Raw genomic sequence first — 72,089 nt, forward strand, 5'->3', positions numbered from 1 at the left:
ATTCCGCACAGGTAGGAAATGTTCTGAACTCTTCTGAATAATGCCTGAGGGAAGAGTCACTAAAGGAAAGAGTATCTAGTTTCCTTTAAACAATGAAACCACCTACCCTGACCAGTCTGTAGATAGTTCCATTTAGCAAAGATTTGTCCTGTGTCTGTCAACATTGGCTAACATGTATAAATGAAAATTGGGTCAGGAACCCAAGAAACTCAATGAGAACTTGAAAACAAGTTTCAGAAAATGTTAGGTTAAGCCATCTACATGATTTCTGGAGAGTACTAATGAACAGCTGAAGACAGTGAAATTCAGAAAGCATGGGGATCATATTATTAAACCAGCATTCATTACTTTAAAATAAACTTGAAATTCTTAGGTAGGGGTTGTTGCAGAATAATTCACTTTTGCATGTGAAAAAACATAAATTTTCACATTGTTTGCACAATTGTCAACATTTTGGAAGTCACATTTAACACTGAATTTTCAAAGAATTCAACAATTTACTGTTTAGCACAGGTATCAGTGACAAAATACCATTGGAATGTTTTTTTCTATTTCCGTCACATGTGAGATGAATGCTTTTCACCACAAAAGGAAAATACATCATCTTTTGAGGTCAGAGTTTTTTTGCACTTTGGTTTCAAGCTACTAACTATATATGACATGATGAGGAAATGATACCTTTTAGGGGCAGATCAAATTTAAGTATCAGAGCTGCTTACAAAAATAACTTCAAAAATCAGTTGACGAAAGCATTCTACAGTGGGACTTTGAGCCTTATTTTCTGGTAGGAAGTGTAAATTTAGAAAAGTAGAATATTTTTTGAGGTTACATTTACTAACGTTGTATTTACAGAATTTCTAGTTTACTAACTCTGCAGCCATATGACTGTGATTCTTGCCATGGCAAGACTGTCTTATGATGGTTTTTGGTACTAATTTTCAGTCATTACTATCCCTTGTGTAATATGTTAACAGGTCTTAAAATTTGAATTTAGAAACCTCTCATGAGTTACCTGTTTCTATTAATACAGATCTAAACCTCTGATGTAATAAAAATAATTATTTACTTATGATCTGTCAGGTTTTCTAATATAAATTAATTATGCACGGACCTGGAACTCCAAACCTCTCCTCTCCATTTAATGTCAGAGTCATTTTATGCAGGTGCCATTAGGAGGCCAAGTATCAAACTATTTGCTCCATTTATAAAACAGTAAAAAAACAAATGATGAGATTTTCAACCTCTCAAATTTTGCCACACATTCTTTCCAACACAAGGACATATTCTTAAGCTATCTGGGGATCTCAGTGATGGGCTGTGTTGTATGCATGTCCCAAAGTACCTATAGGCAGTCATCTCTCTTCCACTAAATCATTATCCAAAATTGATTCTTTCTGGTTACCAAAATGGGAATAAAAGCACTGAGAATACTGGGGGAGGAATGGGGGTCAAGACCTTTATCTGTGAGGTATCTTGAAGACAAAAATAGTACCTTTCTAAAATCCATCTGCACTTGGGTGCCATGTGGAATGATATATGATTATTTGATGTAAAACCTACACATGTTATTATTATACACCCAAAGGACTGAAACAACAGAGTCAACATCTGAGTCTACTACTTAAAAAGCCAAATGAACTAAATAACAAATCACATGTTTCTATCATGATCTAGTTTAAAGGGAAAAGGTGTTGGAAATAAGTAAAAGCATTTCAAAGTATTTCAGCTTGTTACTAGCACTTTCACATTTCTTCATACTTAAAATTAGTTTTTATTGTCTTTCCTACTTGTCATAATATCAGAACTTACAAACATAAAGAATATGGTGCATCTCAGCAAATACTATTTTGGTATCTATTACCCTTCAATAAGGACTAAGGATATAAAAAAGGGAACAGTTTATAATTTATTGAAATCATTTTCTCTTCCTTTTTTCCCCTTGGCCTCACCATTAAAATCAGTGTGGGGAAAAAAAACCTGGGAAGGGTCAGAAGAAAGACAAAAACATTGTTTAAAAAACTTAGACTAAGACTTTTTGAAAAGATTATTTGGTCTAACAAACATAGAGAAAGCAAAGGAGTAATCCTGTGATAGCCTTCAAGTATAGTACACAAAAAGTTATTTTAAAAAGCTCTTTTCAAAAAAAAAAGCTCTTTTCATCTCTTCTGGATGACTTAGGAAAGGTCTGCGTAAAAGTGAGTAATGGATTAGATTTTCCAAGTATTTTCTAGGGAGGTTAGCTCATAACAATGTAGTCTGTTTTAGTCTCTCTCCCCTTGCAGGAAATTAATATAACAGTGTTCAGTGTAAATGGTCATTTAGTAAATGTTTTTATTATTATGAAACCAATTATTGACATTTTTATAAACTATTCTTTTTATTCAAATTTCTGGAAAGCTTTTTCATATTTATAATGTAAGAAATGACTACATTCACCCTGTTTCACTCTTTCATAACTATATCTTTATGAAAAAGATAGCCATTCTTTTAAGTACTTAAAAAGCTGAGGAATAAATCAAGTTAAATCAGGCTTCTCAAATAATTGTCTCTTTTATTTTCCAAGCATTGATTCAAAATTAAACTGTTAATTTATAGATTATCCTAATTGTGATAGAATTAAGTGAAGAGTGTTATGTATCATTTCCATTTTGTCATCATATTCAACAACTAAGTTAGTGAAATTTTGTATTAAACTTACATGAAAGTGCTAATGAATACACCACGCTTTACAAATACAAATATAGTCAGTAAAAAGTGGACTAGGAAAGCCTATAATCCCTACCCCATCTCCCCAAACACACACACACATACACACCCACTTAGTTTTGGAAGAGAGGAGGGAAAAAATCACCTAAAATGTCCCCGCTTCATCATTTGGTAGGAAGCATTGCCTTTCTCTTGAAAGTGTTATTTTTCTGCTCATTGGTTGTGGCTTTGAATGAAGTCCCAGAGGACTGCATCAATTCCAGGCAGGTTGCAAATTGCATCGTACTTTTTTTTTTTTTTTTCTCTTGAGAGGCAATATAGTATTTTGAAAAGAAATGAGATTCCTAAGTCAAATGGATATAGGTTTTCCACCTGTTTCATGTATAATATTGAAAAATAGTTTTAGAGCCTCCATTTTCTTTTAACCGCAGAGGCAGAATGACTTCGTTCTAATCCCCATCAGATACAAGCGCTCAGAAGTAAAATGCCCTTTACAGTGTCCAGCTCACTAAATTGTGGTGATGATAGTAATAATAGTAGTAGTTGTTGTAGTTGTGACTGTACTTTTGTGACTGCAGTCATCTTATAGCCCCACAGTCCCACTTTAACTAAATCAATTCAAGGATATAAAGAGACAGCCAGATTAGGGGAGACAGGATTCAAAGTCAGGCTTATCTCACCACGATCTGTGCTGTTAAACATACACCATATTGTTGTGGTATTTTGGATTTTAGATTCTCTAAATCCTGGCACTCTGCATAGAGGCACTTCATTCTTAATGGGACAGTTTTTCCAAATTATATTTTTAAAAAGTTTTGATGTTTGTTTTTTGAAAACATGCCGGTATGTTACCTAAAAGGCACATTTTATCCTTAATATATTGATTTGTATATATTTAAACATCAGGACATCATTTCAGTGACTTAGCTACCTGACCATCTGGCTAATTTTTCAACTTCTTTTAGGTATTTCTGGTTTCTTTGTTCTATGCATTTGGTTTAAGGTAAAAGCCTATTCTCCATGAATTACATTTCTCAAGTGTAGTAACTACATGGGTTATTTCTGTGCCTCTTTTAAATTGCTATTATTATTGCTAATAAAGATAATCTTAATGTCTTAACTAATGATTTGTACTCTTTTACATCTAAAATTTAGTCTAAACTATTAATTTCATAAATCAAATTGTAGAAATAGAATATTGCTGTATAATTTGTAATCACATCTCATTCAATAGGAGTAATTATTTAGGAATGTAAATTCAACCAGACCTGTTACTTAATATTTATTTTTAGCCTGAGCTATGCATTTATTTCTAATTAGTAAAAGGTTATTTTTTTACCTCAGGGAGATTTAAACCCTAAAAGACAAATTGGGGAAAAAAAAAAAAAAGCCCTGAAGTGTGATTCATTTTTGTTAGTTCTACGTATACTTAAAAGCACTGAAGAGGGTTCCCTTTTCTCCACACCCTCTCTTGGACTGTTGGTGGGAATGTAAATTGATACAGCCACTATGGAAAACAGTATGGAGTTTCCTTAAAAAACTAAAAATAGAATTACCCTACGACCCCACAATCCCACTCCTGGGCATATACCCTGAGAAAACCATAATTCAAAAAGAGTCATGTACCGCAATGTTCATTGCAGCACTATTTACAATAGCCAGGACATGGAAGCAACGTAAGTGTCCAATGATAGATGAATGGATGAAGAAGATGTGGTACATATATACAATGGAATATTACTCAGCCATAGAAGGAACGAAATTGGGTCATTTGTAGAGATGTGGATGGACCTAGAGTCTGTCATACAGAGTGAAGTAAGCCAGAAGGAGGAAAACAAATATCGTATATTAATGCATATATGTGGAATCCAGAAAAATGGTACAGATGAACCTACTTGTCGGGCAGGAATAGAGACATAGGCATAGAGAATGGACATATGGACACAGTGGGGAAGGGGAGGGTGGGATGAGTTGGGAGATTAGGTTTGACATAAATACACTACCATGTGTAAAACAGATAGCTAGTGGGAACCTGCCGTATAGCACAGGGAGCTCAGCTCGGTGCTCTGTGACGACCTAGATGGGTGGGATGGGGGTGGGGTGGGAGGGAGGTCCAAGAGGGAGGGGATATAGGTATACATGTAGCTGATTCACTTTATTGTACAGCAGAAAGTAACACAACATTGTAAAGCAATTTTATTCCAATTAAAAAAAAAAGCGCTGAAGATCTCAGAACACTACTTAAAATTATATTATTGATCGGGACATGCAGCACTATTTACTAGTTTTATATTATATTTATTAGATAGGAAGTATTGTGATTCTATTGCCTGTGGTAGTGGAACCTGCTAGGCTTTCAGAATCCGGGGCCAGCAGACGCAGCTTGGGTGTCGACAATGGACTCCTTTGTTTCCGCCCATTTTCCCCAAGGGTTTCCAGCCTCTTCCCTCAACTAGCCATCTCGTACCTTTTCAGCATATCCTTATCATCTTTAATTTAACTAGAGTATGTTTTGGTTATTTGCAACCCAGAACGCAGGTGATTGTAACGAGTATTGCTATTCCAATTTATAGATGAAGAAATTGAGCCTTACTGAGTAAATAACTTGCTTGAATTGTGGTTATATAGAAAATCCAAATCTAGACCCCATAACTGCTACTTAAGGGTTGGTTTCTTTCACAGCACACTGTTTTCTCAGTTGCCTTCAGTGGCCTCTGCAGATGAGATGTGGTTCCCCCTCTGTGCCTCCTTGATTGAGTGCTTAATCCTATTTCCTGTTTTAATGCTTATCTGCTTAATGTCAAATGTGCCTGTCTTCCACACTAAACCGCTGAGCATCTGGAAGGCAAGGATTGTATTAATAGTCATCATTTTCTCTCAGACGTATACTGGAGTGCTTGGGTGCACAGTCAGTACTAAATAAAGATTTTAATGAATGAGTGAGCAAATATGTGCATAAATTATTCAATTAACTGAAAACACCAATATGGGTTTGAAATTGATGCTAAAAGCATAACATTGATTTTTTAAAAACACCACTGTGTCGTTTACCAAGCAAAAATTTAAAGTATTTTTTTCATAAAAGTAATTTGCTTTGAATATAAAAAGATGTTCACATAGTAAGCATATATTCCATGTTACTGTTTGCCAGGCTCTTATGACAGAGATAAATAGGAATTAGTGTCCTCTTTTAGAAGTCTCACAGACTGATGGGGGAAACAAATGTTTTCTGTAGCTCAGATCATGGAGCTGTGGGAAAAAGAGCTGTGGTAATCTGAAGAATGATTACAGTAGCAGGCCCACTGTCGGCAGTCATGGGAACCACTAAACTGGCGTGGAGATCCAGCTCTAGGCAGGATGCTGTGCACATCAAGGACAGCAGCCAGAGCCCTTTAAAAGCTGGAGAAAAGCACAATGTGCTTTGCCTTTCCAGAATGTTATAAGATTTGCTTAAAGAATAAGTTACCCATACTCTTATTCAGACATAATTATTTTTAAAAAGATTATAATCAAGGCTTGTTATAAAAATTTTTGATTAATTTGAAATTGCTATGTGTCATATGAAACTAATAGCTAAGACTATATTTTGATTTGGCACTAAGGTGAAATGAAGATAGGTCTGTATCTTTGTTTAAGCATTAAAGCCCAATACAATATAAGCAACAAATAAACACCTATATAAAAACATAAAAGGATATAAAATGATATGTATGTATGTATATGTAAAATACATATATATGTATAAACTAGGATACACATTTGTTAATAAAATTTCCATTCTTCACAAATTATGCACACCAGTAGGAGAAATATTTAACTTCATATGTTTTGTATCATTTACAGACAATTACTACGGTACCCCAAAGCCTCCAGCAGAACCAGCACCATTGTTACTAAATGTAACAGACCAGATACTTCCTGGAGCCACTCCAAGCACTGAAGGAAAACGAAAAAGGAATAAATCAGTAAGCAACATGGAGAAAGCAAGCATAGAGCCTCCTGAGGAGGAAGAGGAAGAGAGGCCTGTGGTCAATGGAAATGGAGTAGTAGTAACACCAGGTTAGTCTTTTACATTTGTTATAGGTTCATCAGCTCTTCTAGATGTAGCTGAATATATATTATATCTCTGTGTTCAAATGTATATTTTTTTTCACATATATATGTTCAGGGGTGTGTGTGTGTGTGTGTGTGTGTGTGTGTATATATATGTAATGATTGTAGTTATCTTGAGGGAGACAAGATTATGATATCAAACAGAAAGGACATGATTCTTGTATCCAATTTATTAGTTTTAATTTTGACATATCGAGGAATCCATTCAACTTCTTCAGTTTCTGGTTTCACTTATACAATATTAATGGCAATATAGTGAATGGTTTAAATCTTAGAAGGTGTTACAAGTCATGAATATGATTGTGTGACATTGCAAAATTTTTGTTAATTAATATTAGATATAATCTATCCTTAGAAATCTTACTATACTTTCAGCTCTGTGAATAGAGGTTGTGTCATGTTATTTAGTTAATGGCGTCAATGAATACAGTCCACAGAATAACCATAGCTACATAATGCCCATGTATTTATCCCCCCATCCTTACCACCTAGTCTGACAATTTGGAGAAAGCATCTTCACAAGTGACACTGTGAAGGCAATTACCCTTGAACAAGGGAAAGACTTGTTATCCCTTTAATTTATCATCTGTCATATCACATATATAAAAAAAGTACCAGACAGATATAAAGTGTGTTTTTGCAAGGTATGGATTTTCAATTTTCTTATACTTATATAGTGCCAAAATTTTTATTTATAAAATAGATTTTTTTAATAATATTATTCATAATCAAACATTACCAAAACTAAACTATGGCATTCTCTTTGCCTATAATCTTGGAATAAGTTTCCAAAGTTTTGTTTTAGGAATTTTTTAATAATGACATATCATTATTTTAATGGGCATTGAAAATCAAAGGGCTGTGTTAAAACTGTTGAAAAAACATTAACACATGTACCTTGCATGCATATTATTCTTAAGATATTTCCTACAACTACTTTGATGTCTGTACTTATCACTGTACTGCTTCTATAGTGACATAATGTTTGAATTTTCATAACCAATTATTTTTATCAAAGAAAAGCTTCATAAGCCTTTTTTTTTTTTTTACCTTCCTTTTCCATACTACCTGTAAAAATGTTCTTCATTAAACATAAGGAGACCAGATTTCAGTATGTGTCAGTCAAGGTGTAAAACCTTAAAAAGTGGTTTCCTCTTGGTTACTCAGAGGAGGGTAACTTCCTCCATTAATATATTGGTTAAAAACTTATTCTCTGACCCTAGCAGTCGTTGATATTTGGGTACAAATGCTAAAAATCACTATGGGTGCATAATGTAACTTGTTTACTGTAATATGATCTGGTAATTTTCAAGCAATTAGATACCTTCTCTGTTTTGATTCTGAAATGTCTCTGTCAAAATATTTACTTTTCATCACGTAATGGATTTAAGTTAAGTTGATAGGACATCGTTTTCTTAGTTGATCTTTTATGTGAGAAACAAAACAATTCAGCTAAATGGAAGCAAGTAATCACAAAAGAAGTAGAAGTTGGGTGTCAAAGAGCAGTTATAGAATTTCTTACTGGTTAACACCTTATAGTTAAAATTGTAAAATATATGGCCTTGATTGGGCCCAAATAATTGATTTGTATTTCATTTCTACTCTGTATAGAGCAAATCAAATGAAGCATTCTTGACCAACAGATTCTTAAACTAGAAATTTGTTTAACTAGGGGGCACAGTGAATCTGGAAAGCTCCATTCCCTTCTACTCATACCTTAGACATGAAGAATGGAGTATTTTTGTGTCTAGGAAGTGTTTAAGGCTCCAGGGAAAATGGACTGGTTTGAACTCTTCTTTACCAGTCCTAGCCATGTGACTGTCTCTGGACTTCTGAGGCTGACAATGATAGAGAACAACTGTGCAGGACAGCTTTGGGGTATCTGGATAGTCAACAGATGCCACAAACATGGTTTTGTGAGCCTGGCTTGGCAAGGGTTCATAATTATACTACTTTTTCTTTCTTATTATGGGACATGAGAGATGTAAAAATTAGGCATCTCTTCACCCAGTGTTCAAAGATGGAGGAAACAGCCGCAAACCAGAAAATTGGTCCATCATCCCTTACTAGAAATCTTTTTAGATTTTAGAAATGTCCTTGTTTTTCTTTATGTTTACCCAAGAGAAACTTTAGGATAAAACTTTTTCTTTGCCCCCCCCCTCTTATATACATTTATCCAACTCTTCACCATTTGAACCTCATCACATTTTTTCTAGCACAGGGTCTTTGTCCTGCGTTTGTCTTCTTCTCATATACATTTGTTGGATACAGGACACTTCAAACAATACTGACAAAATTGTTGCTTAAATTTTAGTTAACACTGCCCTGTAAGAGCCTGTAATAGTAATTAATATCAGACATCCGTTTAGAGCATAAATAATATAGTGAGGCACATTTTGAAAGGGAGAAAAGCTGACTGAGGTAATTTCATTCCATTCCAAGTAATATTGGTGATAATGACAATAAACAATATTAAATAATTAACTTCTTTTGGATCTTACCATGTGCTAGGAACTCCTTAACCTCATTATGTGTATTAGTTCATTTAATTCTCCTATCAGACCTATTAGTTAGGTACTGTTTTACAGATGAGGACACTACAGTTAAATAATTTGCCCAGTAACTGGAAATAGGAAATATTACATAGGAAATCTGGACCCAGAATCCATGATCGTAGTTGCTTTACTATCCTGAGTCTTATGTCACCAAATAGAAACATAAATATATTTCTTAGCAATTTGTAGACACAGGACCACTATTTTACTTGTACATCTTTAAACATGGAATTATAAATCTTTACCTACCAAAGGCTTCTTATTTCTTTCATTTCTGGAAATCATGTGCAAGTGAACTTATTTCCTTCTGTGGATATAAAAGATTCCTAGTTCTTTATAATATTCTGTATGTATATAAGTACCAAACCTACCGGTCTTTAACTCCTTATATACTTTACCAGAATGAACTATTTTCTCTATGTAAATGAAGGTTTTAGAGTCCTCAATTTACCCATTACTCATTTTCTTTTTCTCCTTTGAATTGTAGTTTATAGAATTACATATTTCTTTTTCTTTCAGACCATATCTATGTAAAGTCAGTGATCACTTATAAATGGGTAATTTCTCCATGAAGTTCTACTAATGTTATCAATGAATATATTTTATTCTAGGTTCTCTCTTTGTACTCAAAATTACATTACAGAACTGTTTCTTTCTCTGATATACGTCACTTTGGTGATGGAAACTAGTGTAGTTCTACCCTTAGAAATGTAGTTTTATCATTGTCAATAACAGAAATTACAATAAAAATAAAATAAATAATGGCAACATCCCTTTAATGAATGCATACAATGTGCTAGGCATATAGGACATATATTATCTCTAGTCCCATAATCACAGTATATTTGCTCAACAAATGAGATGCTGAAATTTACCTTAAGGTACTTAACTAAGATAATGGTAGCAGAGTTGAAATCCAGACCCAGGAAAACCTAAACTCATCCTTGTCCACCATATTTCCCTGGGTTGTTAACTATGCTGAGGACAAAGAGACTTCTGACCTCTGTAAGGTAAATCACAATCCTGCAGTGCAGTGTATTTCATCTACGTTGTATTCCATTATATTTGTCCTTCACGGGGTTCATGGAAGTGATATTAGCTCTAATTCTTGCAAGGATGATATATCCTTACATCATCTTAGAGAATTTGCCTTTAAACTGATATTTAAAATTGATATGCTCAGGAAACCTTCCCTTTGACATCAACCTCACCTTATGTTCAGACATCTTTTATCTTGTTAGAGGTGATATCCAGCCCTGTGGCTTCAAATACTGTAGATTTACTTGCAACCTTCATTCTCTCCTGTGTTCCAGGGCCATATTTCTAAGTACTGCCCACTGGACTGCCCCCACCCCAAGCATTTCTTCAGCAACTTAAATGCAACATTCCCCTTAAACTCTTCTCCCATAAAACAAACAAGCAAACCAATTTACAGAGTCCCTTGCTGGATTTCTCTAATTCTGCTTTTTACCCAGATAGCTCAGAGTTTGATGCTTTTCTCCCCCCAGGCTGGATATACATTATTAGGTATAAAAGATCGCTGTACCTTTAGCTTTTATCTCTTCCTTCCTAATATCACTGCCCCATCCTACATCACTCCCTCATCCCCTCATTTGTGGACCACAGTCTCCTAACTGACCTCCATTCCTCCAGGCTCCATTCCTGTCAAATTCCCTGTTACTCTTTGATCAATTAAAAGGTTCTTGAACCAGCATTTGGTCACGTTAACTATCCTTCTCAAAACTTTGATGAGTTTCTATTTCTACTGCTTCAAACTCTTTGGGCAACTGCCAGGTCCTCTCACACTTGACTGCAGCACCTCTGTTATCTTTGGTTCCCATTATTCCCCAACTCTCTTCTCTCATCTACATTCCCATACACATAAAACACCTTCACCTGTCTGACAAGCCTTTTCCACATTTGAACCTGCTATTCTTTTATTCGCAATTCAATCAAAATTTTTATATTCTCTGGAAATCGCTTGTTTACTTTCGTAGTGGAAAGTTGAGACTGTTCATCTCTGAATTATTGAAGTACAACTTACACTTCTCATTCATTTAGGAGGTATTGGTTAGCTTGGTCCTTGCAGGTAACTTTTCATAATGTGCATGTCTGTCATCCCCTCATAAATTGTAAACATTACCAGGACAAGGACTATTTCTACCTTTTTGTATACCTGTCTTGGTGATTAGTGTATATCATTAGATATTTTAATTTCTTAGTAAATATTTATTTTTTTAGTCAACCAAACCTCTTGAGAATGTCAAAACTTTACTATATCAACATGATTAGATTTATTTCATGCTCATTTTACACTATCCAGTGTTTTCAACATGCAGTGTTTCTAAGTTTGAAAGATATGAAATTCCTAATCTTACATTTCTTCAAAAGTTGTTTGATAACAAAAGAAAGAAGTCTATTTTAAGAGATGTATTCTTAGAGATGAGAATTATTAAATCTCTCTAACTGTGAAAATGACCCAAATAGATAGGTGGCTAATAGATCAGTAGATAAATTTTTTTTTTTCAACTGAACTTTTCTGAACAAAAACAAATCCTGTAAACCATAGTAATTGGATTAGGCTTTCTTGGATTTCTTTTATTTCATGAATTATCTGCTAAACTTTTCCGGAAAGTAATTCACTATTATATTGTAGCTTCCCCTCACCAGCTATTAGTAAGCTTAGTGCAAAGAATTAGAAATGCACATATATTTTAAAGGCAGCTAAGTCTCTCTGTTAATACACACACATACACAATGCCAGGAGGAACAGGGCCCGTGAGAGCTACCTTCGCCAACAAAGGGAATACAGTATGTGTACACAGAGCTGCCTTCTCCAGGCCCCCAAGCCTGCAATTAGTGCAAATGAACTGCGTCTCCCAGAGAGCAAACAGAGTGTCCCTTATGTGATCACCAAGTGTCCTCAGCAATGATCTCAGTTCACCATTAGGGACCCGCATCCAGGTCCTGTGCCACTTGGCACGCTGACTGTGCATGCACCATCAGTCCTGGTTCTGTGAATGAGGTCCTGTCACTGTCAAAAGAATTATGTCCTCCGTAGTGAATCTCGCTGTTTTCCTGTGAATAATGGTGCACTCTGAAAGCACCCCAGTGCCTAACCCCTGCTTATTTTGTGTGGGTTCACAGAGACTGCGATGTGTGTATCCACTCAGATCTTTATCTCTTTTTTTTTTTTGAGGGGAGAGGCTTGATTTTATTATCTTGTTCCCAAACAGTATTGGTTTTATCTCTTCACTGGAGGTGCACATTTCTGGGGCTATTTTAACTTAACCTTCTAAAATTAGATATTCCATTTATAAATGAGGGGCATTTGATCTTTTCTTAAAAGGATCATCAGGTGTGATTATAGAGTAACAAGATAGTCACTTTAGAGTCTGTAGCTATGAACTTTAGTAGTAACTGAAACTATACCATTGGGGGAAAAAAATGAAATCATGATTAATTTCAGGGATGTCTTTCTTTTTTTTTTTTTTTTTGTGGTACGCGGGCCTCTCACCGCCGTGGCCTCTCCCGTTGCGGAGCACAGGCTCCAGATGCACAGGCTCAGCGGCCATGGCTCACGGGCCCAGCAGCTCCACGGCATGTGGGATCCTCCCGGACCGGTATGAACCCGTGTCCCCTGCATCGGCAGGCAGACTCTCAACCACTGCACCACCAGGGAAGCCGTCAGGGATGTCTTTTTAAATCAAGGCAGACTCACTTTGTGATAAATCTGAAAGCGAAGCACTATTTGAACCTCTTTGTGCCCTCAGACTGATTCAACATTTTTGGAATCTTGCATTCAACCTTTTGTAGAGAGTTTTTTCCTGCTTCTCTGAGTGTTTATATGATGTATATGAGAGAGAGATTTATACATGAAGGAAGACGGCACAGCAAAAGCAACCAGGCTCACACCGGGGTTTGTAGAGCACATACAGAAATGTTTGTGTCTTCAGGTTCTCCAGGCATTGTTAGAGTTGAAGCTTATTTCTAGTCATGGCCATCCATTGTCTCTAGGCCTTATATTCACCCTGTAGCCCATTTTCTTATCACATATTTCTCCTAATGGATGTGATTATAATTTCAGTGTGGAATCTTAGCTACTTTATTGTCAGACAAAAATTGCTCAAGTTATTTCTGGCTGAGGGCTGGTCTTTGGCTCTGAAGAGGGAAGGTCTCTGGATAAGGTCTCTCTGGGCACTCAGAGATAAGGGGATAGCACCTTTATCTTTTACTCCCTAATTGACTTCTTACTCTCATCAAAAAATACCTTGACTCCAATTTGGCCCCAAAGACTGGCACTTGAATGATCAAGATCAAGGTTAAATAAAGCCTTCTTCCTTTTCTCTTTCAGCCCCTTTGATGTTCCTAAAACTTCAGAAGGTGATGTTATGTTTCATGTAGTACTAATCTCCTGATTTTTTTCAGAATTCTGAAAGCGAGATCTAAGAATTATTGTACATACGTGTCCTATATTTCATTTCATACCTTGCTTTGGTCTTTGAATATTTTCAATACTTGTTATCAGTTTCTCTCACCCCAGAGTTAGTTGAAGATTTGGAGAACTTGTTTCTATATGATAAATATCTTCAGAATTCATTACATTATGAAAACCACATAACACATACAATTTCAAAGATGTGAGGGTTCATTTTATTGCCATTATTCCAGTCTGCTTTTATTTTTTTTAATAGATCTTTATTGGAGTATAATTCCTTCACAATACTGTTAGTTTCTGTTTTACACCAAAGTGAATCAGCCATATGCATACACATGTCCCCATATCCCCTCCCTCTTGAGCCTCCCTCCCATACTCCCTATCCCACCCCTCTAGTTCATCGCAAAGCACCAAGCTGATCCCCTGTGCTGTGGCTTCCCACTAGCTATTTTACATTCGGTAGTATATAAATGTCGGTGCTACTCTCACTTCGCCCCAGCTTCCCCCTCCCACCCCGTGTCCTCAAGTCCATTCTCTATGTCTACATCTTCATTCCTGCCCTGCAACTAGGTTCATCAGTACCACTTTTCTTTTCTTTTTTTTTTTTAGATTCCATTTATATGCGTTAGAATACGGTATTTGTTTCTCTCTTTCTGACTTACTCCACTCTGTATCAGTCTGCTTTTATTAAAATGTTAAAAATTGATAGAAGAAAATATGCTAATTAAGGCAGCACTTCTTCTCCCCTGTCAATGGAAAATAATTCCCTCTACTAATCTTTTTAGTAATTCTTTCCAATTTAGTTTTTTATGTCTCAGGATTTCTTTCCTGTCATCTTCCACTCACAGACCCTGCGTGTTTCTATTCTTATAATTCCTCATATTGTTCTTTTAATATTCCAAAGAACTTGTAACCAATTGTGGGTTTTAGATATAGATGAAAATAATTTTGAGGTATTGAATATGCTTTCTTAATAATTCATATTTCCCTGGTTAGCCTCCTAAAATAGATGAGATCCAATTTGGTTACAAATATTACAGATAAAAAGTAATCTCTTTACAGGATTGGGAATTCCTGCTCTCTCAATTGATGTATCATCTCAGAACTCAGCAGCATAGTTAATCATTACCCTAACTTTCCCTAATTCTAATATTTTGTTCTAGACTTGTGTTTCTTTCATGGTCTCAAATATTAAAAGGAAACATTAGTTAACATCTCAGGAAAAAAAATTATATATATTTTTTATTTTCCACAGTGTTTAAGGGCCACCCTTCCTCATTCTCATACTGTATATAAAAAGAAATCATAGTGCATTTTTTTAGAACTTAGAAAAACTTTAGGAGAAGTAAGGAGTCAGAAAATACCAACTACAAGTCAGTTATCAGCATGCATAGAAACATCTCAGAAGGAGCAGAAAATATAATCATCTTTGCTAACTGCATTGCTAGAGCAGTGGGAGTAGAAGCAGGAGGAAAACTACTTTGCACTGTATTTCTTCTTTGTACTTTTGGATTTTGTCCAAGCGCATGTTTTACTACATCAAAAAAAGTAATTAGGGCTTCCCTGGTGGCACAGTGGTTGAGAGTCCGCCTGCCGATGCAGGGGACGCGGGTTCGTGCCCCGGTCCGGGAAGATCCCACATGCCGCGGAGCGGCTGGGCCCGTGAGCCATGGCCGCTGGGCCTGCGCGTCCGGAGTCTGTGCTCCGCAACGGGATAGGCCACAACAGTGAGAGGCCCGCGTACCGCAAAAAAAAAAAAAAAAAAAGTAATTATATTTTTTCTAAGTCATGAGCAAATATTCACTAATCACTAAGATGCAAATATTTTGGCCCCCATAATATAATTCTTCTTCTCATTTGAGAAGGTTAGGGAAAGCAAGGAGAATTGATAAGAGCACTCTTTGAGCAGTGACCTACGATGTTGACTTCTTCCAGTCAACTGGCTACATAGAACGCAGGTGGCCACTGCATGACAGCTTCCTTTCTGAAGGCAGAATGTCCTCAATTTTCACTATAGAATATGATCTATAGTATGGCCATATCAAAAATCAGTTACAATGATATTTTTCTCCTGTCCAAGATCAAGCCTGAAGTAATCACTCAAGCTTGATTCATTTACAAGAGCCTAAAGTTCAAATTCCAAGAAATTCAGCTTCTAGTAGTGAAGCAAACAGCAGCTGTGACAGCCTCCACTCCTTCCCACCTCTGACTACAATACAGTAAGACTTTATATCAACCTAACAAACATACTTTTTGATGAGATTGTTGAGTTTGCAAAAAAGCAAAGGAAATCTTCAAGCCCCACCACTTCCACCACCATGGTCACTACTACAAATGAGCAGAAACAAGAGTGTGGAGCAGTCTATTGTTAGACTTAAAAGCCAAGCTTGCCCTGATGCTATATGAGGAGACTAAGCTTTGGGCTAATATAAAATCGGGGAGCTATGTCTCTGATTCTGATGTAAATCAGTACCCTCAAAGGTACCGGAGTGATGCCAAGTTCATAGCTCAGTAGCAGCCCCTGGCACCCAGCAAAATCAAATGCAGAACTCTGTAGGAAAACATACAGAACTTAGAAAAAATTTGTGGTTTCTGAGGATTATTTTCCCTACTTTAAATCACTTAACACCACAGCATGTTTCAACTGAGGAAGAAAAACTCAATTTGTGCAAAGACCTTTTAAAGAAGAAACGTTAGCTTTGTGTGTTTCCTTTTTTTCTTTAGAAATTGCACTGTTTTTTGAAAACACCTAATATCTTTCTTTTTCTTATTAGTTATCCATTTTATACATATTAGTGTATACATGTCAATCCCAATCTCGCAATTCATCCCACCACCACCACCCCTGCCCCATTTTCCCCCCTTGGTGTCCATATATTTGTTCTCCACATCTGTGTCTCCATTTCTGCCTTTCAAACCAGTTCATCTGTACCATTTTTCTAGATTCCACATATATGCGTTAATATATGATATTTGTTTTTCTCTTTGTGGCTTACTTCACTCTGTATGATAGACTGTAGGTCCATCCACATCTTTACAAATGACCCAATTTCATTCCTTTTTATGGCTGAGTAATATTCCATTGTATATATGTACCACATCTTCTTTATCCATTCATCTGTCGATGGGCATTTAGGTTGCTTCCATGACCTGACTATTGTAAATAGTGCTGCAATGAACAATGGGGTGCATGTGTCTTTTTGAATTATGCTTTTCTCTGGGCATATGCCCAGTAGTGGGATTGTGGAGTCATAGGGTAATTCTATTTTTAGTTTTTTTTAAGGAGCCTCCATACTGTTCTCCATAGTGGCTGTATCAATTTACATTCCCACCAGTAGTGCAAGAGGTTTCCGTTTTCACCACACCCTCTCCAGCATTTGTTGTTTGTAGATTTTTTGATGATGGCCATTCTGACTGGTGTTAGGTGATGCCTCATTGTAGTTTTGATTTGCATTTCTCTAATAATTAGTGATGTTGAGCAGCTTTTCATGTGCCTCTTGGCCATCAGTATGTCTTCTTTGGAGAGATGCCTATCTAAGTCTTCTGCCCATTTTTTGGTTGGGTTGTTTGTTTTTTTTAATATTGAGCTGCATGAGCTGTTTATATATTTTGGAGATTTAGCCTTTGTCTGTTACTTTGTTTGCAAATATTTTTCTCCCATTCTGAGGGTTGTCTTTTCGTCTTGTTTATAATTTCCTTTGCTGTGCAAAAGCATTTAAGTTTCATTAGGTCCCATTACCTCCATTACTCTAGGAGGTGGGTCAAAAAAGATCTTGCTGTGATTTATGTCAAAGAGTGTTCTCCCTATGTTTTCCTCTAAGAGAAAACACCTAACATCTTAAAAATCATTTGAAATTGACCACATACTTTTTGTTTCAGTGGGGAGAAATCATTTAGGCTGCTTGGCTGATTTAACTACACAATTTATTTAGTGTTCTAGGTGGTAGAACTCACTGATAAAAATATATAACATTTCCTGAACATCTACTATGTTCTGGTAGTTGACTGTTCTAAGCAATTTGTATACAAATTGTATACAAATAAGGGTTACCTATAACCCTTATAGGTAAGTGATGTTGCTCCATTGTACATTTAAGGAAATTGAGGCGTGCACAGAGTGAGTTAAATAACTTGCCCAACAGCACACCATGAAGGACAGATTCAAACCCAGGCAGTCTCACACCAGCCTTAGCAATTATATTCTACTGCTTCTTGTGGAGTATGTTTGTTGCTATCGAGAATGGCTAAACAAAAAGAAAAAAAAAATTAATCTCAAATTATTCCTATTTCCTTTCCTTATAAGCTATAAATATGTTCCTCAATCTTTCTCTTTTTCCCCATTAAATGTTTTGTTAGCCATGCTTATTTCCAAAGAAATAACATGAAGGCAGGAGAAATAAGATAAAGACATGAGATTTATTAAAATTTGTCACCGAGCCATTAAAAATATAAGTTGCAGAGCTCCCTTACATGGTAAAATAAATTTTGGAAATTCAACTTTTATGACTGTTCAAAGAAGTGAAATCAACAATTTCCTATTTGGCTTTAAGATATTATTTTCCCTCATTTCAAAGGATGGCAATTACAGAAAGCTGAACATTAACTGTAAGCATAGACTGTATCAAGTGAAAATATGGTTAAGGTATAAAATAGGCAATCTTCTTCTTGAAATGGTTTTATCTTGGTTTCTGATTATTCTTTAATAAAACTCAGTAGGGACATTCAAAACCATGGTATTTCTGATTTATCCTTAGTCTTGTATCCAGAAGGCAATGTATTAGATACTGCTAGGGTAATAAACATGTAAGTAAGTGGAATGGCTACTATACGTACTGTAATATCAAAACCTGAGACTGGACCAGAACTGTAGAATTTATGCAGACTGTACTGAAGGCAAAAATGCATATATTTACCTCTCTTCCCATTAAATGGTTTTCAGTCCCTGTACTATATACAGATCTTTGAGTTCTTCTGAATTTCTTATGGGAAGAAGGAAATTATTTGCTGAATCCAACAAAACTTTAGGGTAGGAAAGATGAAAAAAACTATATTTCTTAATTCTTCACAGCAATAAAAGTGTACATAAAACATGTTTTTATAGGCCATTGCTTATAAAACTGTATATTACCAATGCCTATTTTGTTTCTCAATGTTTCTATAAATTTCTAGTAAATACAACAGTCCTGGTCAAAGGGAAATTTTTCTTTATGATTATCATTCTTTAAAAATAGGTGTTCCTTCTTTATTGAAATATTTTTTGTTTCTATTGTTATGGCAAAAATAAACCCCTTGCTCTGGTTTGTAAGGCATCTAAGGGACCGAGAAATGCAAAATGGAATGCTCAAAAAATGCCAGTGTTTGATAAAGTCTTTTCACTTAAGCAGCAAGCGTCTTGGGGGGAAATTAATTTACATATCACAAAAATTCATGTTTGGATTCAACAATAAAACCATGCTGAGAAATGTGTCTTAGAAGTTAAAAAGGGCAATTCTACATGACCACTGCTTAATCAAGAAATACCTTCAAACCACTATAAAAGTAAAACGTGCTTGGGGTTATTTGGCTCTTTCTCTTTAGTCAGAATTTAAACAGTCTAAGGTTTCTCAAACTGCAGATCTGACATATATGAGATCTGTGTTAGGGCACATTTGCATGCATATAACTTTAAGCTGAACTCCATGGGAGGAGGGGAGTGCTAGCAGGAATGGCTACACATGCACCTTGGCTGGTCGGTAAAATCTGTTCTTTCCTATCCTTAATTACTAAAAGTATGTTTTGGTGGTACATCCAGACAATGGAATATTATTCAGTGCTGCAAATAAATGAGCTATAAAGCTATTAAAAGGCATCACGCAGGGCTTCCCTGGTGGCGCAGTGGTTGAGAGTCCGCCTGCCGATGCAGGGGACGCAGGTTCGTGCCCCGGTCCGGGAAGATCCCACATGCCGCGGAGCGGCTGGGCCCGTGAGCCATGGCCGCTGAGCCTGCGCGTCCGGAGCCTGTGCTCCGCAACGGGAGAGGCCACAGCAGTGACAGCCCCGCAAAAAAAGACATCAAGCAAACTTAAATGTGTATTACTAAATGAAAGAAGCAAATCTGAAAAGACTCTCTATACTATATGACATTCTGGAAAAGGCAAAACTATGGAGACAGTAAAAACATCAGTGGTTTCCAAGAGTTAGAGGAGAGAGAGGGATGAAAAGCAGAGCACAGAGGACTTTTAAGGCAGTGAAACTACTATGTATATTACAGCGGTGGATGTGTGTCATTATACATTTGTTGAAACCCATAAAACATACAACACCAAGAGTGAACCCTGATGTAAACTGTGGATTTTGAGTGATAATGATGTGTCACTGTAAGTTCATCAATTGTAATAAATGCACCACACTGGTGGAGGATGTTAGTAATGGGGGAGACAATGCATTTGTGGGGACAGGGAGTACATAGGAAATTTCTGTACCTTTCTCTTAATTTTGCTGTGAACTTAAAATTGATCTAAAATATAAAGCGTATTTTTTTAAAAGTCCATTCTGTTCTTAATGGGTACTTTCTCAGTTACTTATATAATACCCAACATATCTGATTTTTTAAAATATTAAGCCACATACAGAAGAAAGACATAATTATGTTACCTAAAATGTAGTGTAGTTAATTTCTATTCTCCTTATTAAGCAGGGAAACGATTGTAATGTAGCATGAAATGATAATTTATAGTCCCAGACATGGTAAATATTGGTTTGGTGGATTGTAAGATAAACTTGCCTAATATACTATTTAATGAGTTGAATTGTTTCCCCCCAAAATTCACATGTTGAAGTCCAAACCACCAGGATCTCAGAATGTGATCTTATTTGGAAATAGGAAGAGGTTATCTTAGCTAAGTAGTAGTAGTAATTAGTTCTACTAATTAAGTTGTAGATCGGTAGAGTGGGCCCCTGACCCAGTACGACTGGTCTCCTTCTGAAAAGGGTAAATTAGGACCCAGGCATGTATACAGGGAGAATACCATATGAAGATTGTAGTTATGCTGCCACAAACCAAGGAACTACCAGAAGCCAGCAGAGAGGCCTGGAACAGATCCTTCTGTAACATCTTCAGAGGGAGCATGACCCTGCTGGTGAACCCTTGTTCTAGGGTTTCTAGTCTCCAGAACTGTAAAACAATAAATTTGTATTAAGTCATCCAGTTTTGTACTATTTTGTTATGACAGCCCTAGCAAACTAATACTTACCATTTGGCCCACAGTCTCCTTAACTGCCCACTGCCTAGCCTAGTGCTTGGCACTTAGCAGGGGCTCAACAGATGCTCAATTAATTAATTAATTACTACCATTTTCCTAGTACATAATATAGCAAATATAATGCCAGTTTCTTCCTTTGCTGACTGTTAAATAATGGAGTTTCTCAGACAGCTGCCTTAGGTACTCTTGTTTCCCTGTGCCTTATCGTCTCCCTAGAGAATTGTATACAACTCTTTTGTGTCACTGAGTATCCTTCAATAAATCATTGTGGTAGTACTCTGCATTGTTATCCACTGGGGGGAAGTACTTCCTCTCCACCTCCCATGTTGTCTTGCATGTCAAAGAGGGTACTTAATTTTCACTCCACTGGCTCCTTGACTTATTCTGCCCAAAAGAGGTAGAGTGACTTCTCTGAGTGATACATCTTTGAAGGATAATCTGGGCCTCCTTGGCTCAAGTCCTCTTTTTATTTCCTCTTAATACCCTGCATGGCTCTTCCGGGAACAGGTTCTACCGCTGCATGGGAAGCCTGCCCTGCCTCAGTACTCCCTGTGGGTATGTTAGCTTGATTCTGTATTTTACCAGAAGCCCTTGACCCTCACCATAAACTGCATCCCTAGATTAGCCTTTATGAATAGTAAATGTGGGGATGTTGTGGTTGTCCATTTGCCTTACTCATTTTTTTTCTCTTATTTTCTTCAAATAAAGAAAGTGGATGCTCCTTATTACTTACATTTCAACCCAATTCTCAGTAGCCTGATAAAAAGTTCTTTTTCTCTCCCCCATTAAGCTCTTGTCAAGTATCTTGCACATTGTAGGTATAAATTCATGTTTGCTAATGTAACAATTGATTGATTAGATAAGAATAAAGGAATGAATGAATAAATGAGCTAGATAAACTGGGAGAACATGGCTTAGTAATCTCTAGCACATCAATAGTTATAAATATAACTATAGACATCTCCAAAGACTCTAGACTTTTTTTTTTCAGGAGATGTCTCACATTTCTCTTGAAAATATAATAGTTAATTAGATGAAGAAAAAAGTTTATTTGTTCGTAGCTAATCTTTGACTTTCTCTGTTAGCATATTCTATATTTTCTCTTTATGCATTCATTTAATCCATTCCAGTTTGGCCTTCCCATCCACCACTCCACTGCAACTAGTACCACAGCTGGTAGCTAACATCCCCAGTGATCTCCATATCTTGAATTTCATTAGATTTTACATCCTAATCTTGCTGATGGACTGTTTAGAAGTTTTGGCCACAGTTAAGTGTTTCCTCCTCATTGACCTTTGCTTGGCTTCTGTGCCATAAAGATCAACTGGTTTTTCTGTTACTTCCCTGGCTGCTCTTCCCTCGTCATTCTCTGGATGACTTAAATGTTGGAGTTCCTCAGACAGCTGCTCTAGGTATTCTTGTTTCCACTTGCTGCACTGTCTCTCTAGGCAATTTCATTCACTCCTGTGGCTTAAATTATAATACAATCTATCCGTATGCTGTAGTCTTTCAAGCTGATTCCCTCCAGCCAAGAACTCATTGACTTGACATCTCCATTGTGAGTTTGGCATGGACTTCCATCTGTTGTGCCTAAAATTACAGCCATTATCTTTCCCACTCCTGACAGAGTCCTGCTTCTCCTGTCATGGTGCCTAGCTCAGTGAATTGCTTTGCCCCCCACTGGGTTTACCATGACTTCTCATTTGTCCTTATCTGTACCTTTTTTAAAATATCATACCAAATCCGTATTCTACATTTTTTTTCAGTTCATAAAAAGAAGCCATGCCCATGCCACCAACGTCTCTGTCTCAAACACAAAAATAACTCCCCAATGGCCTGTAAATATCTACTCTTAACACTCTCAAACCCCCAGAATAACTAAGAGGGTTTTTGCGGAGAATAAAAACCTACTTGTGTCATCCCCTTGATTAAGACACATCAGTACCTTCTCGTTACTCTCAGGATACAGTCCCAAATTCTGAGCATGCTTTCTAAGGCCTAATCTATTCCTTTTTTATGTATTTCTTTCTCCCTTACTTTCCTCTGAAAGAAGTCACTTGACTCCTTTTTCTAGTCTCAGATTTGATAGCATGTTGGAAAAAGGGCTTTCCTTGATTCTTTATGAGGAATGTGTATGCGTAAGATCTCATCTTTCCCTTTGATAGTATTCATCGCACTTAAAATTGTTTAAAGACTACACATCTTGAAATATTTTGAGTTCTGTGAGAGCAAGGATCATGCCTCTCTTGTTTGCTCTTCTGTCCTTGGTGCCTGACACCAATTGAGTGTTTAATAAATACTGATTAGGTGAATATTGAATAAATGAATGTGTTCAGATCATGACCTTGCTTTTTAACTTTTCAAATGCAACACGACATTTGGAAATACCTGAGAACAGTACGCTTCACGTATTGGTAATTACATGCGGTAATAAGGTACAGCAAGGAGAATCTAAAAAAAGCAATGGTACCTTCTCTTGCTGTTTCTTTCCTGCACAATTTACAAAGGTTAAATATGTATGAAGAATCAGCTGGGAGACTACATCACTAAGGGCCATATTATTTTCATAAAATCTTCTTTTTAAGGGCAAAACAACAAAAGCTTGTAAAGTGTTCTTGTCCTAATTCCTAAAGATGCTTTCATATTGCTCTCTGAGACTGACGCATATGGGGAAAAAACTTAATCCAAGCCGTTGATTAAGACAAAAAGTACATTCTACTTTAATTTACTCATTTTAAATTACCTTTATTATTTTTAAACTTATAAATATAATAGCCAACTAATGCAAAGATACGTAAAAAAACTCCCACACCCATACAAATGTACTGTTTTTGTTTAATCAAAGTTAACCATCTGTTGTACATCTCTCCATCTTGTTTTTTTGTTCATATACTTGTAAACAAAATTATTTGCATATATCTAGCTTGCTGTATGCTTTTTTTTTTTTAAATAGAATTAACAGTGTACACGTATTACTCTTCAATTTGGATTACTCTTTGAATAGTAATGATTAGCACCTTTTCCAGGTCAGCAGGTCTTTACACTACATAGTTTTCCATGGTAATGATAACCACAATTTGTTTAATCATACCCTCATTGATAGGCATCCAAATCGTTTCCAGGTCTTTGCTACTACAAACAGTGCTACAATAAATATTATTATATAGCTGTTTTTATACACCACCACGTTTATTCCTAGAGGTTATATTCTCAAACTGGGATTACTGAGTCGAAGCATATATGTATTTGTATATATTTTTTAATGTTAATAGCTATGGATTAGGTTCCCAAACAATTGTGTAGTTTCATATTTCTAAGAGGGCTGCCTCACCATCACATTAACATTGTATGTCAGTAGTGTCTCCTTCCAGTTTCTGGGTTAAGCTGTCCCCACCACGCCTTCTGCTGTGAAGAAGCCATAGTGACCCTCAGTGCAGGCGGATCTGTTCTCTATTCTTAGCTACTTTCCAAGTCTCCACCAGAGCATACTTGGACTTCTGCGTGATGTGCATGCCACAGGGAAGTCTTGGGAGTAGTATTTGCCAGATGTATTCATCCATTTATCTCTGACACCCCAGTGGAGATTTGGAGCCACTCTGCAGGAAACATTCCTCCCAAAGTTCCAAACTAAAGTAGTTATAGGCCCCCTCTGCTTTTGGTTCCCTTGATCTTTTCTGTGGTTTCCCTCTTCTTACCATTACCTTGCCACACCCGAGGCCAAAACCTAAATATAGTGGTGCTGAATCCCTGAATGAACCAGGGAGTATCTTAAATCTAAATTTCCCCTTTGAATTTCTCTCCCAATCACCATCTTACCTTGTAGGAAATTTCTCTGAACCTGAGCTTTCCAAAGGTAAGATTTCATTCAGAACTTTTGCAGGTTTAAAAGTGACTTTCTTTTGCCTAGATAGAGGAATATTATTTTGGTAGAGTTAATTTCTTGGGTTGCTGTACTTTTCTTTTCTTCAAGTTACTACAGGTGTTCCCTTACTGTATTTGAGCTTAGGGTATTATAGATGAAACGTCTGATGATCTTCTGTTCCTCTTTTTTTGGTAATTTTCTTCAATGTGGAAGCTTGTAAAGTTGTTTCTTAACATTGGAGCTTGGAAATTTCACCTAGATGTGTTTAGGTGAAATAAATACTTCATTAATTTGGCCTCAGATTCAGTGAACCATTTTAATCTTGAGACTCAAGTGTTTCTTCATTTTAGGCAACTTATATTCTATTTTTATTGAGTTGTTATTTCTTCTCCATGTGGCCCTTTTCCTCATTCTGGAGCTCATACCATTTGCATGTTGGTACCCTTGGGTCTGTCCTCCAAGCCTTTTATCATTTCTCTTAAGGTATGTATCTCTTTTAGTTTTTGCTCTGTTGTATTAGTTTTCTATTGCTGCTGTAACAAATTACCACACACCTAGTGGCTTAAAACAATGCATATTTTTTTATCATACAGCTCTGTAGGTTAGAAGTCTGACCTGGGTCTCACTGGGCTAAAATCAAGATGTCTGAAAAACTGTTCTTTTCTCGAGGCTCTAGAAGAGAATCTATTCTTTTGCCTTGCCAGCTTCTAAAGGCCACCCCCATTTCTTAGCTTGTGTTTGGTCCCTTCCTATCTTCAAAGTCAGCACCGGTGCATCTCTTTTGCCATTCTTCAGTAGTCACATATCCCTCTCACACTCGTCTTCTGCTTTCCTCTTACACTTGTAAAGACCCTTGTCATTAAAATAAGCCCACCTGAATAGTTGAAGATAATCCCCCAATCGCAAGGTCCTTAGTTTAATCAGTTCTGCAAATCTTCTTTTGCCATGTAAGGTAAAAATCACATGTTCCAGGGCATAGGGCATGGGCATCCTTAGGGAGCATTACACTGTCTGCCACACCTGCATTGTGAAATGGTCGTCCAAGTTAGTCATCAGCAATAATTAGTTGAAGGATCTGTGAGAATGATGAGTGAAAAGGGAACTCCAATAGGGCTACTGATAATTTTCAGAGCTGGTTACAACTGTGCTTTTCCTATTAGCCTTCACAGAGCTCATTCCCTGATGAGCGTAGTCCGCACTCACTCAGAAGTTACAGTGGCTCGAGTGACTAACCCTATGCTCTTGTTCTCTCATAGAATCCAGTGAACATGAAGACAAGAGTGCAGGTGCCTCAGGGGAGACACCCTCCCAGCCTTATCCTGCACCAGTGTATAGTCAGCCCGAGGAGGTGAAGGAACAGATGGATGATGCAAAACCAACTAAACCTGAAGAGCATGATGAATCAGACCCATTGCCTGATAACTGGGAAATGGCCTATACAGAGAAGGGTGAAGTCTACTTCATTGAGTGAGTTTCACACATTTCTCTGAACATTTCCACAAAGATCATAGTAGTACATAAATGATGTTGTAAATGGAGATGTGGTCAAAGTATTAAATTTCATCAATTGTGATATTAGCTTCCTTCTTCGTAAGAGAATAAGGGGATAGCACCTTAATACAATTAAAGATCCTAGTTTACAGCTATAAATCAACGAACGAATTAAACAATACCACTGTAAAATTTGTTGCAGTCATGACTAAAAAGGCAAATCTCCACGTGATGTTATTATTGAATTAGAAATAGTGAATTTGTCATGAGGAAATGCTTACTCTACCCTTCCAAGACCTCCATGTAGTTCAAATGAGATAATCCCCATCTTTTAATTCAAATTGGTGGAAACCTCAACCATCATGTCCAGTGGTTTAATAGGATGCAACTATTGAGAGCAAAATACTTGCTAGTCACAAGTGAGAATGTTTTAAGCGTTTGACCCTGAGGTCAGGTGTCAATAAAATCATGTGTTTGTATAGCTCATCATATTTATTTTTATTAAATTCCATTCTATTTGTTGCTTACCATTTTTATGACTTGGCAAGGAAAATGAAATGCTAATTTTGAACTCACTAGTGATACACACTCAATCTAATCTTTTCTTTCTTTAGGGACTTTTTTTCCCAAACTGAATTTTTATATATTTTATTAACAACATTGTCTAGCTTTCCTTTTCTTTACCTTCTAGGAGTAGAACAACTTTTTAAAACTCCTAAGTTGATCTTAGTTCAAAATTAAATTGTTGATGTGCATGAGACAATCAAAACGTTCATTAGAATAAAAACTAAAAATATTGTAAATGAACAACAACCCTTATTCCCTCAAAGTTGTAGAAGACTCAAAGAGAAAAATTAATAGAATCTGAAGTTTTCAGTGCTGATAGTAGATAAAAATATGTAAACTCTGATTATTTGAGAAAAATATTAAAACTAGATTCCCTTTCCCAACCTGGAGTGATTTGTGACTTAGATCTCCATAGGCAGAACTCAATTGTGAAATTGAAATGTTACCACATGCCAATATTTAATTCTCACGTGAAAACTTTGTAACATGTGACCAAGGAAATACATAACCAGGTAATTACTTGGTGCTCTGCTTGACTCCAACATGGATGAGAAATGTGGAAAATATATTGCCACCATTCACCTTTTGACAAATCTTATAAGTTTAAAAAAGAAAAAAAGAATAAGGATCTCTTGCATATTTCTTATTGCTATAATCAATGACCCAGAGACATCTTTTATCAATTAATTGGAAAAGAGAAAGTCTTATAGAATTTTTTAAATGTTCGAAAGTGTTTATATCAAAAACATAATTTTGTTATTGATAAGCATAGCATAGCGCCACTGCAGACCAGAAGTCAAAATATAAACCCTAGATGTGAGGTCATGCATTGGTGTTCAGAACAACTGATGTTCAGAACAGGGAGACTGATGACATACACATTTTTATTATATAATACAGGCGGAGTAAGACATGTGGAAGTAATAAAAGAAAACCAGCATGGCAAGTTGATGAAAAAACTGTTTCCTTACAGTGTTTCCAATTGCGATTATAAAAACCTCCTTTTTTATGATTATAAAATAAACTTTCCCCTTTTAACTGTGTCAGATTTTGGGATTGTGGAGAAAAAGGACTTCTCATAAGACAGAAGTTGTGTTCATGGTTTATAGTAAATGATGAGGCTCTGTCAGGACCTGGGAGAATCGACCAAAATGACTCTATTAATATTCTAGTCAGTCATCCAGTGTCAGAATCCAAAGATTCATTAGATTTTGTCCCTGCTCTTAAATTTATTGTCAAGTTGGGGAAGAGAGAATAAGAGGAATAGTTAATTAGTAAACAATTGATTTTTGAGTTTTGTGATACTATTCAGAGAAGGATACGCTTAGCGTAGACTTAATAAAAGGAAGCATCCTAGGGAAGGTAAAATAGCATAGACTTGAAAAGTAGGTAACAGGTAGATAGAGCACTCCAGGTATAGGAACTGTCATTGCAAAGACCAGTGAGAAGACTGGTAGTATTAGGAGCAGAGATGTTGAGCTGAAAAATTAAGACGAAAAAAAAAGGGGACAGTTTGAGTTGCAGTGAGAATGCTAATGCTGAGGGAGACTCATGCAGAGGTCAGGGAGAGAGAAGAAGCCTGGAGTAAGGGCTGAAGTGAGCGTGTGATGGAAAGGTGATTAATGTAGGAGGCAGTGGCAACTGCCTGCTTAAAGAAGTCATTCACAGAGCGGAGGCACCCCCTGGCCCACCCTTCACCAGGACCAGCTTGAGATCTGAGATCTGTGATCTGTCTTGTCTTCCTTCAAAAAGCTTACTTTGACTCTCACGACTCAGTGTGATAAGCTCAGGTGTTACAGAGCAAGGAGGAATCAGTGTCTTTTTCATCTGGTCCCTCATTTTCACACTATCACAACCTGCGCTGCCTCTTCCTTTCTCACTGACCTGCATTTCACTCTGCTGTACTTTTCTCTCAGTTAATTTTCTCCTGACTGCTTGCACTCATTGCTCGGGAGTACATCTTTCCTTCCTAACTACATTTGACAAAATCAACATTTCAACCCACTGTCATTAATCTGTGGGTATCTTTGCTGTGGAATTCATAACGAATTCTTATGTAAATTAACTCTATACTGTAAAAGTCCCTTGGAAACAATCTGGTAGAGAAGGATGCAGGGACAGGAGAGGGACCATGATGGGGCATTAGGAGTTTCTTAGGGACTAAGTCATGATATGTCCCAGAATTTCTGGCCAAGAAACTTAAAAAATATATATTATTTGTAACATAAAAGTTTGCAGTCCTGAAGCAAAATCATAGTAAAAAAAGAAAATAAAAAGGGAAAGTAGAGTAAGTTAAGAGGAAGGTAAAACAGATAGAAGAAAAGGTAGAAGAGACAGAAAATTAGAGATTTGTGAGGTAAGGAGAGCTGATGATACCAGTGAAAACTACTCTGGTACGAATATTGCGAGAGTTGCTTAGAGTAATGGAAGTCTCCCCGGGTAGGTAACACGTCCTTATTACACTTTACTGAATCTTGTTTCCAATGGAACAAATATCATGATAAAATATAAAATAAGTGAAATAAAGGAGAAGGACCCTGCAGTTCTGTGTTAAAATTTATATATATATATATATATATATATACACTCATTTCTGAGTAGAAGAGGGGAACTCTACCTATGCTGAAGTGTTCATTTACATATATATTTTTGAAATACACACACATATGTATATGTATACATACATACATATATGTGTGTATGTGTGTGTGTGTGTGTGTATATATATATGTATATATGTGGTGGGTTTTGAGTTAAGGTAATAAGTAATTTCATTTTTTTGTCTTCCATGCAATAATGTTTTAAAATAATTACTGATTTACTCAGTATTGCAAAGTAGTTTATATCTCAGTACTTTACAAGTGCTGCATTTAGAATATGAGAGGAATTTTTGTCATTGTTCTCAATACTGAACACGTGGGCCAACTGTATTTCCCACACTCTTCAAAACTACATCCTTTGCTGAATAATAAAAGCGGATTCCTTTTATCACTTACAGTGATATTTAATGGGAAAAGGTGAATATCTGAGAAAGTATTTTTAAACAACAGAATTTTAAATGCAGGTGAATGTACTCTTCCAAACATGCCTTAAAGCATTTATAATGTCACATGTTTAGCAATTTTAAAAAGGCTTTCAAATTCATGACATTATTTAAAACCAGTAGTTGCCTTAACTCATACTATCTTTTCATTATTATCTTTTAAAATAGACAGTATATTAATTTAAAATTCAAATTAGTAATAATAGTTACCACATATTGAGTGCCTACTTTTTTCATGCTGTGTTCAGCTTGTTCAACAGTAATAGCTAGTATGTTAAGCATTTACACTTTGCTCATTTAATTCTCACTTTAGGAAGCTGCTGAGGCTTATAGAGGTAAGTAACTTGCCCTTGGTCATATAACCAGGAATGACAAAGCCAGGATGTTTGATTTCATTTTTTCAGCACATATTTATTGGGCACATACTGTGTGCTAGGAACTATTTTATTGAACCCTAGGAATATAGGGGTCAACAAAACTGACAAGATTCATGTTTTCATGGGACATACACTGGCTCCAGGGTCCTTGCTCTTAACTAATTTGCCATGGTGCATACTTTACATGTATTATATCATAACCACCCTATAAAGCATTTGAGGTACCCCCATTTTATAGGTGAGATTCTGAGGCACCCTTGGACAAATTAACATTCCCAAGGTCTTATAGCTTTGTGACCCTGCAAAGCCATTGCCATTATCCCATACTACCTCCACAATATATAAACAGGCATTGGCTGAAAAAAAAACTTTTATAGTACAAATAGTATTTGTTTTATAAGTTTCTCAGCCAGAAATTCATTTTGCAGAGGCTAAATGTTCCATAAAGAATAGCTGCCACAGGATTAATCTGGATTGACATGCTTTGGGAATCCCATTAAATTAGTTCTTTGTTTGGGAGTCAGTTTAGTTAGTGACACACAAGAGACTGCTATTGCTTTGGCAAAAAACAAAAGGGCAACAAGAACCTATTTGTTTACTACCAGCTTCCTGAACGGCAGTGAATGCTATGTCATCTTAAATAATAGATTTTTTAAAAGCAAGCTTTTGAAACTGCAAGTCACATCTGTGAAAAATGTCATGGCTATACATGGTTTCCCCAATCTTTGTAAAGGCTGAATTTGCTTTTAAATTCTAAATAAGACACACAATCTGTTGCTTCTTGTGTTGCTGTATTTCCTTAAGTTTTATGTAGATCGCCAGTTACCATTTTCAACAAATTTAGAACTTTCATTTATTAAAAGAAGACAAAATATTTGAGAAATTTATTGAAAAGAAAAGGCGTTTTTTGGGTAAAGCCTAATGCTTTCTCATTCTAGGCTCAGCACATACCGATGAGTCGTGAAATCTTGTCTTGACTTACTCTCTGTAATTTGTATTACAATAACAGTAGATATATTGAATATTTTTATATGTTTTTTTCTGCACAGGATTCTAGTGCAATCTCTAAACAGAAAATAAGTGTTTTAGACCAAACATTAGTATGCAACAAATACCCATAATATCCAAAACAATATTTATGATAAAACTGCTTTTAAAAATGTTTTCTAAACATATGAAAGACAACATGATGGCAAACTCATATATTCATATACTTAATGAAATTTTAGGAATATTATTTAGGAAACAGATAACCACTGTAGAGGCTGACAGTTATTTTTTCTGTGGATTACCAATGTATAAATAGAAAAGATAGTAGCACAATGCAAGTCTTGAACAAAAAAGCTTCTGCTGCTCATTAGATGTATCCAATCATTGCATTTAATAGTTCTTCCTTTTGAAATGATGATCTAGAGGGAAGACAAAAGCTTCCAGAAAACAGTGTAATCATTCTGAGGATTTTATTGACTATAATATAAAATGGAATCAGTCTATATTCCTCTAAAAACTAATGTTAATTTTTTAAAATACATAAAATACACTCAATAATCTCTATGATATTATTGATTCTGAACCTACATGACCACTGTTGGAACTTTAACATCCACATACATCTTGAATTGCTCAGAGGACTCTAAAATATTTACCTGGGCCTTGTTTACCTTGTTCAAAAGGTTATTATGTTTCATGCCATCAGATATTATTGAGTTCAATCTCTTATTATTCTTCTGAGTTAGTATCTCCCAGGATGAAAATATAGTGTATCAGGTAAAGACTGAGATTCAGAATTGGCTTTTTCGGAGAACTTTTTAAATTCAATGTGTTTGTCATTGTTTTAAGTCTGTTACTGTTTTTTAGAGAAAATGGAGCTAAGGAAAGGAGTGTATTTGATAATAAAAGTTTCTCATTCTACTAATCAGATTTCAGGTGATGAAATGTCATCCAGTATTTGTGCAGTAGTGAAAACATTATTTTGATCTTGGTGTCAAGACAAAGGTAGGAAGGAGAGAGGAAAAGGAAACAATGAAAAGAGAAAGGAGGGGCTTCCCTGGTGGCGCAGTGGTTGAGAGTCTGCCTGCCGATGCAGGGCACACGGGGTTCGTGCCCCGGTCCAGGAAGATCCCACATGCCGCGGACCGGCTGGGCCCGTGAGCCATGGCCACTGAGCCTGTGCATCCGGAGCCTGTGCTCCGCAACGGGAAAGGCCACAACAGTGAGAGGCCCGCATACCACAAAAAAAAAAAAAAAAAAAAGAGAGAGAGAGAAAGGAAAAGAGGATTTGTCTTAAAATTGGGTTTAAATCGAGCCGTATATATACCTAGGAAACCATTATGGAGTTTGAGCCCCAACTGGACAAACATAGAGTAGATGAAAAAGTAGAATGGAGGATAGACTGTGGCACGATCTATATGACAATTTTGTTTTGCTCCTAGTAAACACTCTACTCATTTGATAGCATTTTTATTAACCTAATTCGTTATAACCTCTAAGACCTAATATTCATATGTAGATTATATAAATCACCATTTTAAGACTTTATTCTGGAAAAATACTCAAATTTGATTTTAAAGTGATTTGGATATTCAGGTTTGTAAGGAGAAAATGTTTCCAGTGATTATATCATCTCTATGCATGTGCAATTTAATATAATACCTACTAAGTACCAGGCATTCAACACAGTCATTTAATCAGTGATTACTATTCTCACATAGGAGATAAAGGTCTCAGTTTGTAAACCACTGGCTATGGAGGTGGGAAAAAGATCTCTGATTACCCCCCAAGGGAGTCAAATAAAGCACCTCCGTATCAAAAGCAAAGTTTTAAGTTTAGTATGCCTCTGGTTTCAGATCATAAAGAAAACTTTGGCCTTGGGAATCAGATATGTCTGTTTAATGCTAGCTCCTTCACTTTCATGCACTAGGTGTGTAACCTTGGACAAATTACCTATCTTCTCTCAACCTTCCTTTCTCTATCTGTAAAATGGAGTTAAAAATACGAGCCACAGAGACTCATTAGCATCAAATGAAGTGAGCTGTGAAAGTTCTAGAACAGTCCCTGACAAAGTAGACAATCAGGAAATGTTACAAGATAGTAAGAATAACTTTTCAATGGTGTGGCATAATGTCAGCAGCTTTTCCTGTTGAAGGGAAGCATTTTCTGTATGAGAAGAATGTTTCCTCAAAAAATAAGATATTATTTAATGTGCTGCTTTTGTCAATTTGGCAAAGGTTAAACTTACAAAATATCCAGAAATTTCTAATCATTGCAAGTTAGCCTATCACGTCATCAAGGCCATTCTGATATGAATTTAAACTAGAATTGCAAAGTTGAATGAAATTTCACTTCTGGTTTGCTCCAGTCCACCAGACAGACTTAGTTTAAAATCAGAGAAGACTTTTGGATAGACCATGTTTTAAGGTTTTCATCTGGATTTTTAAATAGGACAGTTATACAACTTGAATAGCCACTGACTCCACTTAATCTCTCACTTTTCATAACCCTCACTTTAACGTTATCCATAGAAATACATAGAGTAGTATATTATTATGATTCAAAGTTCCTCGAAAATGTGTGTTCCATTCCTCAGCTAGAAGTTTCTTTGCAAACGTAGCCTCTATATGTGTATGTGTCCCTGTTAAAGAAACTAGTATTGAAATACAAGATTATACAATATTAGCATCTTACCTTCCTGTCATTTGTGCTCCCCACGATTTGGAGAAAAGCAGAAAACTGGTATTCTGCGTCTGAATCTACTCTAGCAATGAAAGTGAAAGGAAATCACATCCTCAAACTTGAGGAAGGATAGTATGCAGATTGTGAAAAATCCTTCAACTGTCCCGTTTTACACAGTCTCCTGCCCAATGTTGAATCCTATTTTCAAATGGAATTGTTGAGGTTTAAAAATATATAGTTTAAGGGAAGTGGAAAAGCCACTTGGTCCATTGTCTCCTAAATGCATTAAAAATATTCCCTTTCTAAGGCATCTTGAAGAAGCATGCAAATTACAAGGCTTGTGAGAACCACTGTTGAAAAATACTGTGCGGTATCTTCATGTGATGTTTGCGACAATTGCTGGAGGTAACTACTACCCACTTTCCTTCAGCATCATTTCAGAAGATCAGCTAAAAATGCTGTTAACTCTAAGAGACTCAAGCTGTCAAAGTCTATTAAAGTGACATACCGTTAATGCTAGCTCAACCTAAAAAACAATCATCCTGTAATGAAATGCTTTATAGAAACTCAGGAAAGCTAGGAAATTCATGCTTCTCTACTAAATTAGCCGGTATTTGAGACCCATGGTGGTGTGGTATAGAAATGGTAATTTGACTCCCTGCAGTGGCTTAGTAATGGCCCCTTCATACTTATCCATAGGTGTGTGTGCTTTTGTGAATATGTCTTAGAGACCTAGAAATGACTTTCCTCCAAAAAGGGGGGAAGAATTTGGAAGAAGCAGATGTGGGTAAAAAGAAGGGAAGTTTATTTTCCTTAGTCACCTCCCAAATTTGTTGCTAGTATATAAAAACATAGACATCAACACACTCTCATACACACACACACACACACACACAACACACACACACTTTGAACTGAGGCATGTCTATAAAGAGCATCTTCACAGTGACTTTATTTTTCAAATGGGAGCAGCAAGCACTGAACCCAGTGCAACTATCCTCACAACAGGATAGTCATAACCCCCTTTCTGTCCATGGGCATCAAGTCTTTATTTGAGGGGAAAAGACTAGATGATATTGACATGACTGTAAATGAGGACCAGAATGAGATACTGCAGTACTTTACATCCTTCTGATAGTCGATAATGAAGCGCTATCACACTATACAAAAGTCACATTGGAGGAAAATAAAAGCTAGCATGCTCTCCTGACAATTTATAATTTCACCAACTTCATAGACTTCATCTCATCAGATTATTAGAGCCCTGCTCAGAGGGATCAATCATTGAGGAGTTCCTAAGTGTGAAGAAAATGATTGGAAAGTATTTTCTGTTTACCCCACATGAAAGTAAGAAATAAAAGGGAATCTTCTTTAAGAGCAGAAACTTCATGACCCAAGGATATTAATGTTTCAGCTCTCAGATCAGAGATGGCTCTACACTTAGGCAGATGTACTATCATCCAGAAAGCACTATTTAAAGAGAGCTTTAACACTCTGGAATCATTTGCCCACTGCCCACCTTAACTCCATCCTTCCTCCTTTCTGCCTTGAAATTCCCTTCATTAAGTAGGCACTTAAACTCTGGAAGCTTGCTATGAAATATGCTTCCTGGGAGAATTTTCTGAACTTTGCTTTAAGTGCAGATTGGTTCATCAGATTATTTAGCTAACACTTGTAGCTCTGATACGATAAAATATAGTTAAATTTCACTGAAGAAAGAGAAAATACATGTGAATTGATATTATAATTTTGACTTCCTTACAACTGTGTTCAAAGATCTCTATTATCTGGCTTTAGTTTATATTTCTAACCTTTTTTCCCACTTTTTCCTTTCACATTGCATTCTGACTCTTCCCTATATAAACGTCACTTTTCTACACCTGTGACTCTGCTCATTTCTGAAGCCCTCACAGATGTCACATCCTTGATAATTTGTCCATTGATAGATGAGATAACTTGAGACAGCTATTCACAGTAAAGATTTTAGCTCCAATGTATGGTTTCGAGTAGTTCTCAAGTAACAAATTACAGTGTGCATAAGAATCACCTGGAGTGCTAGCCAAAGATGGAGATTTTGCGGCTCCACCTCAAAGATTCTGATTTGGTAGTTCTATGAGAACTACCAAACTCCCAGAATATGCATTGTTAATAAGTCCACCAGGTGATTCCAATGCAGGTAATTCCAGGACCTCTTTTCAAAACAGTGCTCTAATAACCTTTCTCCTTTGCTTTTTAAATTTCTGGTAAAAGACTTCCCAGAAAACATTTTTTAAAATGAAATTGTCATTAAAAATTATTAATTCCCAGAATTCCATTCCAAAAATGCTAGAGTACAGACAGCTTTATCTATCTTCCTAACTGGATTGAAAGTATTTAGATGGAAGATAGCTAAATGTGGGTTAATGAAATTGCTGTTAATTACTTTTTGAGAAAATGTAGGAATCCCAAGAACATGCTATAATTTGCATCACTTTTGTACTGCCTCTACCAGCTCTGTAGTTAAAGAGTAACAAAACAACCATTTATGAAAGGGCAGGTTTAAGATGAAAATAATTCTTTTGCAAAACTCAGGAAACAGTATCAGAGCCTGCGAACTGTGCGCTTCCAACTGGAGAATCCTGTATTTGTAATAAATTCCTTTTGCTCTGGATGAGTTCTGCATTTTCAATGAGGTTAACTTGGCAACATTCTAGTTGATTTTAATAAAAATAGCTGCTTTGAGGACAGGGAGCTGAGATTGCCAATTTTACAGCTGCCTTTGCACGATTACTCTTACACCTCCTTCAGGGCTACTTAGAACCAGTAAGCAAATTAAGTGTATCGATTGCAATTTTGTTGGTCTAATCCCCTCTTTTTTTTTTTTTCCTTAAGGAATAAACTTGATTCCTTTCAGTATGTGTCTGTTCAGAGTGATCTCTTTTCTTTTCAGCCATAACACAAAGACAACATCATGGCTGGATCCACGACTTGCGAAAAAGGCTAAACCTCCAGAAGAATGCAAAGAAAATGGTAGGTTATTTAAGTTTTTATGGTGTTTCGGCGTTGCACTTTGAGAGTATGTGTGTTTCTTAAGAGAGGGTCTTGTCTAAAGAAGCCATAATCTGATTGAGACAATTTTAAAGCTGTAATATTTAATGCCCAGATAGGAGAAAGAATTAACTCGGCATTTCAGCAGTGCCATGTGGTTTTCCTTTTTCTCTCTGAGGGGACTGTGCTGGACATCACAGCTCTGTCATCTCTATGGGTTCTCTTTGACTCCTGGCCTGACTTCCCACCACCTACTAGGGAGTTTTTGTTTGCAATATGTCTCTCTGAGGACTCTGATCTTTTCATTGGAATTAAATATGGTGTATAGAGAAAAGTATTGTGGCACTATCAGCAATATTTTATTTTTGTGTTTTGAGGTATAGCATTCTTCTAGTTATTAAGGAATCGGTGATATAAAGATTTATACGTATGACTCCTTTCCTTTAATCAAACATTTAAATACAAAAATTAATTGCATGAATGTGCTGGGTTATCTTTAGTATTTTCCAGTTCCCAATGTAATGACGTTAATTTGCTTAAAAATTGACTGTTTTCATCTATGTGAAGAGTTTTTAAAAATAATTTTGAGGATTAGATGAAAGTAAACCTTGTTTTTAAATTAATAAATTATATAAATGAAGTGTTACTGATGATACTTACAAGTTTTTTTAACATTGAGTTTAATGTTAAAAGAGTACTTATAATTCATCTAAAATGATAAATAGCGTATACTCCTGATGATTCATTATTTGACCACATTCACAGCCTTTATCTGATCAAATTATTAGAGCCTTGTTCAGAGGCATCTCTCATTGAAGAGCTCTAAAAGTGAGGAAAGTGATGAGGAGTGTTTAAACTTTTAAAAAAGTTTTTAGAAAGTCAACTTTTTAAAAAGTCTATAACTGTAAAAGTCCTTTTATTTTAATGGTAATTCTGTCTTTCTCAGGCAATATCAAGATAATATTGTTCATTCCTATGTTATAAGGTCACTGTTCACAAGCTGGTTATACAACTGAGCTAAATAAAAAATCAGTTTACCGGCTATATGTACATATTTGAATGCATAAATGTCTAATTTTTATCACTACATATAATTTTCTATTCATAGCTATGTCTGTATGCCTTCTGTATAAAAGTATAGCTATATGTGTGTGAATCTTTTACAGTTATTCTGTGACCTGAGACTTTTGAGCACAATTAGGTTACATTTCATTGGCACTAATAAGACATATGTTGCAAATTATGATAGGTTATAAATTAAAATGACCTGATCTGCTATCTGGAAGTTATGATTTACTGATGCCACAGATATAAAACTATATATATATATATATATATATATATATATATATACACTAATTAAAATGAATTCAGTGATTTTGCAGTTCTGTACCTGTTGAACTTCTCAACTGTCTTGTACATTTGAGTTGTTCTTTTCATTATAAAAGGCTATTAAAATCAAATTTTAAAATCCTGGGAGAGATGTAGGTTTAACATTTTGCATAACTGTAACATTTCAGTGTTATCCGTTTTTCCCATATCTGCACTCATCTGTCTTCTCAGCATGGTAGATGCCTAAAATATGATACCAGTACCTGTGAATTCATGTGATATTAAAAAATGAGTCCTAGAATACAGTCTAATAGCTCAGAGTGATTTATAACTGGATAATTACTATTTTTCTTTTTCTACAAAATAAGTAATTCCCAGATTTTATTTCATATGTTACTGGAGTATTTTACAATGTAAACTAACATCTAGTTAGAATGCTATTGTTCCAGGCACATATTTTAAGTTTTCATACCAAGAAAAGTGCTTTTTGGTCATACTGTTACTTCTGTTTTATTTTTCTTTAAATAGCATAGATTAAAACTGCTTGTTTAAAATGTTGGATGTTAATGAATTGCTGTTGAGCCTACTAGTTAAGACAGGCTTCTTTATATCTATCATAGGTCAGCGCAGATCAGAAAAGTTAGTAGTTTTCTGAATGCTGAAATATGTATAAAATGTGTATAAAAATTGTAGAGGCTTAAGATGATAATATCTTTCACTAGCAAAGATTTATCCTTCTTCCACCACGGAGACAGATTGGAGGCTAATTACCTTAATCCAATCACAGCTGAGCCAACATGAGGTTGGGTTGAGCTTTGGTGAGACCCAGTCTACCTCTGGTTTGCTTTTGTTCTTAGGGTGTTTGCCCACCCAGAGTTTCAACTAATAGCCTATTGTAGGTCAGCAAATATTTTCCATAAAGGGTCAGGTGGTAAATACTTTAGGCTTTGGTCACCCAGTTTCTTCGCAACTACTCATTGTTGTACAAAAGTGACCAAAGTCAATATATAAATAAAGGGTATAGATATATTTCAATAAAACATTGCTCGTAGACACAGAAATTTGAGTTTCATGAATTAAAATATTATTCTTCTTTTGATTTTTTTTCTCAATCATTTAAAATTATATAAACTGTTCTTAGCTCTTGGACCATACAAAACATAGGGGCAGGCTGGACTCGGTCCGAGGATGAACCCTGGCCTGGTGTATCCATGTGGAGCCTGCCCCTGGGCAGGTCTTGAACACCAATATTTTAAAAATATTTTTCTTCTCAGTAATGCAAGACTACCAGAAATCTGTGGTGCTTTTCAGGGGTTTTAGCTTAGTTTTTTGCCTCCAGACCTTGCATCTTCTGAATTTGACAGATGTCGTCATGGAATGATTGGCATGTGTTAGAGCTTTGTCGGTCCCTCAAGACTCTGCAACAGTCTGCTGGTTTCTCTCAACCCCAGTGATGGCCTTCTTCCCAGGCCAAGTCTGGATTCTTTCCACAGCCCAGAATCAACAAAAATCATCTACAACATTCCTCCCTTACCTCTCCAGGATTCTTTCCTCTTCAGATTCTTAGACCATTTTAGATCTGTTGTTTCAGCAGTTCTCTGATTCCTTTCTATTGTTTATTTGTTATATTTGATCTAGATTTTCTATGTGTTCTCTTAACCTGCTCACTTCATCCTACCTGGAAGCAGAAATTTTAGTGCAGTAATTTTTAAGTTGTACATTTAAGACTTTACTGGATTGCATGCTATAAATTCTTTATTATCATTATAATTATACTTAATCCCTCAAGATTGAATTCCATGTTATGTATGTGTGCATACTATTATGAATGTACAAATGTATGTGTGTGTATGTAGATCTGGATCTGTAAGTGTATGCTTCTTCAGTTCTGTTTACATAGATGCTTGAAGGTAATTACTTAGTCACCTATAATAAGATGAAGTCAAGTAAAAGAGAGGTGGAAGGAGGTATCAACTGATTTAAATTATTCTTGGGTGAGAGAAAAAACTAGCAAATGTTTTCTCATTGGCATCAAGGAGGGAAAAGCCACCATGGATGGCTCAGTACAAATACTTATTAAACAACTACTTATTCTGTTGACACTAAAGCAATCATTTTGCTTTTTTGTTTGAAGGATAACACAGCTACTAAACATAAAAACATACTTCCTTCTCTCAGAATATGGTTGAAAATAGTAAAGTCATTGTGCTCTGTGCATTTGTCACAGCTCTGTGCATTTTTGGAATTTAAGCACCAGTCTACATGGCAGAAAAAAGTCTCCACCTACTACAAGACTCTAATATTAGGATTTGGGGGAGTGCTGTTTAGCAAGCCAATATAGTCTTTTACAAAATGCAACAGAAATAACAGTTAACTATTAAATAATGTGGATGCAAGATTGGTTGAACTGTATATAAAGCACCATCATATTGTCCCCAGTCCTGAGAATCAGCACTGTGATGTTTGTCTGAGATATTTCCAATCATAAACATCCCAGTGGTGACACACTCCACATGAATCACTGAATTAGGGTCAATATCAAAAGTGATTCAATCCCTGTAGGACTCTTTATAAAGTTGAAAAGTGACTAAAATCAGTAGGACTACAGTATTGTATTCAGGAGAGGAAATTATGTAGGATTTGTAGTCAGGGAAAACTGTATTCCAAATCCAAATCTGTGGGCTTTTAGGCAGGTACTTAATCTCTGGGAGCCTAGGTTTTCTTACCTGTAAATGGAAATGATATCTATTTCATGCACATTTAGTTTCACAAACAAGGACAGAGTTTGTTGCACCATAGACTCTAAATAACTGCTTCTTTATTTTCATTCGAGTATGCTCTGAGCCATAGACAACGGGGAAGAAATTCAGAATAGTTGGCCTACCTTACGAGCCTTTAATTTCTCTAGGGTGTCCTGAAGAGGTAGAAAAGAACAAACCCATGTAGGCAAAACTTATCCAGCTAGCTAATCCAGCCTAATATTAATAGATTGGAGGTTCCCCCCCTCCATTCTGTTAAACTGGCTCTAAATTTCACCAAGTTATAATTAGAGCTGTATGAATTGGGTAATGTCATTTCTGTATTCAGTATCTATGAATTATGAGTTGTTTCATGTTGCCATAGGAAAGAAAAATCACATAATCTTAACCTTTTTACCTACATGAGAACTGCATTTCAACTTACATTAACTAAAGCTTTGAACTATTACTTAATCTATCTTAAAAAAAAAAAAGCTATGTCCGAAATGCTCATGAACAAAGATAGCATAAACTTTGTTTCATAATATTTATTAAATGGATTTTTTCCAAGATAAGGAGATTACCTTTCTAAAATAATAGAAAACGCTAATTAATTTCAGGTCATTTCTTTTTTTTTTTTTTTTTTCAGGTCATTTCTTAAGTGAGTTTTATAGACATGACAGAAAGATTTGGACATGCATACTTTTATTTTTATTTTCATGGTTCAAATTCTTTTTCTAGACTACATAATTTATTTCCCTTAAATAGGGACTTTGGCCTACTTTCTCATTAAATTTGTATTGATAATTAGAGCTTCTAATTTCTCAAGATTAAATATGATCAAATTAATATATCCCTTGAATATTTGTTTTTCTAACCTGATAAAACTGCTAAGATTATATTTGTAAAGTATCTTGAAATTTTTTCACTAGGAAGAATTAATAAAAAACAGACTCTAAAAATATTAACTATTCAAGTGCTAAAACTTTAAAGTTGAAAAGATTCATTTATATGCAAATATTGAAATCCTAATGTTTAAATATTATGAACAAACTAATTTGTGTATTTTGTTTCTATACTGATATTTTGAGTGTTTTTGTAAAAAAAATGAGGAAATTTAAAATATCTTAACAGAAGCAGTTAGTTCTTATTTCACTAACTGGTAATTATTTGTGTTACAGTAAGTCCTCTACATATGAACGAGTTCTCTTCTGAGAGTGCATTCATAAGACCAATTTGTTTGTTAAGTCCAACAAAGTTAGCCTAGGTGCCCAGCTAACACAATCGGCTATATAGTACTATACTGTGATAGGTTTATAATACTTTTCACACAACTAATACATTAAAAAACAAACACAAAACATAAAACATTTTTAATCTTATAGTACAGTATCTTGAAAAGTACAGTAGTAAAGTACAACAGCTGGCATACAGGGGCTGGCATCGAGTGAACAGGCAAAAAGAGTTACTGACTGGAGGAGGGAGAGGAGGTGGGAGATAGTAGAGCTGAAGGATCATCAGCAGTAGGAGATGGAGGGCAAGCTGCAATTTCACTCTCGTCTGACGTTGATGGCACAGGTTCTGGTTCCTTGCTGGATTCAATTCTATCTACCCTCTTGAAAAAATGGTCCAGTGATGTCTGGATAGTAACTCTTTTTTTCTCATCATAGATGACACAGTAGCACTAGATTGCATTCTGAATGGCTGCTACAACCTTCATGTACTGTTCTACGTTCAGATTCTGTGCCTCAAAAACTAACAGTGCCTCCTCAAATAAAGAAAAACCCCTTGCCATTTCCTGTGTCATGAATCTCTTTGGTTCTTCAGTTACTTCTGCTTCCTCTTGTCTTTCTTCGTCCTTTCCTTGGGCCTCCAGTTCCATCAGGTTTGCATTAGTAAGCTCCTCATGTTGCATAGCAAGGAGTTTAATGTTATAAGAATGAGCGACATCTACCATCTTTTCACCTCGCTCCACTCTCTCAATTATTTTCAGTTTTGTTTCCATCGTCATCGCTTGGCACTTCTTAGCAGTACCAGCTACATCACCACTGCTTTTATGTTTGCTTCCAGACATCCTGGGCTTGAAATAAAGATACTGTACTGCTGTACTCTATATAGTACTATACAGTAAAGTACACAAAAGCACAACCACTTGTAGAGGATGCAAACACATGACAGTGTGCACCAGACATGTGAGCTAACTTATGTGATTGGACATGCAAATGCAAGTTCGTATCTTTGAAAGTTCGCAACTTGAAGGTTCGTATGTAGGAGACTTACTGTAGTCATGATTTTCTATAGCAGCACTTTGAGATATGCTTTATCCAATAATATAGCACCCTTTCCATAATTTCAGCTCAAGAGTACTAAGAAAATAACAATATTTTAGGAATATAAATCTTTTGGGGAGGAAATAATGTTAATCCAAAATAAATCATATGGGATGGATATTGCACTGTTGTGCACAGGTACCAGATTCTGGGTTGTTACTGGCTGTCATTTGTTCTAATTGGTCCCATTCTATTCTGATGGGTTGGTGTCCAAACAATTAAAGCTGTTAAATATTTGGAATATCTTTCCTTCACTAATTGTTTATCTGTTTCCCTTCTACCTATTAATGTTTACTTTAGCTATAAAGTAGTACCTGCAGAAGGATTATGAAATTTTGTCCTCCTTTAGTTCTTGATGTCTCAACTTACATTTATGCTTAGGAATAAGTTGTGTCTTATCCTTACTCTTTAATGCACACAAGTTTAAAAACAATATTGACATCATTGAATCTGCTCTATACAGTAGCAAAATTATTTTACATTTTTTCAAAGATGACTTTTTTTAAAGCATTATAAATCCACAGAAAATAACAAAACGATTACAGGGAGGTCCCAAACACCCTTCATGAAGTCTCCCCCACGTTAACATCTTATATATATATATAATACAATATCAAAATCAGGAAATTGACATTGGTACAATGAACAGAACTTATTCAGACTTCACCAGTTATACAAGTGGTCGTTTGTGTTTGTGTGTGTTTGTGTAGTTCTATACAATTATATCACATGTGTAGCTCCACATGACTATAACCACAATAAAGATACATTACCACGAGGCTCCCTTATCTACCAGTTTGTAGCCATATACATGTCCTCCCACTGCACAAACCTTAGCCACTAATCTATTCTTCATTTCAATTATTTTGTTATTTCAAATGTGTTATACAATAGAATCATACAGTGTGTAAACTTTTGAGATTGCTTTTTCCACTCAATTTAATTACGTTGAAATCCATTCAAGTGTGTGTCTCAATGGTTTGCTACTTTTTATGTACCAATGTTTGTTTAAGCATTTACCCACTGAAGGACACCTGGATTGTTTCCAGTTTTTAGCTAATACAAATAAAACTACAACAGACACTTGTATACAGGTTTTTGCATGAACATAGGTTTAATTTCTCTGGGATAAGTGACCAAGAGTGCAATTGCTAGATTATTATAGAAAGTGCATCTTTAGTTTTAGAATAAACTACCAAACTATTTTCCAGAGTGCCTGTACTCTTTTATTGTACATCCCCACCAGCAGTGAAGAAGTGATCCAGTTTTTCTGCATATTTGTTAGCATTTGGTGTTATGACTATTTTTTATTTTAGCCATTTTGATAGGTGTGTAATGATATTGTATTGTGGTTTTAATTTGTGTTTCCCTAATGGCTAATGATATTGAACATATTTTCATGTGATTATTTGTCATTTATATATCCTTCTCAGAGTAAGTCTGGTCATGTCTTTTGACCAATTTTTAATTAGACTCTTTTTTTATTCAGTTTTGAGAGTTCTTTATGTATTCTAGATAGAAGTCCCTCTATCAGATATGTTCTTTACAAACATTATCTCCCAGTCTGTAATTGGCCTTTCCATCCTCTTCACAGGGTTTTTTGCAGAGAAAATGTTTTTAATTTCAATAAAGTCTAATTTATTAAATTTTCCTTTTATGAACCATGTTTCTGATAACAAGTGTAAGGACTCTTCACCTAGCCCTAGATGCCAAAGAGTTTCTCATGTTTTTTTCCTAAATTGTATAGTTTTACATTTAAGCCTGTGGTCTATGTTTACTTAATTTTTTATAAGGTGTAAGGTTTAGGTTAAGGTTCAGTTTTTTCCCTGTGGATATCCAGTTACTGTAGCACCATTTGTATAACAGGCTATCCTCTCTCCATTGGATTGTGAATGCAACTTTGTCATAAATCAGTGGGTTCCACTGGTCTATGGGTCTGTCTCTGTGCCAGTAACACACTCTCTTGATTCCTGTAGGTCTGTGGTAAGCCTTAATATTAGGGGGAATCATGCTCCCTAGTTTATTCTTTTCTAGGAAGAGAGAAGGAGAGAAAGAGAAAGGAGTTTTAGTTAATCAGGAAGAGATAACAATTCTTAACTTTTATGCATGCTTGTATGTATAGCTTCAAGTTATACAGAGAGGGGGAAAAAATGACAAATCTGAAAAAAAGAATTTAAAGAATTCACTATTAGAGTGTATGATTGAGTGCATCTCTCTTACTACTCAATATATTAAACACAGAAAAATAAGAAGAAAGATTTGAATAACAGAAAAGGTATTCTTGATCTAAAAGTTTTAACGAATGGAGAATACACTTCTCAAGCATACATAGTACTTTATGAACATTGAATACATAATAGTCCATAGAGTAGGTCTTTACAAAATTTAAAGATGACATTCCTATATTACAGAAAACTTTAATTATATATCAATAAAAAGAAAAATAGTCTCCATAATAGGAAATTTTAAAACATTAAAAAAATGTTTCCACCTTCATTGGGGTATAGCTGACAAATGAAATTGTGTCAGTTTAAGGCATGCGGTATGATGATTTGATACACATATATATTGTGAAATGATTAACACAATTTAGTTAATATATCCATCAACTCACATGGTTACCTTTTTGTGTCTGTGTGGTGAGAACATTGAAGATATACTCTCTTAGCAACTTTCAAGTATATGATACAGTGCTATTAACTGTAGTCACTATGCTGTACATTAGATCCTCAGAACTTATTCATCTTATAACTGTAAGTTTCTTTCTTTTGACCAGTATCACCTGATTATCCCCCATTCCCCAGCCCCTGGCAACCACCATCCTGCTCTGTTTCTATGACTTCAGCTTTTTAGGATTTCACATATAAGTGAGATCATATAGTAAATGTCTTTCTCTGACTTATTTCACTTAGCATAGTGCCCTCAAGGTCTGTGCATGTTGTCGCAAATGGCAGGATTTTCTTCTTTTCTATGTCTTAATAATATACCATTTATATATATCTTATTTTCTTTATCCATTCATTGATCAGTGGATACTTAGGTTGTTTCCATATCTTGGCTATTGTGAATAAAGTTGTGGTGAACATGGGAATTCAGATATCTCTTTGAGGTTATAATTTAATTTCCTTCAGATATATATGCAGAAGTGGGAGTTCAGGATCATGTAGTAGTTCTATTTTTAATTTTTTGAGGAACCTCCATACTGTTTTCCATAGTGGCTGCACCAATTTACATTCCCTACCAGTAGTGCACAAGGGTTTCCTTTTGAACATCTCTTGTCTTTTTGATAGTAGCCATTCTGACAGATGTGAGATGATATTTCCTTGTGGTTCTGATTTGCATTTCCCTGATGATTAATGATGTTGAGAACCTTTTCATGTACCTGTTAATCATGTATGTGTCTTCTTTGGAAATATGTCTGTTCAGGTCCTTTGCCCATTTTTAAATTAGATTTTTTTTTTTTTTTTTTTTTGCTAGTCGTACAAGTCCCTTATATATTTTAGATATTAATCCCTTTCCAGGTAAATGTTCTGCAAATATTTTCTGCCATTTTATAGATTGCATTTTTATTATGCTGATTTTTTTTCAGTGCAGATGTTTTCCCACTTGTTTAGTTTTGCATTTGTTGCTTGTTCTTTTATTGTCATTTCCAAAAAGTATTGCCGAGATCAGTGTCAAAGAGCTTTGTCCATGTGTTTTCTTCTAGGATTTTTATGGCTTCAGGTCTTAGATTTGAGTCTTTAAGATGTTTCAAGTTAATTTTTGTGAGTGGTGTAAGATAGAGGTCCAATTTCATTTTTTGAACGTGAATATCCAGTTTTCCCAACACGAATTGTTGAAGAGACTGTCCTTTCCCCATTGAGTATTCTTAGCTCCTTTATCAAGTACTATTTGACCGTAAATGAAAAGGTTTACTTCTGGGCTCCTTTTTAAAATTAATTAATTAATTAATCAATCAATTTTTGGCTGCATTGGGTCTTCACTGCCATGCATGATCTTTCTCTAGTTGCAGTGAGTGGGGGCTTGTCTTCGTTGTGGTGCAGGCTTCTCATTGTGGTGGCTTCTCTTCTTGTGGAGCACCTGCTCTAGGCTGTGAGCTTCAGTAGTTCTGGCATGTGGGCTCAGTAGTTGTGGCTCGTGGGCTCTAGAGCACAGGCTCAGTAGTTGTGGCACATGGGCTAAGTTGCTCCATGGCATGTGGGATCTTCCCAGACCAGAGCTCGAACCCATGTCCCCTGCATTGACAGGTGGATTCTTAACCACTGTATCACCAGGGAAGTCCTATTTCTGGGCTGTTGATTCTATTCCATTTGTCAGTGTGTCTGTTTTTACGCCAGTACCATACTGTTTGATTACTTTAGCTTTGCAATATAGTTTGAAGTCAAGAGGAAGTGTGATGCCTCCACCTTTGTTTTTCCCTCCTCTGGATTTCTTTGAGTATTTGGGATCTTTTGTGGTGCCATACAAATTTTACAGTTGTTTTTTCTATTCTGTGAAAAATTCCATTGGAACTTTATTAGAGATTGCATTGACTCTGTAGATGGTTTTAGGTAGCTGGACATTTTAACAATACTAATTCATCAAATCCATCAAGATGAGATTTTTTCGATTTATATGTGCCTCTTCAATGTCTTTCATCAATGTCTTATAGTTTCAATTGTACACATCTTTTACCTCCTTAAATTTATTCCTTAATATTTTTTTGATGCTATTGTAAATGGGATTTTTTTGTTTTTCAGATAGTTTTTTGTTGCACAGAAATGAAACTAATTTTTATTTGTTATTTTTCTATTCTACAAATTTATTGAATTCTTTGACTGCTTCTAACAAGTTTTTGGTGGAATTTAGGATTTTCTATATATAAGATTATATCATTTGCAAACACAGACCATTTTACTACTTTCTTTCTGATTTATATGCCATTTATTTCTTTTTCTTGCCTAACTACTGTGTCTAGGACTTAGAGTACTATGTTAAATGAAATGGTGAGAATGGGTGCCTATGTATTGTTCCTGATCTTAGAGAAAAAACTTTTAACCTTCACCGTTGAGTATGATGTTAGCTGTGAGCTTGTCAAAAATGTTTTTTTGTATTGAAGTATGTTCCTTCTATGCCCAATTTGTTGACGCTTTTTATCATGAAGGGATGTTGAATTTTGTCACATTATTTTTGTGCATCGATTGAGATAATCATATAGTTTTTATTTTTCATTCTATTAATGTACTATATCATATTTATTGATTTATGTATGTTGAACCATCCTTGCATCCCAGTAATAAATCCCACTTGATCACGGTGTATGATCCTTTTAATAGGCTGTTGAATTCAGTTTGCTAGTATTTTGTTGAGAATTTTTCCATCTATCTTTATTAGGAATATTGACCTGTAATTTTTTTTTTTTTTGTCTTGTAATTTTTTTTCCAGTGTACTTAACTGGCTTTGGGATCAGGGTAATGCGGGTCTCATAAATTGAGTTTGGAAGTGTTTGCTCATCTTCAGTATTTTGGAGAAGTTTGAGGAGAATTGGTATTAATTCCTCTTTAAATGTTCAGTAGAATTCACTCGTGAAGCTATCTGGTCTTGAGCTTTACTTTGTTGGGAGGTTTTTGATTACTGATTCAGTCTCCTTACTTGTTATTTGTCTGTTCAGATCTATTTATTTATAATTAAGTCTTGATAAATTGTATGTTTCTAGGAACTTACTCATTTCTTCTAGGTTATCCAATCTATGGTATATAATTGTAGTAGTCTTTCCTGAAGTTTTTTATTTCTGTAGTATCAGTTGTAATATCTTCTCTTTCAGTTCTGATTTTGAGTATTTGCTATTCTTTCATAGTCTAGCTCAAGGTTTATCAATTTTATGTATCATTTCATAAAACCTACTCTTAGTTTTCTTGATGTTTCTCTTATTTTTCTAGTCTCTTATTTCATTTATTTCTCATCTGATCTTTGTATTTTCTTTACTTCTGTTAACTTTGGACTTAGTTTGTTCTTACATTTCTACTTCCTTGAGATGTAAAATTAGGTTGCTTACTTGAGATTTCATTCTTCTTAATATAGGTTTTGATTACTATAAATTTCCCTCTTAGTATTTCTTTTGCTGCATCCCATAAGTTTTGGTATTTTGTGTTTCTATTTTCAATTGTTTGAAGATTTGTTTTTTTAACATCTTTATTGGAGTATAATTGCTTGACAATGTTGTGTTAGTTCCTCCTATATAAGAAAATGAATCAGCTATATGTATACTTATATCCCCATATCCCCTCCCTCTTGTGTCTCCCTCTCACCCTCCCTATCCCACCCCTCTAGGTGGTCACAAAGCACCAAGCTGATCTCCCCGTGCAATGCAGCTGCTTCCCACTAGCTATATATTTTACATTTGGTAGTGTACATATTTCCATGCTACTCTCTCACTTCATCCCAGCTTACCCTTCCGCCTCCTTGTGGCCTCAAGTCCATTCTCTACATCTGTGTCTTTATTCCTGTCCTGCCCCTAGGTTCATGAGGACCATCTTTCTTTTATTCCATTTATATGCGTTAGCATACGGTATTTGTTTTTCTCTTTCTGACTTACTTCACTCTGTATGACAGACTCTAGGTCCATCCACCTCACTACAAATAAGTCAATTTCGCTTCTTTTTGTGGCTGAGTAATATTCCTTTGTATATATGTGCCACATCTTCTTTATCTATTCATCTGTCGATGGACACTTCGGTTGCTTCCATGTCCTGGCTATTGTAAGTAGTGCTGCAGTGAACAATGTGGTACATGACTCTTTTTGAATTATGGTTTTCTCAGGGTATATGCCCAGTAGTGGGATTGCTGGGTCATAGGGTAGCTCTACTTTTAGTTTTTTAAGGAACCTCTGTATTGTTCTCCATAGTGGCTGTATCAATTTACATTCCCACCAACAGTGCAAGAGGGTTCCCTTTTCTCCACACCCTCTCCAGAATTTATTGTTTGTAGATTTTTGATGATGGCCATTCTGACTGGAGTGAGGTGATACCTCATTGTAGTTTTGAATTTTATATTTGTAATATAGTCTGATTTGCATTTCTCTAATGATTAGTGATGTTGAGCATCCTTTCATGTGTTTGTTGGCAATCTGTATATCTTCTTTGGAAAAATGTCTGTTTAGGTCTTCTGCCCATTTGGGAATTGGGTTGTTTGTTTTTTTAACATTGAGCTGCATGAGCTGCTTGTATATTTTGGAGATTAATCCTTTGTCAGTTGCTTCATTTGCCAATATTTTCTCCCATTCTGAGGGTTGTCTTTTCGTCTTGTTTATGGTTTCCCTCGCGGCACAGAAGCTTGTAAGTTTCATTAGGTCCCATTTGTTTATTTTTGGTTTTATTTCCATTTCTCTAGGAAGTGGGTCAAAAAGGATCTTGCTGTGATTTATGTCATAGAGTGTTCTGCCTATGTTTTCTTCTGACAGTTTTATAGTGTCTGGCCTTACATTTAGGTCTTTAATGCATTTTGAGTTTATTTTTGTGTATGTTGTTAGGAAGTGTTCTAATTTCATTCCCTTACATGTAGCTGTCCAGTTTTCCCAGCACCACTTATTGAAGAGGCTGTCTTTTCTCCACTGTATATTCTTGCTTCCTTTATCAAATATAAGGTGACCATATGTGCATGGATTTTTCTCTGGGCTTTCTATCCTGTTCCATTGATCTATATTTCTCTTTTTGTGCCAGAACCATACTGTCTTGATGACTGTAGCTTTGTAATATAGCCTGAAGTCAGGGAGCCTGGTTCCTCCAGCTCCAGTTTTCTTTCTCAAGATTTCTTTGGCTATTCAGGGTCTTTTGTGTTTCCATACAAATTGTGAAATTTTTTGTTCCAGTTCTGTGGAAAATGCCATTGGTAGTTTGATAGGGATTGCATTGAATCTGTAGATTGCTTTGGGTAGTATAGTCATTTTCACTCAAGATTTCTTTTTGATTTCCCTTTTGATTTCTTCTTTGACCCATTGGTTTTTCAGGAGTGTGTTGTTTAATTTTCACTGATCTGTGAATTTTTCAGTTTTTCTCCTCTTACTGTTTCTAGTTTTATTACACTGTGGTCAGAAAAGATAATTTGTATTATTTCAGTATTCTTACACGATCTAAGACTTATTTTGTGACCTAACATAATGATCTATTCTAGAGAATGTTCCATGTACACTTGAGAAAAATGTGTATTCTGCTGCTGTTAGATGAAATGTTCTGCATATCTAAGTCCATTGATTCTAAGATATAGTTGAAGTCCAGTGTTTTGTTATTAATATTCTATCTGGGTGATCTGTCCCTTCTTGAGAGTGGGGTATTGAAGTCCCCTACCATTACTGTATTATTGTCTATTTCCCCCTTCAGACCTGCATTTGCTTAATATATTTAGGTTCTCCAATATTGAATGCCTTTATATTTATGTAGTTGTTATATCCTCTTGATTAACTGACCTCTTTATCATTACATAATGACCTTCTTTGTCTCTTGTTAAACTTTTAAAATTAAGGTCTGTTTTGTCTGGTGTAAGTGTAGCTGCCCCTGTTCTCTACTGGTTTTCCCTTGGATGGAATATCTTTTCCCATCCATTCACCTTGAGCCCATGTGTCCTTAAAGCTGGATTGAGTGTCTTTTAGGCAACATATAGTTGGGTCTTGTTTTTTTATCCATTCAGGCACTCTATATCTTTTTTTTTTTTTTTTTTGCGGTACGTGGGCCTCTCACTGTTGTGGCCTCTTCCGTTGCGGAGCACAGGCTCCGGACGCGCAGGCTCAGCGGCCATGGCTAACGGGCCCAGCCGCTCCGCAGCATGTGGGATCTTCCCGGACCAGGGCACGAACCCACATCCCCTGCATCGGCAGGCAGACTCTCAACCACTGCGCCACCAGGGAAGCCCTATATCTTTTGATTAGAGAATTTAATCTGTTTACATTTAAAGTAATTATTGGTAGGTAAAGACTTAACTCATGCCATCTTATTGTTTTCTGACCATTTTGTATTTCCATTGTTTCTTTCTCCCTCTCTCGCTGTCTTCCATTATGAACTGATGATATTCAGTCGAGGTACGCTTTGATTCATTTTTTTTTTAATCTTTTATGTGTCTCCTATAGGTTTTTGCTTCATGGTTACCATGAGGGTTAGTTACATGAAATATTTTATAGATGTAAGTCTATTTTAATCTGATGACAGCATAACTTCAATCAATACAAAAACTCTAGGGCTTCCCTGGTGGCACAGTGGTTGTGCATCTGCCTGCCAGTGCAGGGGTCGCGGGTTCGTACCCTGGTCCGGGAAGATCCCACTTGCCACGGAGCGGCTGGGCCTGTGAGCCAGGGCCGCTGAGCCTGCGCGTCCGGAGCCTGTGCTCCGCACTGGGAGAGGCCACAGCAGTGAGAGGCCCGCGTAACACAAAACAAAACAAACAAAAAAAGACTGTATACTTTTACTCCTCCCCCACATTTTATGTTTTTGATTTCACAACTTATCTTTTTTTATAGTGTGTATCCATTAACAAATTATTGTAGTTAGAGTTATTTTTAATGCTTTTGTCCTTTTACTTTATATTATAATTAAGTGGTTAACTCAGCGTCATATTATAGTATTAGACTATTCTGAACTTAACTATATACTTACCTTTACCAGTGTGTTGTACAATATATTTTCATTTGTTTTCATGTTACGAATTGGCATACTTAAATTTCAGCTTGAAGAACTCCTTTCAGCATTTCTTTTAGGTGTATCAGTGATTTACTCCCTCAGTTTTTGTTTGGTTGGGAAAGTCTTTATCTTGCCTTCATTTCTGAAGGACACCTTTGTCAGGTAAAGTACTCCTGGTTGGCACTTTTTTCATTCAGTACTTTGAATATATCATCCCATTTTCTTTTTCCTTGCAAAGTTTCTACTGAGAAATACACATATAGTCTTATGGAGATTCACTTGTATGTAAAGATGTTTTTCGCTTGCTGCTTTTAAATTCTGTTTGATTTTAGGTAGCATATAGTTGGGTCAATCTTTTTAAATCCATCCTGTGTCTTTTAATTGGTATATTTAGAACATTTACATTTAAACTGATTACTGATATTGTAGGGATTAAATCTGCCATTTTACTATTTGTTTTATGTAGTTCTTGTTCTTTTACTCTTTCCTAGTCTCCCTATGGGATACCTGAATATTTTTCTCTTTTTTAGTCTTCCTATGAGTTACTTGAACTTCAAGATTCTATATTGATTTACTTATAGTGTATCTTTCATAGTGGTTGGATTGAATGTTACAATAATGTGTAACTTATTACAGTCTAATAGTATTGACATGTTACTACTTTGAGTAAAGTATAGAAATCTTATTTCTAATTATGTCCCTTTAGCCTCTCCACTTTTTAAATATATTTGTATTAGCATTTCGTCTACATACATTGAATACTACATAAAATGTTGCTATTATTTTTGTTTTAACTATCAAATACAATTTAAGAAACTTTTTAAGAGAATGATAATGTATTATATTTTTCCCTATGTTTATCCATTCCATTGATCTTTTCTTCTTGAAGTTCTGAGCTTTCTCCTGATTTCACTTACTTAGCCATTCTTTAAGGATATGTCTGCTAATGACAAATTAGGTTTCTTTTTTCTTTAATCTGAAAAATATCTTTATTACCCTTCATTCATACAGAATATGAAATGTGTGCCACTTCCTTATGGCCCCCATAGTTTCAGATGAGAAATCTACTGTCGTTTGAATTTGTGTTCCCCTCTAGATACTATGGCACTTTTCTTAGCTGTTTTTAAGACTTTTTTGTCTTTCATTTTCAGAGGTTATGATGTGTCTTGGTGTGGCTTTCTGTTACTTATTGGTTTAAGCAGATTCATGAATCTATAGGTTTATGTATTTTGCCATGTTTCGGAAATCCTTTGACATAAATTTTTTAAATATTTTTTTAAATTCCCTGCTCTTTTTATCCTCTACTTCTGGAACTTTGATGATAGAAATGTCAGTAGTGTCTTTGTTACTGTTCTACAAGTCCCTATGGCACTGTTCTTGTCATTTTTAGTATTTTTTCTTTTTTGTTCATATTGAGTAAATTCTGTTGCTCTGTCTTCAATTTCACTATTCTATCCTCTGTTAAATTCACTCTGCTACTGAACCCCCTCAGTGAGATTTTAATTTCTTAATTTGTATTTTTTTTTTTTTGGCCACACCACGTGACATGTGGGATTTTAGTTCCCGGAGCAGGGATCAAACCTGTGCCCCCTGCATTGGAAGTGTGGAGTCTTAATCACTGGACTGTCAGGGAAGTCTCAGATTTTAATTTCTATTGTTTTGTGTTTTTTTTTTTACCCCATTCTATGACTTACATATGGTTCTTTTTTTATAATTTCAATTTGTTTCCTAAAATTTAAAAAAATTTTTCATTCGTTTCAGGGGAATTCACAATTTCTCTTTGAAGCAATCTTATGATGGATATTTTAAAATCTTTGACGGATAATTCCAATAATTGATTCATCTTTTTATTGGAATCAGTTGCTTGTCTCTTCTTATCCAGTTTGTGATTTTCCTGCTTATTGGTACGATTAATTTTATTTGACTTTACCCTGAACAGACTTTATATGGACTTTTAAAAATAGACATTTGAAATAAAATATTTTATTTTAGTAAGAAGTGTCCCGGTTTAAATTTGATGTGTAGATACTGGCCCATTTTGTAGGCTGTGGTTCCAAATGCAAGATAGTTTTCAGAGACCTTGTGGTGCTATTTTATTTTATTTATTTATTTATTTTGTTTTGTTTTGTTTAACATCTTTATTGGAGTATCATTGCTTTCCAATGGTGTGTTAGTTTCTGCTTTATAACAGAGTGAAACAGTTATACATATACATATGTCCCCATATCTCTTCCCTCTTGCATCTCCCTCCCTCCCACCCTCCCTATTCCAGCCCTCTAGGTGGTCACAAAGCATGGAGCTGATCTCCCTGTGCTATGTGGCTGCTTCCCACTAGCTATCTATTTTACATTTGGTAGTATATATATGTCCATGCTACTCTCTCACTTTGTCCCAACTTACCCTTCCCCCTCCGCATATCCTCAAGTCCATTCTCTAGTAGGTCTGCATCTTCATTCCTGTCTTGCCCCTAGGTTCTTCTGACCAATTTTTTTTTTTTTTTTTAGAGTCCATATATATGTGTTAGCATACAGTATTTGTTTTTCTCTTTCTGATTTACTTCACTCTGTATGACAGTCTCTAGGTCCATCCACCTCACTACAAATAACTCAGTTTTGTTCCTTTTTGTGGCTGAGTAATATTCCATTGTATATATGTGCCACATCTTCTTTATCCATTCATCTGTGGATGGACACTTAGGTTGCTTCCATGTCCTGGCTATTGTAAATAGAGCTGCAGTGAACATTTTGGTACATGACTCTTTTTGAATTATGGTTTTCTCAGGGTATATGCCCAGTAGTGGGATTGCTGGGTTGTATGGTAGTTCTATTTTTAGTTTTTTAAGGATCCTCCATACTGTTCTCCATAGTGGCTGTATCAATTTACATTCTCACCAACAGTGCAAGAGGGTTCCCTTTTCTCCACACCCTCTCCAGAAATTGCTGTGGTATTTTAATCAGCTTGGTTCTTACTTGAGAGTTCCTGACTGATCCCTGCTGGTGCCATCTGCAAGGTGTGAAAGGCTCTTCGCTGAGTTGCCTGTTGTCACTAGTAAGGATGTGGAATTCTGGATGTGTGGGATAGAAAGTGTTATCCCTTGTCTGTGTTCTCTGCCCACTTGGTAATGGCAGGTGTAGGGCAGGAGATGGATAACGTACTTGGGATCCACTGACGTCATCACTGCAAGTGTATTAGGCCACCATTCCTGATGGGGGATGTATTGGTCTTTCTGGGTTCAATGATGCCACAAAGGGCCTCACCACTTGGCTGTGGGTAGATATTAGAAATAAGGCTGCCCTCATGTCCCTGCTGGGCTTTCCTTTTCCCGATCCTTAGGCAAGAGAGAGTAGGCTTTTCTCATTTGTTTGCTTGCTTCTTTGTTTGTATGTACCTATTGGTATTTCTGGCTTATGGCCTGACCCCAGTCTAAGATATGTAAGAAGTAAAGGGGAAACCCTTGGAACTCACTGTCGTATCATCCTTCAAATCCTGAGTTACCTAACCTTTCTACCAATCTACCTTTTTCTTTCCACATTTCCAGTTTTTTTATGATTATCTCTTGAATTATTTCCAGGATATTTGGAGGGGAGAACAGAGAAAATTGAGTATATACTGTCTTGTCCGGGACCACATGTCTAAATATGACTTTTGATACCAAATGATAGCAGTGCTTTAAAGCTTAAGACTATTTTTCCATACATTCTTTCTGTTGCATCTACCAACACTCTGTAAGGTAGGTAGGGATTTTTAACATCAATTTTTTTAGATAATGATGCTGTAGTCAAAAGATTTTAAGGGCTTTATCCAATATGAGTATAGAGAAATTGAGGCTTGAATTAAGCCACCTGAGTTTAAGACATATCTCCATGTTATGCCCATCTTGTAATACTATTAGATACTTTAGCTAGAGACTTTAAGCCCTAAAAATATACTAAGGGAAACTCATTACGAATATTTTACTTTAAAATTTTGTATTTAAAATAAATAAAAAGGAATTTTTTTCATATATTCTCAGTATTTTCCCTTGGCCATCATATCTGTAAATAGACCAATCAGTATGATTTTATGATCAAAGAATTTTAATGTCATGTGACTTATGTTCTTAAATTAACAGAGTGAAATCAGCTCTCTGAAAGATATCTTTAAATGAATATTGATTTATATTCTGTCTTCTTCAATTAAAAAAAAACAAGCTTCTGCTGTTTTTTATGCCTTCACAATTTCTAAAAATGTTCGCTACAGTCCACATAATGTTGGAACAGTTTCTCTAAGAGCTAAATGTGGGTTTCTGTCAATTACACTTTGAGGCATGGCATTATGTGTCCCTCAGTGGTTAGATCTGTTGACCAACACAGAAAACAAAACAGAAAGGTGAAACACTGATCTAATTATTACAAACAAGTTCTTTCAGAAGTGGGAGAAACAGATCCAGATCATCAATCCTAAGCCAGATAATTGAACATTAACTATGGATTACAGTTGAAAATTTAAAAAAAAAAAAAAAAAAAAAACTAAGGGAGGCTTGATTTCAGTTGCTTAGGTAAGATGATCTGATTTCCCTGTTGATACATGTAATTTTAAGGTTTCCTAAGTGCTATGTTTCACCAAGCAATCCTTTCCAAAGCTGATGGCTATAACAAAGCAAACTTTTTTTAAGCTAGTTAGGATAAAAAATGAACATTTATGATATAATCCAATGCATGATTGTGGCCTAACCACCAAGCCTCTCACAGTGTCTGTATATGCTCAGTGGGACCACACAGTTATAGTTAAGGGCCTTTCCATGTTACTATTAAAAACCCATCTCTTAAAGGAATTATGTTTCCAAGAGCTCAAGATTTTATGTGCTCTTTGGGAGAACAATTTTAGCTTGAAAAGTTGCCTTCAGGAAAACAAGGGGGCAAACATTATTTGGTGTTTTAATACCAAATCTATGTAAGGAACCCAAATAGATTTAGAACCACTATTACCAAGACACCACTTCAAGTTAGCAATACAAAATCAATTTGAAATTTTATTGATTTTATTTGTTCTTGAACTTCTTACTAATAAGTGATAAATCATGCATATTATATTAGTGTTCTGACCCATAAAACTAAATCTTGTCATTTTATATTGGTTTCATGATATTTCTTTCATTTTTAAAAGTTTTATGTCTCTTCTCCCACATTATTTTTTCAACTTATTCTAACTTGTATCCTTTCTCTTTGCCTTCATACTTGTTTGCTTAACCCAAATCTTTCCTTTGAGGCTGTTTTACTCAGTGCTCCAGTGCTTTGAAGCTACAGAAAAGTGACCCTTTCCCTCTGATTCTAGTACTCAGTTCTTATGTATCATAAATCATTTTTCTTCCTTTAAGGTAGATTATCTACCTGCAAAGAAGTTTAGACCATTCATCCATATGACAAATATTTATTGGATAGTCACTTTGCTGGTAGAATTGAGTTATGAACCTTGAAAAATGCAAATAAATGCAACACCTGAACCCATTCTTCAAAGAGCAGTATTGTTGAGAAGATACTATGTTAAGCTTTAAAATAATGAGGAAAGTTTAGTGAAGGTGTGAGAAAGCATCCATCACACAAGAGAAAAATAAAAGACAACCATCTGTAAACAGGAATATCAGGGAAGGCTGGGTGATAGACCTGGAATTTGAGCAGAATTTTGATAGATGATTGGATTCACAGTCATTCTTAAATGTTCAGCTCCTGCTGAATTGCTTCATTTGGTGACCTCTTTTCTCTTTACTCCTTCTCCCTGGGTTGTTGCTCCTATTTCCATGGTTTTACCTCCCATCTGCATGTTGATGAATCTCCATTTTTCCTTTCAACTCTGATTAAATCTGTCTGCTATGGTAAATACACACAAGTGTTATACTCATTTCTGATTACTCCATTAGCTTTTGTTTCTATTATGCTATTATTGCTTAGGTAATGCTAGATAGTTCTATCCTCGACTCCTACTCCAACCAGGTCTGTGTTTGTTATGTTATTTTTCCTTTTACTTTCTTCTTTGAGACTTGTAAAACCCATCCTTTCTATTACTAAACTGTTACTCTTACATGTGTTCTTTTAATCTTTAGTCTATACTTTCTCCATGAAATGCTTCATGCAGGAAAATATATCTTATACTTTATGACATTTATTCTCTGAAAAATGTCTTTTTTGGAATGGATATCCCCTTTCACTACTCACATAATGTACATTCCTGCTCTTCTCTCTCTCCGTGCTTTTCATATTCAAAATAAATCCAGGGTTTATTTTTTTGTATTTAAGGTTATGCATGGTTTCTGTCTCACTCCATTTGATTCATTTTTCTTGGGAACACTGCCAGATGTTGTTATTATTTTCTCTATTCCACTCTGATTACTAATATTTATTTTAAAAACAAAAAACAAAAACCCCACAAGAGTCAGATAAGCATTCTTGGATCTTCCTTAAGAATAAAGTTCAAAAAGGTCCAAGTACTAGCTTGGTATATTGAGAGAACATAGAGTTAACCCCCAGACACTGAGGGAGCTCCTGATAAAATCATGACCTAAGAAAGGGTCATATGAGCATATACCTTGAAGTAACATGAGCATCTTGGACATCATAGTATTTTTTTATTTTACAACAAAAAATGTTAGCTTCCAGTAGTTTAAGAGGATTTTCAACAGGAACATCAGGGTATTCTCCCTTGAATTGAGTTCCCTATGACTATTTTAAGTTTAATAAATCTTATACACGCTATATTTTCTGTGAAAAAAATGTGTTACATTTGTTTCTCCCTCTTAAATGGAGAAATTACCTTTAACTTCTACATGTGGAAGATTGTATGTCTTCATCAGTACCTGTACGGGTTGATGTTCCCCTAATGTTTTTTGTCCGCTTGCCATTCAGATTCCAATGAGAACATGATTTATTTTGTACAGGGCATCTGTCCTTATAGAAATGGAAGCTTGGCTGAGGCTTATTTAGAATGTGTACATCTCCCTGCGAATTTTAAAAGTGTGTTTCTTCTTACTTTGTCTCACAACAGGGGCTTGGCAATTTTCAATCACTGTTCATATTTAATTAGAATCCTAGTGCCTGGAGCTATGTCATATTAGCTCTTTCCCAGCATAATTTCGAAATTACCTTTTCCACCCATCTGAAACTCAGCTTTGTGAGTTTTCGTGAGAACATAACTGAATGATGATACCATTTCTGAAGTTGATGTACTGTCATACAGATTCTTTTTTTTATCATCTTCATATAACTCATAACTCACAACTAACCAGATGCCTGATACCCTAAAATCAATGGATTCCTCTCCAAAATTTGTCGGGAAACAGCCCAGTTTGCAGGTAAATAGATACATGTGATAGTTGCTTGTTTTTCTCAAATAGGGTAGTATTCCCATTGTTTTGTTCTCATAATAATATCAGTGTATGGGATAGTATCTGAGAAAACCTTTGTAAATTGTAAGGCACTAAAGCACATAGGTTGATATTGCTATCGTGGTAATGTAGGGTGTGTAAATTGATATGTGCTAGAGACTGTTCCCTGGTGATAAGAGGGGCTCAGACGCTGATTTAAAAAGCAAAGCATTGAGTTCAAGGAGGTTTTACCTATTACATGGCTTCTTCACCTGTTGTATGTATCTAATCAAAGAGCTCATTTAACATCTATCCTCACTCCCTTTCTTCTCTCTCTTCTTTCCTCCCACTTCTGGGTTCTTTCACGTAACAGCTTGTGACTTAGAGCTTTCTATTTGCAAGTTTATTTGGAGTAAGGAAAGTTGAAGAGATATTGTGTTTAGATCTCCAAAGAAAACCATTGTATCCATGTATGATTATATGAGAAATAAATATAGTAAGTGTGTGTGTGTGTGTGTGTATGTATGTCTGTGTCTGTGTCTGTGTGTGTAGTATATCAGGGGGCACAGTGAAATAATATGGCATAAGAGATGCATCTGGGTAAATTAGGGAGGACTTCTTTTACAAGATGGACTTTTGTGCTACGTTTTTAAAAAGACTGAAGAGGTATGCCATGACAGAAAGAGGAAAAGCAAAAGAAACATGTTTTACATGTGGTTTGACTTGAGGAAGATTTGTGGTGGAAGAGAGCAAGCAGTTTTCCTGACTAAAGCTAAGATTTAAGCAAGTACTGTCATATGTTAAGTATAAAGGTAAATGATCAGAGTGAGAGAAAAGGCAGAAATGTTATAAAGTCGGAGGAGATTGAGGCAAGTACTTGTATGCCATCAAGAAAAATAAACAGATAAATTTTCTTATCCTAAGTTTGATGGCCTTAAGCTGTAGAAAATGTAGTTCAGACCATAACCAAGAAGCTTACAGGTTAGTTGAGGAATAGCTAAGAAATGGGACAAGATGGTTACAATCCAAAGACATAAAATGGGTTCCTGTTACAGGCTCTGTGATCTTATACCTCAGCTGATTTTGTAGGTTTTTGTTGTTTACAAGACATATTTATTTTCTAAAGCATTTTCACAGATGTGAAATTATTTCCTAGTAAGCACTCCATAAAATAGTAAAAATTAATGTTCTCATTAAGAGACCAAGGCCTAGAGTTACAGTGATTTATCCACACCAGCTACTGGTAGATCTGTTAATCCTTCCCTTGTGACTCTTCAGTTAGTGACCTTTCCCCCTAAAACACTGCCACTAAGCATGGTGTGGAGCCCAGGGGTAAATACCATCAAAAGTCTCTGGGATTTATAATCCTCATGTCTCCTCTCCTAAAAGATGCCAGGCATCAGTACCATTGTAGCAATCATGAACAGGAACTTAGAACAAGAACAGCAGCATGTGTTATGCTAATTAACATCATTGCACAACTTGGGAATTCATGCTTAGAAGAATGCTTGAGTACTCTGCCAACATTCCACTGGGTTTGTAACATCCCATTATTAAGTGGAATGGGATTGTGATTACCATTTGCTAGTATCTGTCAGCACACATGGTACCTGCCATTCTTAGAAATACAGCATTCCCTAAAGAATGGTAAAGCTGTTTTAAACTTATTAAATGTTTAGCTCGCTTCATGGGCAATATGCTATCCTTCAAAGAAAAGTTTTCTTATTAAGAAGGTGTTTATTGACTCCTTAACTGACACAAGGTAGATAGATCTATTAAATATTATTTACTGCTCTTTGGTTCCATAGTCCCTGCTGTCTATATTTGTCTTGTCTTGAAAGTTGTTGCCTTTTATTCAGAGGATGTTTTAATGCTGTGTATGGTATATGTGTAAAAATTCATAGACAAATCTAGCAAAGAAATAACTATTAATTTTTTTAACTAAGTCTGAGGTCGACATTTTAACATATTAATATAGATCGGGGAACTAAATTTTCCACAAAAGCAAATTCATTATAGCAGCAAAAATGGTGATGAAATATGTAGTTGGGAGGATAAAGAGATGATCATCTTCCAGCCTAGTTATTGTAATAATTTAATACTGTCCGGATAGTGCTGCGCCATGTGACTACAGAGAGGAAACCTAACACAGCAAGCAAGAGTGTGGACTCTCTCTGGAGCCACACTGCATGGGTGCAGACCCTGGTTCAGCCATTTATTGTCCATATGAACTTGGGCAAATTACTGAACCTCTGGGTACCTCAGTTTCCGCATCTATAAATAGAAGTAAAAATTAATCTTCCTCACAGGCTGCTGTGAAGATTGAATGTATTAATATATTTAAAGTGTCTGTATCAGTGCCTGACATATAATAAATACTGTATAAGTAATTCCTCTTATTACTGTTAAGCAAAATAGTGTTTCCTCGGATTCCAATGTGGAAGAAAGTACTTTGAAATTTCCTGAAAAATATGTTTAATCATAAATAAAACCCACGGAGTTGATTTCAATACATTCATGTTATCTACCATTACTTTTATGTTACTACTTTTATTATTAATAGCTTCCAAGCATCGAGTAATTAGTGTGTGCCAAGCATTACATATATTATCCCATTTAACCCCCGCAGTAGCTCAGTGAGATGCGTGCCATTATCCCCATTTTATAGAAAAGGAAACTTGTGATTAGTTCTTTCTTCTAATAAACTTAGAAAATATAAAAGAAGACTTAGAAAATAAAATCTAGGCAAATGTAGCTCCATTCATGTCAGCCTTTTCTTCTCATTTCCCTCTCCATTTTAATTGTCTTGGTAGTAGCGCTGAAATAGCACAGTGTACTTCCTTTTATAAAAGAGCAGCAGATGGTAACATACTAAATGTGGTCTCCTTAATGAAATAAAGTTGATTAAAAAATTCACCTTTCTAAAAAATAATTCACTTCTGATGTCATATAATCAGTACTCCAGTTCACTTTGGGCGTGAGATGATTAAAAACCAATATAAATTTTCCATTCTTAGGTGAGCACAAGATATGTTTTACTGCTGCCACAGAATACAAAGAATCTTATTAAATTGCACAAAAGATCATTTAATGAATAATTTAATGAATGTTAGAACCTTTATAAAGATGCCCTTGGTTTAATTTTGCTGAGGACTGTTTCATTGTTCCTTTCATATTGTACTTTTCCTCTGGTCAAATTTTAGGCTTACCTTAAAGACATGTTAACATGCATCTTATGCTAATTTTATGTATCCTGAGCTTGACAATAAAACTGAGCTTATTGTATTTTTCCCTTGGTTCCTGGTAACATAAATAAATTATCATTTCTCTGTCTCTCTCTGTGTTCTATGGAAGCAGAAATTTTAGTGGCTGACCCAAATTGCTTCACAAGTCCATGTAGTTTTTGTAACATCCTTAAAGCAGAAGATTTATATGTTTTTGATCATCACATGTTCAGAATTATCTAGAGCACTGATTATGTTGCATCACAAGTGAATTATGAAAAGAAAGGTTAACTATGTTGACCAACTTTATTCCATTAAGAAGAAAAAAAATACGGGGTCTTTTAAATATTTTTCTATAGCCACTCATTCGTAATCCCAACCACTAAATAAAGGAGAAACAAAGCATTAATTCATATAAATATGTTCCAGCCAATGTATTATTAATTCTGTCCCAATTTCCTACTAATTCTAATTTTTAAGTTGAACGGTGCTGATTAACATATTTTTATTGTTTAATGAATGTGGTAGATGTAAATGACAAATTCCACAGCTGAGTAACAAGGTAGAAAATGTAGAATTTTTTTTTAAAGTGAGAGAATAATAATCTCTCTTTAAGTTCAGTTCCCTTTGGGTCAACAATGATTTCTCCACCTGCCTCACGCCAGTCACGGAGTCAGAGGCTTAGACTGAAGAGATGGGGAAAAAATGGCCCTCACGGTGGTTTTACATCCTATTAATGAGACAAACAAATGTTTGGAACTTTTCAGTGCAAAATGGTAGAGACTGATTTTCACAGGGGGCTTAGGGAACAGAGGAGGAAGACTGAAAGCATCCAGAGCATTTTGTAATTTCTGCATGACTTTCATTGACTGCGCCTTAGTGTTAAAGCACCATACTAGGCACAGGGTGGAAACCATGCCAACAAAAATCACATAGAGGGTGTTTCTGGGATGGATGCAGGGAAGTAAATAAGGAATATATAAGGGTGAACTGAGAACATCTCTAAAAAGGTAATTGAGAGAAATAAAGTCAACCATTTCTGTCCGGAGTTTACGAAGGTGTTTGCACAGAATAAATAAGAAAAATAATGTTTTGTGATGCTTTTTCCCATATGGTCCTTGTCTCTAATGGTTCTAATTCTAGGCTATTTCACAAATATTGATCAGTTTCTTTAGTTTGTGCAAGTCTAAATTTAGTTTTATATAGAAATTAATGGATGATGTGCCTCGTTTTCAGAGGTTATTCATATTTGTATAAGATAATAAATGGATTATATATCATGAACTATATCTAAATTTGTTCCCTGAAAATCTGTAGTTCCCCAGAGAATTGAGTGTTACTGTTCATTTGTTTACCTGTTTATTGTTTGTTTAACCTTGACTTATTCAAAACAGGAAGTTTGTTTAGTCAAGGAGTATTGAATAATCATTCTCTTGTAGCTTTTGACCATTATTCTGCCTACCTATGTGTGATTTTGCTATTGTTATCTTCAGACTTGGCTTCATTGTGTCACCTCTGCCCGATTCCTATCTCAGTCAGATTTATTAGCTGCAAGCAGCAGTGTTCTCTCCCTCAAGTCTGTCACAGAGAGAAAGAGCCAAGCTGTTAGAAGCATCCTTCACTTTTAACCTCCCAATTGTGGTCTGGCAATCGATAGCTATATACTTTCATGGACATTTTTTTTTTCCTGTTAAAAAGCAAAGTCAATAATATTAAATAACTCAACTTAGAGAAAGTTATTATTTAAGACAGCTATTAGAAAAATAATTATTTTAATTCTAATGTCAGTATAGTATAATTGAAATGATTTTTCAGTGGTTTAAAAGAGATGGTGTGTGTGAGATAATTTTGTAAAATGCAGATCCTTATATAAAAGCAAGAATGACAAAAGAACAGCCAGCAGACTTTATATGCATGTATAATGTACATGCATATGTATAATTTATACATTGATATACACACATATAATAATGTGAACATCTTCAATTTTCACAGTCTCTACCACTCCCTAATCTACTACATCCAAGCTATTTTACACATTTTTATTACCTGCCTGGACCAGTAGCCATTGGAGTCTGTGTCCTCTGAGAAAGGGAGGTGATGGAGAAGAGATCTAGTGTTTGCCTACTATGTGTCAGGTTCTGTAGTAGGAACTTTCCATGGATTATCTTAAATCTCATAAAACTCCGTGATGCAGTGATTATAATCCCCGTTTTACAGATAAGATAATAGTCTCTGAGAATTTAATAACTGGCCCAAAATCACACTAAGTAGAAGTCAACAACCAAGATTTTTGTTGTTTCGTTTGCTTTGTATTCTTAGTTTAATTGTTTGAATAGGTAATTTACTATTGATACATAGCCCAAAATGGATAAGCAGTGAAAATTTTCACCCCCTCCTTCTGTCCCTTTGCTGCCCATTTTCCTTTCTCAGAAATAACCAAATTTATTGGTGTCTTACATATTCTTCTATAGATAAGTTTTATTCATAAACAAGTAAAAGAATATCCTATGTCAATTTATATAGAGTTTTGTTTTTAAGTAAAACATAGTGGTTTCAATATATACACATATCATATCATCACATTGTACACCTTAAATATATACAATTTTTGTTTGTTGGTTATACTTCAATAAAGCTGGAAAAAATAGTTTTATAAATAAATAAAATAAATGATAGTGTTTTAAATAAAAGTGTTCATTCTAAGATCTTAGCATACTTTATTTGCTCATTTAGGTTGTTTCCAAGTTGTGTTATTAAAATTTTTACTACAGTGCATAATCCAGTATATAAGTAATTTCACATATATACAGTTAGAAAGAGTTCAATTTGCAAATACAAAATTCAGTTTAGTATATGATGCAGGCAGTATTTCATACTAGAAGTGAAAGGATAGATTTTTCAATAGGTAATACTGAGACAAGTGGATTGGCATTTGAAAAAAACTGAATTCTCATGTTTTATCTAGTATACCTCTCTGACAATAATAATATCCTATAAATATATTGTTGGAGCTTTCTAGATATATGTTCATTTCAGTTCTAACTTCCATTTCTCAGATCCCATCAGTTTAATTTCCAGTGCTACAAATAATATTTTGTTTTAATTAAACTCTCTATTGCTTGGCAAGGTGTCTGAAGCATATCAATTAGCCAATTAGTTCTGATCAGTGAAGTGTCTCTTTGGCTCTGTTTCCACCAGGGCACGGCCATGCTCACAAAGGACCATCTCTTCGGATTAGAGGCTGAGGCATCTCTCTGTGTCCTAAGGCCAATTCCTGAAGGGTTATTGTTAGGATTAAGTGAGTTAATAATGTAAAACTGAACGGCTGTCAATTAGCATGGAGAAAACACTTCAAACACGTAATAGAGAAACGGTGTATCAGTGGTTACATGTGCAAACCTAGGAGCCTGGGTTTGTATCTCATCACTGTCACCTGTTAGCTGTGTAACCTGTGGCAGATTTCTTAACTTGTTTGTGCCTCAATTTCTTTACCTATAAAATGGGAATAATAATACAGCCTACCTCCAAGGATGCCACTGGCTTACTCTGTGCCTTTGTGTGAATTTGGAAAAAGATAGACATCTGATAATTTTGCAAACTAAAGGTGTCTTTATGTGAGGAAATAGGAGCCCCTTCATTCCCAGACCAGAGCAAGGGCAGGATGCACTAACCAACGGCAGGATTTTAGCCCCGGTCCTCACTGTCTGCCATGTGCCTTTGGCAATTCGATAGCACAACCTTTCACCATGATCATGGCTACAGTGTAGTATTTTTCAGTGAGTTGACACCTATATATTCAATGAGTATATTCAATGAGTTAATACCTATAAACACTTAGAACTATGCTCAGCACATAGTATGTCCTCAGTAAGTACTAGCTGTTCTCCCATCTACCTAGTCCTTCTCCACAGTTTATTTCCCAGCTAGGTTTTCCCACTAACCGCCAACTTCAGCACCATCTTATTTCAAAGCCCAAAAGGCAGGTAGAGAGCTTTTCCTAATTCCTCCTTTTTATAGTCACCACCTGTTTTAATTCTTTGTAAGCCTGTTTATACCTGATGTAATCCAAACAGTTAACTTATAGGAGCATACATACCACACACACACACTTTTTTCTCCTTTGGGTCAAGTTTGAATTGACTCAGACACCGAATTTAAAACATCTACTGAATTCCCAGTTTGTACTCATACCTGGGCCTGAGTGAGGTCCTTCCAATGCAATGTTGAATGAGACAGAATTGGAGTTCTTTCTAGAGGAATAAAGTCAGTTATTACAGTTCAGCGTGGAGCACGGGGCAGGGGCTGATCAGACAGCGAGTCGGGAACAATTTCTAAGGGAAGAACTGGAAAAGGAAAGTTCAGGCAGGACAAAAGTATAGAGGCCTTAACCAAGTCCATTTCCCTGGGCAGAGGCTTTGAGTAGTAGGGAGAAAGTTAAGAGAGATTGAAACCAGGTTGGGGTGGGTCATGAAAAAGGTCAGGATAAATATTTAGAAGTTGATCCTGTACATAAGAGAGAGCGATTTGAGTAGCTTGTGCTAAAGTTCATCTCTCTGAAACGGTATTGAGGATATAATTTTGTGGCTGAGTCGCATAGACTAAGTTGGAGCAAAGAAATGATGGCAGTAGGCCACTCGAGATAAGGAACCTGAAGTGAGAGATATTATGAAGGAGGAAATGGTGTGGTTTGAAGATTTGACTGGATGATAATGGGGCTGGCTGACATTTTAACTGTGAAAGTTAAGCAGAGAAATTATAACCAAGGGATGACGTACATTTTTCTTTCATGCCTTGCATTTAGGGCTCTTTTCATAAGGAGTTATTTGATTTCTCTTTCAGAAAAGAAATGATATTTCTCAGGCCCTGGTGGTCTGGAAGAAACCTCAGATTTTCTAGGTTCGGGCAAAACAACTTAGAGGAATCTTTTGTGTGTGATAGTTTACATCTTTTCAAGATTATCTCCTTATCCATGCCATATGGGACACCTCTAAATGTTTGAAACAGCAACTTCTCCAGAGAACAACCTAAGGATTTTTCATAATGAAATGCATCTGTTAACAGCTTGATAAACCATACTGTGCAAGGTGAATCTCATACATTATAGTTCAGGAACGTGGCACAAGTCCCCCATCTATATAGAAAGTCTATACATGCCTATTGCTATCTTGTAAGAGAAGTATCTACAAATTAAGGTTCATAATGCTAGTAAATCTGTCCCAGCTTATGAAGACTTTCAATGACCTACCTACAAACACCTGCTCATGTCACTACAAATTGGGTTAGTATGTATGCATTTTGAAGCCTAGATTTACTGAATCTCATTAGATTAATATTGAGGGCACTGAAAACATATTTCTTTACTTGACAAATCTCTTGTATTTATCCCCAGGTTAACTATAGTCATTTTGGATTTTTTTATATTGGGTAATATGTCCAATTAGTATTCTGAAATAATAATATGAAGAATATGAAATCATAATAAGCTTTTACCATAAAAGCAAAGTTATGATAAGCACTATGGAAGTATTACAGAATTTATAAAATTATTCCTGAGGGTTGCTAGTAATGGGATTAAAGCTCAGAATAAGATACACGTACTTGCCTCTACCTCTTCCTTTAGTAGTTCTTAAAACTGTAAAGGATACTATCGTCATTTGAAAACTTCAAGCACCATCCAGGATGACTTGACAGAAACTGAGAAAGCTATTTATTTGATGTATCACTTGTGAAAAAATCAAATACTTATTTCATTTTGTGAAAAAATGTGTTTTCTCCAGGATGGAAAAATAAGCTATGCAAATTTTGTGGGCCATTAACATACGCAGAACAATTTTTTCTAGAATTTGGCCTGAAGAATAATATTGCCTCTTATTTCACTTTCTCAATTCTCTTGAAAATGAATTAAGTTTTAGGAACACTTTTGAATTTTATTTATTCTTGAATCTTGGAGAATTCCAACCCTCAAATTGTAGGGTCAGAATAAGAATCTGAAAAAGGAGACATGGTAATGGCCAAAGGCATAGGAGGAATACAGCAGGAGTGTTGACACAAAAGCCAGAGAGGCTTCCAAAAGTAAGAATTCATCAATAATGATAAATGCTGCAGTGCAGTCAGGTAGGATGTGAACGAAAAATTGCCCACTGGATTTTGCAACAAAAAAGTTATTAGTACATTTAGCAGGAGTGAATTCCTGGAATGTCAGGAGTTAGAAGCTAAAATGAAGTGAGTTGAAACATGAGGAGGAGATTATCAAGGTGTCTTAGTAGGTCATGGCAAACCAAATAATTTCTTTTTTTTTTTTTTAAGAATTTCTGACATACCTGTGTTGCTAAAAATGCTCCAAGGATGACGATAGTCATGATAATGATGATGATGATGACAAAGATGGCAATGATGATGGTATTTAAGATTTCCTGAGCATCTCCAGGATACCAGACACTGCAATAAACACTTTACGTATATTGTCTCTTATAACCTTCACAGCAAACACTTTACATGTAAATGAGACATTAATAAGTTAGCTCACTCTGCTTTCTTCTGTTTGTTTCCCTTGATGCCTGCCTGCCTACCTTCCTTCCTTTCCTTCCTATAATGTCTAGCACACATCTATTTAACTCTTTTTAGATTCTAGGTAGTTTGTTATATGCAAGAAATACAGTAGTGACAAAAACACTACTTAGTATGTATAGTAGAAGTGAAAAATAATGACAGTCTTTATTCTTCTTTGCTTCTTGAACAAAAGTCTTTCCTTGATTACTTTCAGTTTCTCTAACCCATCACTTTCTCCATATCAAACTACCTCCGTTTGCTAGGGAGAGTTTCCCTGAATGGTATTCTTACTTCCTTGCTCTCCCTCTTACATGCCAGGATCTTGCATAGTAGCTTGTACTCCCAGATGTTTAATTTTCTGTGAAGGCCATACAGTTCTCCGAGAAAGCCACAGTGTTTAACACGCGAGGGCTTGGGGTGTCATTATTAGAACAAATCCACATGAGAGTGGTGAAGACAAAGCTTTTTGCAACCTCTCCCTCTGGATTGGTTCTTCTAACATCCTAGCCCGGGAACTTCAAAAACGTCTTTAATATTGCTATCTTTATTTTGTGAAATCTGTTCTTAAATCTCCTTACTTCTATATGTTTCTCCCATATTTGTCTTTTCTGTCACAAGCAGCCCTCAGCAGACACTATAATATTGCAGATGCCTAGTTGCTATTACTCCTACTTTCAGCATACAGCCTTCCCAAACATCCTCATCACGGTGGCCAGCAGTCCTTCTCAACACGTCTCTTTGGGAACAGCCCCACCCCCTCCCAGAAGACCATAGGCACCAGGCCCTCTGTGTAAATTACACCAGGTCCCATCCCTTTGTAGTCAAAAGTCCAAAGTGGGCCCAGATAGCATTGTTTATAAGCGGTTATTTAGCAGTAGCTCTGTGAATATTCTGTACTTCATTGACTCCATCTCTGATTTTAAATCCACCTGTCTCTCAATTTTAGGAACCTTTTAGAAAGTTATAGCCAAGCATCATTTTTGTGGGCTGAATGGTGGCAGAGTATGCTTGTGTTGCATTTGAAATTCTGCCATCAGCACACCAAAGACTACATTTTCAGGAACCATGCTGGTTTATCAAGGCAGGAGACTTTTTGCTCTCCCTCTCCCCTACATGCTGTGCTTTTGAATACAGCCTTCATGCAGCAGCTTTACAATTTTATGCAAATCTTCAAGGAAAATTTTGATTCTGCTTGTTTTGGAAAATATTCATCATTGATTTAATAGGTAAATTGGTAAGGGCTTTTAATCACATTTTGGAAAAGTATTCTGCTAAAATTATGTCCATTGATTGGCTCCCAGTAAATCAATATTGAAATCAGAAGCATTTTCTTCATATTTAATGTAATGTATGACAATTTTAGCGTATCTAGTACAATTCTCCTAGATGTAGCAACACATTTTTAATATTAAAATGCCTTGAGTTTTTTTCTCATCATTATTTCTGATGTGAGTGATATATATATATATATATATATTTTTTTTTTTTTTTTTTTTTGCGGTATGCGGGCCTCTCACTGTTGCGGCCTCTCCCGCTGCGGAGCACAGGCTCCGGATGTGCAGGCTCAGCGGCCATGGCTCACGGGCCCAGCCGCTCCGCGGCATGTGGGATCTTCCCAGACCGGAGCACGAACCCGTGTCCCCTGCATCGGCAGGCGGACTCCCAACCACTGCGCCCCCAGGGAAGCCCTGATGTTATATTTTAAAGTCTCACTCCCAGGGTTCCCTGAGATCAAGAGAACTTGAAGTTTATCTCAAAATAATGATATATTTTCCATTGTTTCTATTTCTATGCCTTAATCCTGCTGTTGGACTTCAGTGCTTTTCTGCCACTTTCACTCT

The sequence above is a fragment of the Delphinapterus leucas genome, chromosome 9 (assembly GCF_059928025.1).
Source record: "Delphinapterus leucas isolate spDelLeu-1000000601 "Yukka" chromosome 9, BTC_Dleu_Yukka2, whole genome shotgun sequence".
Lineage (NCBI taxonomy): Eukaryota > Metazoa > Chordata > Mammalia > Artiodactyla > Monodontidae > Delphinapterus > Delphinapterus leucas.